Genomic DNA, 60,948 nt, shown 5'->3' on the forward strand with positions numbered 1-60,948 from the left:
AATGAGACTACAGATACAAAAGACTTCCCTTCCCTTCTTCAGAGTCTCGTTAACCTCACCCAGGAGAAGTTCCAGCACTGGGTGGCTCAAAGCACCAACCTTCCCCTCAGCAGCGGAAGGGGGGAAACAGCTCGATCACACGGGAAGGAGGCTCCCCACCTCTGTTGCTACTGTCCTGCAGCATTTAATATGGATTTGTTTTAGCTACTGCAACCCCGTCATCCATACATACATCCATGGAACAAGGAGAGAAGCCCCTAACTAGGGGTTCCACTGGTGCAATGGGTTAGAACATAGCACTTATAGAGCAGTCCTGTCTGGAATAGTGCTGAGGTTGTGAATTCAAACCTCACCTGGAGCGCTGGTTTTCTTTAAGTAAATGGCTTCTGCCAATCATTTTGCCCTGTGGAAAATACAATCCCATCTCAGAAGACACCGAGGTCCCTCCCTTTACCCAGTTCAGGGTGGATTTCACACATCTACAAGGCTCTGCTCTTCATCAGCCGCCTGTGTTGGGAGGGGTCAAGCCGAGCCCAGAGCTCTGCCCATCCTGTGATTCTTCACCCCCTGACTCCTGCTCAATATTTGCTCCCCAAACCACCTTTGGGAACACCCTCTTGGCTATGAGACTCAAACACTGCCTGTGTGTGTGGTTTTTGTTTATACCTGTATGGGCCTGTGCAGTGTGTGATTTTCTCTTTCTCTCTGTGTGTTTGTCTCTCTGTTTGTATCTTCATGTGTAAATTCACTGTAACTTTTCAAAATATCCACAGCTTTGCCAATTTTCACCAGGAATTTTTCTCCATCAACCAATTCTCACTTGTTCCCTGCCACTTGGTGACCATTGCCCCAGGGCACTGTCACTCTCAGGGTCCTGACTTCCCATTGACCCTTCCCCCTTCTATTGGGACTGAGAACTAGCCAACCAAAAAACCCCACAAAGTTTTAATGAAGGGCCAACAGTCCCCTTACACAAGCCAGCCCCGAGAGGGTCACTGATGGCCAGAGAAGGCAACAGAAACTGGTCCCATGGTGTAATGGTCAGCACTCAGGACTCTGAATCCTGCAATCTGAGTTCAAATCTCAGTGGGACCTCGTGGTAAATCCCTGGAGCTCAAAGTACTCCTGTCTCTGACTGTACAAGAGCAAGTTTGTACTTGCTGCCACATTTTTCCTCTTTCCCACATGGCACCTGAAGAAAGGAGTGCCAGGGCCAGGCTGTAGGCATATTTTATATATTTGTAATTCTGTTTATAATATTTGTAATTCCCCTATTTGAAATAATTGTAATTCTGCAATATTGATTTGCAGCTCTCCTTAGCTGCTGACAGTGTCTGTGTTAAAGCTTGCAAACCATCAATTGACTCTAAGTACCTTGTAAGCCATTAATTAACTCTAAGCGATGCTTTGTAATTGACATGGACACCTTACAACACAAACCGCTCAATTGACACTACTCTCTCTGAAAAAAGAAAAGGAGGACCTGTGGCACCTTAAAGACTAACAAATTTATTTGAGCATAAGCTTTCATGAGCTACAGCTCACTTCATCCGATTCAGTGAGCTGTAGCTCACGAAAGCTTATGCTCAAATAAATTGGTTAGTCTCTAAGGTGCCACAAGTCCTCCTGATCTTTTTGCGGATACAGACTAACACGGCTGCTACTCTGGATACTCTCTCTGAGTTGACACTTTCGCTTGCTTGTAATTGAGATTGACGCTTGTCAAGGTTCCTTCCCCACTCTGAATGCTAGGGTACAGATGTGGGGACCTGCATGAAAACCTCCTAAGCTTACTTTTACCAGGTTAGGTTAAAACTTCCCCAAGGTATAAACTATTTTGCCTTTTGCCCTTGGACTTTCGCTGCCACCACCAAACGTCTAACACCGGTTATTGGGAAAGAGTTCATTTGGAAACGTCTTTCTCCCCAAAATCCTCCCAAATCTTAACTGCCCTTTCCTAGGGAAGGTTTGATAAAAATCCTCACCAATTTGCATAGGTGACCACAGGCTCAAACCCTTCAATCTTAAGAATAATGAAAAAGCATTCAGTTTCTTAAAAGAAGAATTTTAATAGAAGAAAAAGTAAAAAAGGATCACCTCTGTAAAATCAGGATGGTAAATTCCTTACAGGGTAATTAGATTCAAAACCCTCTTGGCAAAACCTTAAGTTACAAAAAAACACAAAACCAGGAATACCCATTCCATTCAGCACAACTTCTTTTCTCAGCCATTTAGAGAAATCGGAATCTAACGCATATCTAGCTAGATTACTTACTAAGTTCTAAGACTCCATTCCTGTTCTGTCCCTGGCAAAAGCATCACACAGACAGACCCAGACCCTTTGTTTCCCCCGCCCCTCCAGCTTTGAAAGTATCTTGTCTCCTTATTGGTCATTCTGGTCAGGTGCCAGCGAAGTTATCCTAGCTTCTTAACCCTTTACAAGTGAAAGGGTTTTTCCTCTGGCCAGGAGGGATTTTAAAGGTGTTTACCCTTCCCTTTATATTTATGACCCTGCTGAATTGGAATTAATTTGCAAACTGGATACAGCTAACTTAGGCTTGAATAAAGACTGGGAGTGGATGTGTCATTACACAATTAAAACTATTTCTCCTTGTTTATTTCCCCTCCTACTGTTCTTGTAAAGTGCTGGAAATGGCCCACCTTGATTATCACCACAAAAGGTACCCCGCCCCCCTGCTCTCCTGCTGGTAATAGCTCACCGTTCCTGATCACTCTCCTTACAGTGTGTATGGTATCACCCATTGTTTCATGTTCTCTGTGTATATAAATCTCCCTACTATTGTTTCCACTGTATGCATCCGATGAAGTGAGCTGTAGCTCACAAAAGCTTATGTTCTAATAAATTTGTTAGTCCCTAAGGTGCCACAAGTCCTCCTTTTCTTTTCAAGCCTGGGCACTGTGATTATTTACCAGTTTCTGTGGCATTGAAGCACTAGTGTGCTCGCAGCTGCGATGGCCAAGTGGTGAAGGCATTGGAGTCAAAATCCAAAAGGGTTCCCCTGTGCAGGTTTGAATCTTGCTCACAGCGAGGCCTGTCTTTTAGCCAGTCTCTAACCCGGGCAATACTCTCTACAACCCCTGAGACCCTCTCAATTCTGTCCCCACTCCAAGAAAATCCGGTTCTGCTCCTTTCATAGAGATCCCTGGGACACCACCTTACACTGTGTCCCTGAGGCGTCAGACAAACTCTCAGCACCTGAAGCCTCTGCCACTCACCTAACGCCCCCTGCCCCATAGATCAGCCATAACCCTGGTTCTGTTCCTCTCTCTAGAGTGTGAAGGGAGCCGTCAGTGCAGCCAGAGGCGCCGACTCCATGGGTGCTATGGGGCTGCAGCACCAACGGAAACAAAACAAGAGCTGCTCAGCGCCCACTGGCAGCCAGCTCCCCACAGCACCTCCCACCTGTGAGCAGCCTGGCCCACAAGCTCCTCCTCTTCAGCACCTCCCACCTGCCAGTGATCCAGTGTGCAGGAGGAAGAAATAGGACAGGGTGGGGGTTTGGGGCAGAGGTCAAGCAAGCCCCAGGAAGTCTCAAAGTCAGCACCTCTGAGTACAGAAGACTTCCCGGAGCCTGAGCTACCAGGATCCCTGCCACAGAGCAGGGTGCACAAGTCTCAGCCTCCCTTTCCCACACATGGCTCTGGACACCACCAGGAATGATTTGGCTCCTAGCACACAAGAGCTGAGTGCCTGGACAGGGCCTTGAACCCTGGCCCCTCCCATTAAGAGCCTGATGCTCTATGGACTGAGCTGGTCAGGCTTCCTGAGAGCCTCTCCCCGACCTCTTTTTCTCCACGCCCACTGCCGATTCCGCCTCCTCTTCCTCCCTCCTGCACCTCAGGGTCAATAAATTTGCACCTAGACAGCCGGCCCACCTGCTGCACCCCAATCCCCCATGCCTAAGCCTCCCTGCCAAAGTCCTGCACCTGGCTCCATAGAATTAAGTCTCACGTCTCACTGGCAACTTGACTTCTTGTGCCCAGAGTCTCTGCCCCCCTCAGTAGCTGATCTGAGAAACACTGTGTCCACCTTTTCCAAAGAAGTGCTTGGAGAGGCTTTTCTTGTGTGAACACGTGGCCTAATGGATAAGGCATCTGACTTCAGATCAGGTGATTGAGGGGTCGAGTCCCTTTGTGGTTTGGCTTGTGCAGTTTTCCCTTTGTGCTGAAAGTCCTGCTTTCTTCAGGGCTGGATCCTCTTCTTGGCTGCTCAGGCCAATGCTCTGGCTTCAGCTTGACCCCCGGGAAGGAGTTGGGTTTGGGAGCTACAAAGGCTAGGGCATGAGCCCCAGGTGCGTCCAGTCTAGCCTTTGCCATTCCTGACTTGCCAAAGTAAACGGGCAGCTGCCCAGGCTAGCGTGTAGAGCAGTTTCCCGCCTCCAAATGGGCGGCTGTCCCTGTGTCTGAGGGGGCTAAATAGCGCCTTTGGAGCTGGGTGTTTCTCTGCTTCTTGCCAGCTAGGGAAAAGCCTCTTGGGGTAAAATCTCCTGCCCCACTGCAAAAGTGAGCACCTGGAGTGGGAACGGTCAGAGGCACCACCAGGGGGTGGCCCTGCTCTCCTATCATCTTCTGATAGACAATCCAGGAAGTTTTTGGAAAGCGTAGGGGACAATTTCCTGGTGCAAGTGCTAGAGGAGCCAACTGGGGGGGCGCTTTTCTTGACCTGCTGCTCACAAACCGGGTAGAATTAGTGGGGGAAGCAAAAGTGGACGGGAATCTGGGAGGCAGTGACCATGAGTTGGTTGAGTTCAGGATCCTGATGCAGGGAAGAAAGGTAAGCGGCAGGATACGGACCCTGGACTTCAGGAAAGCAGACTTCGACTCCCTCAGGGAACGGATGGCCAGGATCCCCTGGGGGACTAACTTGAAGGGGAAAGGAGTCCAGGAGAGCTGGCTGTATTTCAAGGAATCCCTGTTGAGGTTACAGGGACAAACCATCCCAATGAGTCGAAAGAATAGTAAATATGGCAGGCGACCAGCTTGGCTTAATGGTGAAATCCTAGTGGATCTTAAACATAAAAAGAAGCTTACAAGAAGTGGAAGATTGGACATATGACCAGGGAAGAGTATAAAAATATTGCTCGGGCATGTAGAAATCATATCAGGAGGGCCAAATCGCACCTGGAGCTGCAGCTAGCAAGAGATGTCAAGAGTAACAAGAAGGGTTTCTTCAGATATGTTGGCAACAAGAAGAAAGCCAAGGAAAGTGTGGGCCCCTTACTGAATGAGGGAGGCAACCTAGTGACAGAGGATGTGGAAAAAGCTAATGTACTCAATGCTTTTTTTGCCTCTGTTTTCACTAACAAGGTCAGCTCCCAGACTGCTGCGCTGGGCATCACAAAATGGGGAAGAGATGGCCAGCCCTCTGTGGAGATAGAGGTGGTTAGGGACTATTTAGAAAAGCTGGACATGCACAAGTCCATGGGGCTGGACGAGTTGCATCCGAGAGTGCTGAAGGAATTGGCAGCTGTGATTGCAGAGCCATTGGCCATTATCTTTGAAAACTCGTGGCGAACGGGGGAAGTCCCGGATGACTGGAAAAAGGCTAATGTAGTGCCAATCTTTAAAAAAGGGAAGAAGGAGGATCCTGGGAACTACAGGCCAGTCAGCCTCACCTCAGTCCCTGGAAAAATCATGGAGCAGGTCCTCAAAGAATCAATCCTGAAGCACTTGCATGAGAGGAAAGTGATCAGGAACAGCCAGCATGGATTCACCAAGGGAAGGTCATGCCTGACTAATCTAATCGCCTTTTATGATGAGATTACTGGTTCTGTGGATGAAGGGAAAGCAGTGGATGTATTGTTTTTTGACTTTAGCAAAGCTTTTGACACGGTCTCCCACAGTATTCTTGTCAGCAAGTTAAGGAAGTATGGGCTGGAAGAATGCACTATAAGGTGGGTAGAAAGCTGGCTAGATTGTCGGGCTCAACGGGTAGTTATCAATGGCTCCATGTCTAGTTGGCAGCCGGTATCAAGTGGAGTGCCCCAAGGGTCGGTCCTGGGGCCGGTTTTGTTCAATATCTTCATAAATGATCTGGAGGATGGTGTGGATTGCACTGTCAGCAAATTTGCGGATGATACTAAACTGGGAGGAGTGGTAGATACGCTGGAGGGGAGGGATAGGATACAGAAGGACCTAGACAAATTGGAGGATTGGGCCAAAAGAAATCTGATGAGGTTCAATAAGGATAAGTGCAGGGTCCTGCACTTAGGATGGAAGAATCCAATGCACCGCTACAGACTAGGGACCGAATGGCTAGGCAGCAGTTCTGCGGAAAAGGACCTAGGGGTGACAGTGGACGAGAAGCTGGATATGAGTCAGCAGTGTGCCCTTGTTGCCAAGAAGGCCAATGGCATTTTGGGATGTATAAGTAGGGGCATAGCGAGCAGATCGAGGGACACGATCGTCCCCCTCTATTTGGAATTGGTGAGGCCTCATCTGGAGTACTGTGTCCAGTTTTGGGCCCCACTCTACAAGAAGGATGTGGATAAATTGGAGAGAGTCCAGCGAAGGGCAACAAAAATGATTAGGGGTCTAGAACACATGACTTACGAGGAGAGGCTGAGGGAGCTGGGATTGTTTAGCCTGCAGAAGAGAAGAATGAGGGGGGATTTGATAGCTGCTTTCAACTACCTGAAAGGGGGTTCCAAAGAGGATGGCTCTAGACTGTTCTCAATGGTAGCAGATGACAGAACGAGGAGTAATGGTCTCAAGTTGCAGTGGGGGAGGTTTAGATTGGATATTAGGAAAAACTTTTTCACTAAGAGGGTGGTGAAACACTGGAATGCGTTACCTAGGGAGGTGGTAGAATCTCCTTCCTTAGAGGTTTTTAAGGTCAGGCTTGACAAAGCCCTGGCTGGGATGATTTAACTGGGAATTGGTCCTGCTTCGAGCAGGGGGTTGGACTAGATGACCTTCTGGGGTCCCTTCCAACCCTGATATTCTATGATATTCTATTCTATGATGCGGGCCGCTGAGAATCAGCAGCCGCCCCACATGCTGGTCTCTGGGTGGCCTTCAGTGGGTGTTTGGCACAGCAGGGAGCAGGCTGGCGGCCAGGTGTCATATGCCCGTCTGCTGGCCATGCATAGGAATGGTTCTCCCCTCCTCTTGCCCTGCCCTCAGTTGCTCTATGGCTTATAAACCTTCCCTTGGAGCTGTCAGCACCAGGCACCTCTGCTCTAGGTGCCCAGAGGAGGAGAGGTGTGCTGGGCTCCATCCTGGGACTCTTACTCCCTCCTTTCTGGCCCTGACTCTCCTTTCTTCAAGCGCCACGTGGGAAAGTTGAAAAGCGTGACAGCAAGCACAAGGGCCAAATTTGTGGGCATCAGGTGAAGCAGCGAGAATCCCAACCACCAGGTCAAACCACAGGACTGCAGGCATCAGTAGCCAGTTCTAGGGCCCCTACCAATTGCAGCCATCCCACCCAAAGACCTGGCTCCAGTGGCCACGAGTCACCCAGTAGAAGGTAAACAACTTGCTCTTGTACAGTCAGAGACAGGAGTACTTTGAGCTCCAGGGATTTACCACGAGGTCCCACTGAGATTTGAACTCAGATTGCAGGATTCAGAGTCCTGAGTGCTGACCATTACACCATGGGACCAGCCTCTGCTGCTTTCTATGTCCATCAGTGACCCTCACAGGGCTGGCTTGTGTAAGGGGACTGTTGGCCCTTTACTAAAACTTTGTGGGGTTTTTTGGTTGGCTAGTTCCCAGTCCCAATAGAAGGGGGAAGGGTCAATGGGAAATCAGGACCCTGAGAGTGACAGTGCCCTGGGGTAATGGTCACCAAGTGGTAGGGAACAAGTGAGAATTGGTTGGTGGAGAAAAATTCCTGGTGAAAATTGGCAAAGCTGTGGATATTTTGAAAAGTTACAGTGAATTTACACATGAAGATACAAACAGAGAGACAAACACAGAGAGAAAGAGAAAATCACACACTGCACAGGCCCACACAGACAAACAAAAACCACACACACACATACACACACAGAGCCATACACACATAAGGGAAAGCCACTCTAAACATACAAAGAACAAATCCACACCAAAAAAACAAAACACAAAAACCACACACGAAAAGAATATTAAGCAAAAACCAATATGCATGCAAAAATCATACACACACGCACACAAAACTGGGCAAGGCATCCACAAAAACCACCCAGGACCCACATGCACATCAACACGACAGACACAAAACATACCAACATACAGAAGTCAGGCAGGGTTTGAGTCTCACAGCCAGGAGGGTGTGCACACAAGTGATTTGGGGAGCAAAGATCGAAGGGGAGTCAGGGGGTGAAGAATCACAGGATGGGCAGCGCTCTGGGTTCTGCTTGACCCCTCCTGACACAGGCGGCTGGTGGAGAGCGAAGCCTTGTAGATGTGTGAATCTGCCCTGCACTCGGTAAAGGAAGGGACCTCGGTGTCTGCAGGGCTGGAATTGTATTTTCCGCAGAGCAAAATGATTGGCAGAAGCCACCTGCTTACAGAAAACCAGAGCTTCAGCTGGGGTTTGAACTCACAACTGCAGCATTGCTTTATAAGTCCTGTGCACTAACCCATTGCACCACTGGAGCCCACATGTAGGGGCTTGTCTCTTTAGTCCTTGGATGGATGGGTTGGCGGGGGTTGCATTACTCAAACAAATCCATAGGAAAGGCTGCAGGACGGCAGCAACATAGGTGGGGAGCCTCCTTCTATCTGATCGAGCTGGTTCCCACCTTCTGCTGCTGAGGGGAAGGTTGGTGCTCTGAGCCCACCTGATGCTGGAACTTCTCCTGGGTGAGGTTAACGAGACCCTGAAAAAGCAAATTGAAGTCTTTTCTATTCCGGCCGATCTCTATCTGTCTCCTGTGGCCCTTCAGGCTCTCTGCTCCCCTGTTGGGGCGATGCAGAGGTAAGTCCTGACCTGGGTGAGTCACGGAGAGGCTGTGTCCCATAGCGTGTGTGTGTGGGAGAGGGGTAGGGCCGGGTTGGGGTGGGCTCCAGGGGAAAAGGTTGGGTATGACAGTGTGTGGGGGAGAGGGAAGGGTGTGTTTCTTAGGATATAAATGAGGGCAAACACAGGGGTAGTGACAGTGAAGCCCCGGGTCTGAGTGTTATGACCCTGTGCGGTGCTGCCATTCACCTTCCCCTCCTGTGGTCTCAGCTGTCATTGAATCCAGCATTTTTTCACCTGTCATCGTCCCAGAGGCGTCGCACATGCCCCAAATACAGAGTGTCTCTCTTGGAGACGCGAGGACTGGAGCGGATTTCAGCTGCTGGACAGCTCTGCTGGGTTTTCTACATTCGCCAGGCAAATGCTGAGTGTTTACATTCATTTCAAGCATCCCCATTCAGCGGACTCCTGAACACACTGGAGATGGGTCTGGAAATCAATTTTCATTCGAAAATGTTTTTAAAGGGTAGCACTTGGATTTGAACTAGGAACCCATTGCCCTGCAGGCAACTATTCAACCAGTGAGCTACACTCTCAACAAAGACTGTCCTGTATAGCCCAGAGCAGGAACGGCTTTGAACCTGGGGGTTAGTAAACTTTATCTGTGTACAAACCCCACGGCTTACAAGATCCCCACACCAGCCCCGTGTCACCAGAGCACAACAACAACTTTCCTTGGAGCACACACTGCTCCCCAGCTCTGTGCCCTTCCATCTCCCCAGCATTGCTCCAATCCCTTAAAGCAGGGTCTCAAACTCAATGTACCTTAGGGCCAGTGTCAATCATCAAAGTCTCCCAGTTGGCCAATAATGTCACTCGTGCCGCCCAGAACCCACTCCCCAAAACCCCACCCCCCAAAAAAATCTGCCCCCTAGCTGCCTAAGGCTCTGGTATAGAGTTTTGGTGGGAGCACAGGTCTGGGGAAGGGGATTGGGGTGCAGGCTCTGGAAGGGAGTTTGGGTGCAGAAGGGGTGAGAGGCTGGGCTCTGGGAGGGAGTTTGGGAGGGGGAGGGGGTCTGTGGTGCAGGCTCTGGGATGGAGTTTGGGTCCTGGGTGGAGGCTCTGGACTGGGGCAGGGGGAGGGGGTGCAGGAGAAGGGGATTGGGGTGCTGCTCGAGATCCTATCGCCAGAAGAGCCAGCGCCGCTCCTCAGACCGCCCCGCGAACTCCAACTGCCGGAGGAACCAGAGCCGCTCCTCAGACCACCCTGCGAACTCCAGCAGCCAGGGGAGCCAGAGCCACCCCTCAGACCGCCCTGCAAACTCCAACCGCCGGAGGAGCAATTGCCTAGCCTCAGACCGCCCTGCAAGCTCTAGAAGTTACTGGAGGAACCAGCCCCGCAGCCACAGGAAAGCACCGGGCCCTCATCGCCAGACAGTCCAGCACGGCCCCCGAGTCCATTCTGAGGGACGCTGCCTACGGCAGATCTCACACTCCAGGAGCAACCGCCCAGACAGCAGCCACGCCTAGAAGGACAGCGGTGTCCCAGCAACCCCCGAGCTGGACCGCATCTCTCTGACCATGAGCAACGCCAGCATCCCATCAGAGATCCTGCCCCAGGACCCAACCGAAGGGAATCCTGACTCACGAGATAGACGGCAGGCCGACCATGCAGGCTTTCAGCCTGCACCAGACGTGGTCGAGGAACATGAGGGCCAGCAGCCGATGGTGAGGGCTGCCATGGACCGAGGAGCTACAAGCGACAGCTTCCTTTGACGACTTCGACCTCCTCGTAGACAGGCTCACCCAAGAACTGTCTGCGGAAACCACTCCCAGGAGAAGGTCCAACCAGGAGAATGCCCTGCCTGCCCACAGAACGCCTGCTCCAAACCAGAACACCACCACCAGGGGAGCCAGAAGTAGAGACGCCAGCCGCCGCTACGATCCAGCAGTGGCTTCAAGGATCCAAAAGCTGTACCGGGCAAACCGCTCCAAAGCCGTGAGGGAGATCCTCGATGGGCCCTCGCCCTACTGCACGATCCCATCTGAACATCTCTACAGCTACTTCAAGGATGTATTCGACCACACAGCCCAGAATGACGCTCAGCGTTCAGAGTGCCTCCACCCCCTGCCCCGTGTCGATGAAGCAGGTGTCCTGGAAACTGACTTTAAGCCCAAGGAAGTGATGGCCAGACTCTCAAAAACAAAAAACACAGCTCCTGGGAAAGACGGCATCCGCTACAGCCTCCTGAAAAAGTGAGATCCCGGCTGCCTGGTCCTTCCCATGCTCTTCAACCAGTGCAAGCAATTCTGCTGGACTACCAGCTCCTGCAAGAAGGCCATGACGGTTCTGGTGTGAAAGAAGGGTGAGCGGGATGACCCCAGCAACTGGAGGTTCATCTCCCTCTGCTCCACGATGTACAAGCTCTATGCCAGCTGCCTGGCTTCGAGGATCACGGAGTGGTCGGTAAGCGTGGGAGCCATCAGCTGCATCCAGAAAAGCTTCATGTCCTGCGAGGGCTGCTATGAACACAACTTTGTCCTCGAAACCATTATCGAAACGGCCAGAAGGGTGCGGAGGCAGTGCATGGTAGCATGGCTCGACCTGGCTAACGACTTTGGGTCCATGCCCCACCACCACATCTTTGCCATGCTCCAGGAGTTTGGGATGCCAGAGATCTTCCTCCGTGTGATCCGAGAGGTGTACGAGGGATGCAGCACCACCATTCGCTCGGTCGAAGGGGAGACCACCGAGATCCTGATCCGGAGTGGAGTTAAGCAGGGCTGTCCCCTCAGCCCCATCATCTTTAACCTCACCATGGAGCAGTTGCTGTGAGTGATCTCCAATGGCGCAGATGGCTTCAACCTCCACGGTGAGAGGGTGAGCATCCTGGCTTATGCAGATGACCTGTTCCTGACCGCGGATGACCCAGAGAATCTCCAATGTATGCTAGATGCCACCAGTCGAGCTGCCGACTGGATGGGGCTCTGCTTCAATGCAAAGAAATGCGCATCTCTCCACATCGACGGCAGCAAAAGGGACTCGGTGCAGAAGACAGGGTTCCAGATCCAGGGCGAGCCCATCATCCCCCTGGCAGAGGGGCAGGTGTACCGGCAATTCCTGTGTCCAGGAAGTGGATCTCTTGTGTGGACTGGACCAGGCTGAGGTTGATGGTGGGATGGAAATTGTGGAAATCATGGTGGAATTCCTCAGGGGCTTCTTTTCCATGGGTCCAGATGATGAAGATATTATCAATATAGCGCAAGTGGAGTAGGGACGTTAGGGGATGAGAGCTGAGGAAGCGTTGTTCTAAGTCATCCATAAACATGTTGGCATACTGTGGGGTCATGCGGGTACCCATAGCAGTGCTGCTGATCTGAAGGTATACATTGTCCCCAAATGTAAAATAGTTATGGGTGTGGACAAAGACACAAAGTTCAGCGACCAGGTTAGCCGTGACATTATCGGGGATACTGTTCCTGGAGGCTTGTAGTCCATCTTTGTGTGGAATGTTGGTGTAGAGGGCTTCTACATCCATAGTAGCCAGGATGGTGTTTTCAGGAAGATCAACGATGGATTGTAGTTTCCTCAGGAAGTCAGTGGTGTCTCGAAGGTAGCTGGGAGTGCTGATAGCGTAGAGCCTGAGGAGGGAGTCTACATACCCAGACAATCCTGCTGTCAGGGTGCCAATGCCTGAGGTGATGGGGCAAGGACTTTACGCCCAAGGAAGTGATGGCCAGACTCTCAAAAACAAAAAACACAGCTCCTGGGAAAGACGGCATCCGCTACAAACCAAAAACCCCATCCCCAAAACCCCACCCCCCCAAAAAATCTGCCCCCTAGCTGCCTAAGGCTCTGGTATAGAGTTTTGGTGGGAGCACAGGTCTGGGGAAGGGGATTGGGGTGCAGGCTCTGGAAGGGAGTTTGGGTGCAGAAGGGGTGAGAGGTTGGGCTCTGGGAGGGAGTTTGGGTGGGGGAGGGGGTCTGGGGTGAAGGCTCTGGAATGGAGTTTGGGTCCTGGGTGCAGGCTCTGGACTGGGGCAGAGCGTGGGGGTTCAGAAGGAGGGAGTGGGGGTGCAGGCTCTGGGAGGGAGTTTGGGGTCAGGGGGGTGCGTGGGTATGGGGAGAGGGTGCAGGCTCTGGCAGGGAGTTTGGAGGCTTGGGGGTGTGTGGAGGAAGGGGGTGCAGGCCCTGGGAGAGAGTTGGGGCAGGAGGGGGGTATATGGGATGGGGATGCAGGCTCTGGGAGGGGGTCAGAGGTGCGGTGCTTACCTGGGGCTCCAAGGTGGGGGAGGGACCAACACAGCGTACCATTGGCCATGGGCACACTCGGGGAGGGACAGCACATGGAGGCACAACCCCCCCACCCCAGTGCCACAGGGAGGGGCCAGCAGCCTCTGGAGTGAGCAGAAAGATGCCACTCAGCTCCGCTGTGCTGCCAGGGCCCTTGGAGTCGGGGATGGGAGTGTCTGGGGGCAGCAGGTGGGGCCAAGAGAGAGAACCGGCCCCATAACTGCTGGAGCCCTGCGGGCCACATTGGGAAGCTCGCGAGCTGCAAATGGCCCAGAGGCTGGGAGTTTGAGACCCCGGATATAATTGCTTCAGCCTTGTAGTTTCCCAAGTCCAAAAGTAAACATCTCTTCAAATCCAAGGGAGTGGAGATCAGTCAATGTTCAGAGTCGTCCCACGTGAAAGCACCACGTTGTGGTTCATGCTGGCCCCATTGTGCGGCCATCACCTTTCCCTCCTCTCCCTTAAAAGTTTTGGTATTTTTCATAAAAACTTTCTTCCCTCAGGAGAGACCTGGGAATCAGGGCTGCCAGCCAGACAAACACCTTTAAGAGGAGGTGTCCCTCTCCCAGTCAAAAAATGATCTCCCGCCTTCAGTTCAGTGACAGCCTGAATTGTTCCTTATCCCACCAGTGTCGGTTTGAGTAAATAAAGTTTTGGAGATAGTTATTAAGCTCGCAAAAATAAGCCAAAGATCCCTCTGCATAACACCGGAAGGTGAAATAGGAACAGAGACAAACCTTGTCAGCAAAGGCTAATTTCCCAAACGATCCTCAAATTGTTTCTAATTCCCATCTGTCCTCCACAGGAGCTCTGTGCAGTTTCACTGTTCTGCAGCCAGCTGCCCATTAGAAATTCTTCTGTGGGACATTCCCAGACCTGGACATTTAGGAACGACAGAATTTGAAGAGCAAACCCAGCTCCCTGCACCAGGCGGGATTGGAGTGTTTTGTCCCTAGCACTTGGTCTTTTTCAATAGTACAGACCCTCCCATGCCCAGCCAGCCAATGAACTTGGGGAAAAGGTTGCAGGAAGCAGAGACCTTAGAAACAAGGAAATAAGAGGCCGTTCATTGGGCAAGGTGGCCTAGTAGTTAAAGCAATAGTCTGCTCATCTGATGCCATTCTTGAGCTGCCTGTTATAAAAAGCCCAAGCCCACTCCTGGAGCCCTGGCAAGCTGGAGCCCAAAGTCTTCCCCCAGAGCCTCTCAGCCCCCTGGTAGGTGAGTTGGGAACTCACCAGCTGACTGCGGAGTTGAAGTTTCCTACCCCGTCAAGAACACCCCCAGCCCCACATGTCTGCAGATGCGCTGCCTGGAGCCCCAAGGGGCTGGGAGGTACATGACGCCAATCCCCTGCTGGTAGCGCCAGCAAACACCAAGGCCGTGCATCCAGGAGCAACAGCTGGACGTTGCAGGGAGAGGCTGCTGCTTTCCCCCCACCTGCATCTCTGCCCAGGAGGCTGTCCTGGCTGTAGAAAAATCCCCGAATTTGAGGTATGCTACTCTAGATTCAAAATGCAGGGCCCCAGTGGGGCAGTGGCTGGGGCAGGGCAGCAGCCTGGGTTGGACTGGGCAGATGCTGGAAGTTCTGGTGCCCGGAGAACTGGCCTGACTCACTTCTCAGCAGCAAACGAGTCAATTCCACGTCCCCTCCCCGGAAAAATCAGCCTGCAGCTAAGGGCAGGACTGGCGGTTGGGCGGGGGGAGGGGGGGGCAGGTTCCCTTTAGTTCCCAGCGAGGCATGAGGGAACCCAGGGTGTCTCTAGAAGAACTTTTGGAGCTGACCTGGGGAAAACGCCTTTAATAACAGCCAGCTCACGTTTAAACTGACTTTTTTAAAACCATTTTTATCACACTAACTAACCCTTGAATCCTAGTGTCACCCCCCATAAAATGGCTTCAGCCTTGTATTTTACCCAGGGTAAAACTAAGCATCCCTTCAAATACAATGGAGTGGAGATCAATCCCTTTTCAGAGTTAATGCACATGAAAGAACCATGTTATGTTTCATCCCTTATGTCCTGGTCCCATCGCCTTTCCCTCCTCTCCGTTACAAGTTGTGGTATTTTGCACAGAAACTTTATTTCCTCAGAGAGACCTGGGAACAAGGCCTGCCTGCTACATGGTACCAGATAAACACCTTTAATAGGAGACAGCCGTCCCTGTCAGGAAATCATCTCCCACCTTCAGTTCATTGACACCTGAATTGTTCCTTCTTCCAGCGGAGCCCAAGGATTGAAAGCAGCAAAATCAAACTCCTCTGTATGGAGCAGGAATGCTCGGCTCTTTCTTCCTGCTGCTGCTGTTAGTCCGTGAAACAATAAGGCTGGAACACAAGGCTCCCTGAGATATTTCAGTGCCCCAGAGAAACCTTGACCCCTGCTATTGGAATCCCTGAGTGGCTGGAGATTTGAACGGGAAAGGGACTGTGTGAATGGTCAAAGTTGGAAATGAACAGTCTACAGCAATGGCATTAACACAAACACACTCTCATTGTGCTCCAGCCAGACGGGAAATGGGCAGAAATTCTCGCTCTTCAGCCTGGACACAGGTGCGCAATGGCACAGCAGTGAGTGTTCTGGGGGAGCTGGTTTGGGCAAACAATGGGAAGTGAGAACTCGCAGAGTACAGAAATATAACGTAGTGAGAAAAACTGAAAAGTCAGTTAAGGCGATGGACTAGAAATCCACTCGGGTCTCCCTGCGCAGGTTCGAATCCTGCTGACTATAGAAGCGTTAGCGTGATCTCTTTGTTGCAGGGTCAGTGTCTGAGCATCCACACTGCGAATGGAACCCAGATCTGGTCTCACTCTTAGGGCTTGTCTCTATGTGCCGGTGGATCGATGTGCGACGATCAATCCACCAGGGCGGGGGGTGGGGGGGCAGTCGATTTAGTGGGTCTAGCGAAGTCCTGTTAAATAGACCCCTGATCGCTCTCCCGTTGACTCCTGTACTCCACCGGAAGGAGAAGCATAAGGTAAGTCGTAAGAGAAACTTTCCCGTCGACCCAGCATAGAGCAGACACCGCAATAAGTCGATCTAAGCTACATCAACTCCAGCTACATTATTCACGTAGCTGGAGTTACGTAACTTAGGTTGACTGAGCCCAGTAGTGTAGACTTGCCCGTAGGCTGTCTGCACTTAAAACATGGCTGTAGGACGTTGGAGTAGACAGTTGCTACGGTGATTGGAGGCGTTTTCCCATCGCTGTAGTAGCCAGGTTGACAGAAGAATTCTTCCATCCACCTAGCGCTATCCACGCCAGGGCTTCGGTCAGCTGAACGACATTGGCTAGGAGGGTGGATTTCTCACACCCAGAAAGACGTAGCTCTGCCCGTTAAGTGTCCAGAGCACATCAGCCCTTAGATCTCTCTGAGCATTTCAGTGCGTGCAATGAACCGTGAGAGGAAAACATCAACTCACAAACACAGAGACTGAATTCCCCACATTTAATCTCACTGCATTTTCCAGAAAGTCACAAAATCCAGTTCATTCTTGCTAGGACAGAGAAACATTAAGTGACACTAATTCTTAGGCTTGAGTAAATAAAGTTATGGGTTTAATTAATATAGTAAAAATGAGGGCTGTCGATTAATTATAGTGAAATCTACAATCGCAAATTCAAATGTACATCATAAGCAAAACTCCCACCCCAGAGTACGCTGGGCAGTGTCCTTCGCCTCAGTTTCTCCCCGAGCGGTGTGGCAGTCCCTTCCAAAGTTCCTTTAACAGACCCCCCCTACTCCGTGCTCCTTCCCCCAACCCCCACTCCCCGTGGTCAGCAAACCCCAGTGGTGGGGGAGGGAGGGGAAGGCATCGAGCGACACCTCAGCTTCTGCTGCTGCCACTCCCTCAACTGGCTCTCAGTCTGCCCTGTTCCCTCTGCGTCACTGCCACTCCACGGCCCTGTCATTTCCCTGCTGCTGGGAGCTCCCGCGTCACCCCTTCCCCTGCCATCGCCCGCCCGTCTCCCGCGTCGCCCCTTGCCCTGCCATCACCCGCCCGTCTCCCGCATCGCCCCATCCCCTGCCATCGCCCGCCTGTCTCCTGCGTCGCCCCTTCCCCTACCATCACCCTCCCATCTCCCACGTCGCCCCTTCCCCTGCTGTCTCCTGCGTCGCCCCTTCCCCTCCCGTCGCCCGCCTGTCTCCTGCATTGCCACTCCCTCTGCCATCACCCGCCCGTCTCCCGCGTCGCCCCATCCCCCGCCGTCGCCTGCCCGTCTCCCGCATCGCCCCATCCCCCGCCGTTGCCCGCCTGCCTCCCAAGTTGCCCCTCCCCCTGCCATCACCCGCCTGTCTCCTGCGTCGCCCCTTCCCCTGCTGTCACCCGCCTGTCTCCTGCAGCCTCTGCACGGCCACGTAGTGGGGGAACCTCGCTACAAGTGCAGAGTGGGCAGCCTCTTCCATTGCAACACCATGGGCGGGACATGAACCGCCATCTGGGGGAGACTGACCCCCTACCCCACCCCTTCTGCATGAGGCCCCGCCCTTTCTGCAAATCCCAAAGCCCAGAGCCACCCCACCACACCACAGCTGCCAGCTCCCGCCCCAGGCTAGTGCCCCCAGACTTCCTCCCAAGCCCAGAGTGGGCTGCATGGCCCCAGCCTCCGAAGCCCCGGGGCACCGGGAGGGTGGGTGACACGGCCCCGACTCAACCTGCCATTGAGTCGCGGGGCTCTGCGCTCCATCAGCCGGGGCGGGCCAGGCTGCGGTCGGGCCTCAGGCTGGGGCAGCATGGCCACGCTTCCCTGAGGAGGCATGAGGCAGGCCAAGAGCTTTGCGCAGCCAACGGGAAGTGGGAGGGAGGCAGTCTTCGAACTGGCGCGTCGTCCGTTTCTCTCTTGCCGCTTGGGGGGAGGCAGGAAGGGAGCGAAACGTTCCCATCTGAAGGTTTTGTGCTCGGCCGTGAGGATTAAGCCCGAGCCCCTGGCATGGATGCTGGGAGATGGGCTTCTGACTCACATCCAGGGCACTCTGCGGGCCACCAGCTGAAACCACTGAGGCCAAGAGGCATGGTTCTGAGATGGCAAAAAGGGGGCCTTTGAGGCTCCTAACAGGTCTTGAGGAGCAAGGAAATAGCACGGGATTACCGCCATCCCTGGGTGGGCTCGAACCACCATCCTCTCGGTTAACAGCCAAACGCACTGACCCATTGCGCCACAGTCACATGTAGTGAGGGCAAATGTCCCCAGCACAAAGGTCTCCCAGCTCCAGCACTCACCTGCGGCGGGAAGCAGAGCGCCGGGGCCGGGAGCTGGAGGTGTAGATCGGGCTGGGGCCGGGCTGCTCAGCTTCCCACCACGGCCGGTGAGTGCGGGCTGGGGCGGTTTTCCCTTTCCCCAACCCCACCTCCCGAGCGACACAGCTGGGTCCAGGGCAAGGGAAGCAGAGTGGGCTGCTCCCCGCCCCCCGCTAATGCCTGTGGGGCCCCCAAAAGTACCCCCACAGCTCCTGCGTCCCAGACCCTGGGGGCAGGGGGAGGCCTGGGGCCCCACACAGCCCCCCAGAGGGTGGGCTGCGTAGGGCACTCAAATGGCTCGGGACAGCCCTGAATGTGGTCATGTGGTTTTCCCAAACACAGGCTTGATTCTCTTTCCCTGTTACTAGAAGGTCTCATTGGCTGTCTGCCCCCGCACAGCTGGGGAGTGGGGACGTGTGGCCTTTTCCCCCAGCAGAAGGGTTAACGTTTAGCTATTCCACCTGGAAGCAGGCGGGGCACACCCTGACTGTTTCGTAGAAGCAATGCACACATTGCTCTATCCAAGGACAAGGGCTAGATATGAACCATGAGAACTTGATTGTTTGGACAGCAACTGTGGGAGGCTTTCTTAGCCCGGGCTCAAGGCCTGAGAACCAGGATTGTAGTAGATAGGGGATGGTAACTAAGTATATGAATTAACGTCACACATTCCTTTGTGTAGCAGTGTGTAATGCTTAGGGGGAGAAATAAAAGGAGAAGGTGGAAGGCGGGGGGCAGAACGGCCCATCTCAGCTGACCAGCCTGTTTGCTTGCATAAAGCTGTGTTCTGTCTCATCACTGAACCGCCACACCCAGCAGAAGGGTGACGCCTGCCTAGCGCATGAGGGTCGGTTTGGGGGACCCCGCACCCCGGGCATGCTAAGTGCAGATCTCTGCCCTTCACTCAGCCAAGAAGGAATGTTTTTCGCTAACAACCCAAGTGAGCAAGTCTGTCCCCGCAGAGCAGCCCCATGCTCCGCACTCCCTGAGCCCCGGGGAGAAGGGACCTTCTGCGGCTGGAATCCCGCCCGGCTGGTGCCTTGAACCCGGGGCTGAGCCGACGCGAGAAAGGGAAGTGAGCGAGCTCGGCGCTCTCCGGCGCCACCCGCTGGAGAGCAGAGGGAATTGAGTGAGCGACGTCCTGGCTAATTTAAATCTCACCTTGTTCTCTGCCTGCAGGCTGCCCTAGAGAGCTGGGGAGAGGCCTGAGCGTGGCAGCTCCTTATTTGCGTATTAAAAGCGGCAGTTTGGGGCCACTGGGGTGAAATGTGAGTAAGTGTTGGGGCTGGGACCCACCTGTCTGGTGCAGGCAGTGGGGAGCCTGGCTGAGCAGAGCCTGGCCCTGCCGGGGTGTGCGGTCACCCTCAACGGGGAGCAGGGTGCTGTGTGTGCGTGCGTGCGGGCTGCCTGCCAGCCGGGGGGGGTGGGGCCTGAAACTGGCCTCTGGAGCTGCTCTCTGCTGCAAGCATCGTGGTTGGGGGAGTACTGTGCCCGTTTTCGCTCTGTGCATGGTGGCTCCTGTTCCCTGGGGGCGGTGCAGCAGGTGGGGGAAGGGAATCGAGGCACAGTTGCTGGCTGTGCTGGCTGCTTGCAGTGGGGACGTGTGCTGGGGAGCGGTGTCCCCGCAGCACTGCTCGAGGCTGCTGGTGCAGGGCGGAAGACAGGCAGGGGCCAGGAGCTGTCTGGCAGCGTGAGAAGAGGGGTGGTGCCTGGATGGCTGGTGTTGGCCTGCCCGCTGTTACATTTCGGACAGACTCATCTCCCCTTGGCTGTCACTACGCGACGCTGTCTGACAGCGCTGCTGGGCCGGGCCGGGCCGCCAGGGCCTTGTGAGCTCAGCACACGCTCACGAGAAGCGGATCGAGGACGAGGGGCGCCGGTTCCCGCTGCCGGGGCGGAGGAACAGAGACCGCAGCAGCGGGCCCACCTCCTGCCTGGCGAGAAGCTGCAGCAGCCGGGGTGTTCACCGGTGCAGCCGCGTGCACGCGCCGCTGTTTTCTGGCTGTTGCTGAGTGACGGTTTCTGCCTGAGCTGGCAGCCAATGGGCTGTCACTGCCTGGGGGTGCAGCTCGCTGCGGCTCAGAAATCTCGAAGCCCTGGGCCGTTGGGAGTCGCGGGCTAGAGGCGGGAAATGGCCGGGCTGCAGTGCAAGGCTCCTGGGGGCAGCCAACAAGCTCTGGGGTTCACTTGCAGCGGCTGGGAGCTGCAGGGTCCATACACAGTGGTTAGGGCCTGTGGGGGCTCCCCCGTCACCCATGGCTACTGCAAGCTCCAGAGTCTGCCTGTGGAAGATGTGAGGCCTCCCCCCAAACACTGGCTGGGTGCTCCTGGGTCCCTCGGCCACATGTGGCAAAAGGGAGCTCGGGGTCCATCTGCAATGGCCTGGGGCTGTGGCGCTCCAGAGTCTTCCCACAGGGGTCAGGAGCTGTGGGGTTCCCCTGCTGTGGCAGCTGGAAGCTGCACCCCCCAGCATTTGGGGTCCCTCTGCCCCAGGCAGCAGCTGGGAGCTCTGGGGTCTTCACGCAGTAGTTGGGGTCCATCTGTAATGGCCTGGGTTTATGGGGTCCTCCTGCCACCCATGGCTGCTGGGAGCTTTGCCTGCAGCAGCAGAGGGCTGCCTGTGGTGGCTGGGAGTAAGGGTTGACAACTTTCTAGTGGTACAAAACCAAACACCCTACCCCCGCCCCTTCACCGAGGCCCTGCCCCTGCTCACTACATTCCCCTCCCTCTATGGCTCGCTCACCCCTATCCTCCCACACTGTCACTGGGCTGGGGTTTGGGTGTGGAAGAGGGGCTGGTGCTGGGCTGTATATGTAAGGGTGTCAAGGTTCCTTCCCCACTCTGAACTCTAGGGTACAGATGTGGGGACCTGCATGAAAACCTCTTAAGCTTACTTTTACCAGCTTAGGTTAAAAGTTCCCCAAGGGACAAACTATTTTACCCTTGGACTTCCACTGCCACCACCAAACTTTATCTGGGTTCCTGAGAAAACGTAGTTTGGACACGTCTTTCCCACCAAAATCCTCCCAACCCTTTCACCCCACTTCCTGGGCAAGGTTTGGTAAACATCCTCACCAATTTGCATAGGTAACCACAGACCCAAACCCTTGGATCTTAGAACAATGAAAAAGTATTCACTTTCCTTACAAGAAGACTTTTAATAGAAGTAAAGGAATCATCTCTGTAAAATCAGGATGGTAAATACCTTACAGGGTAATTAGATTCAAAACATAGAGAATCCCTCTCGGCAAAACCTTAAGTTACAAAAAGGACACACAGACAGGAATAGTCATTCTATTCAGCACAGTTCTTTTCTCAGCCATTTAAAAAAATCATAATCTAACACATACCTAGCTAGATTACTTACTAAGTTCTAAGACTCCATTCCTGTTCTGTCTCCAGCAAAAGCAGCACACAGACAGACCCAGACCCTTTGTTTTTCTCCCTCCTCCCAGCTTTTGAAAGTCTCTTGTCTCCTCATTGGTCATTTTGGTCAGGTGCCAGTGAGGTTACCTTTAACTTCTTAACCCTTTACAGGTGAGAGGTTTTTTCCCCTGGCCAGGAGGGATTTTACCCTTCCCTTTATATTTATGACCAGGGGCATTGCCAGCAAATCGCTGAACGTGATCATTCCCTGCTACTCACTATTGGTGAGGTCTCATCTGGAGTCCTGTGTCCAGTTGTGGGCCCCACACTACAAGAAGGATGTGGAAAAATTGGAAGAAGTCCAACAGCAGATGACAAAAATTATTAGGGGGCTGGTGGGGTGCTCACTTTTGCAGTGGGGCAGAAGATTTTACCCCAGCTGATGAGAAGCAGAGAAACACCCAGCTCCCCAGGTGCTATTTAGCCCCCTCAAGCACAGGGACAGCTACACATTTGGAGGAGGGAAACTGCTCTACACACTAGTCCGGGTATCTGCCCATTTATTTTGGCAAAGGCTAGACTGTACGCACCTGGGCTCACGCCCTAGCCTTTGTGATGCCCAAACCCAACTTCTTCCTGGGGGTCTAGCTGAAGCCAGAGCACTGGCCTGAGCAGCCAAGAAGAGGATCCAGCCCTGAAGAAAGCAGGACTTTCAGCAAAAAGGAAAAACTGCACAACCACAAGGGGACTCAAACTCTCAGTCAGCTGATCCAATGTCAGATGCCTTATCCATTAGGCCACATGGTGTCATGGGGTCCTCGGGCGATACTCTGGAACTGCTCCCTACGAAGCCAGGCAGGACTCTGGGGAAGTCTCCTTTCTGGGAGCAGACTGTCTGCAGGACACACAGCTCACACAGCTTCCACCTTCCTGGGTCTGACCTCGGAGCATTCAGCATCCTCTGCCCCTCCGTGTGCTTTCCACAGTGAGTCCACCCAGGCGGGTCCTGGGGAAGCCAGAGGGTCCTGCCCCACAACTCCGCAGTCAGACTTGACTCTCAGCCAGCCAGTAAAACAGAAGGTTTATTAGACGACAGGAACATGGTCTAACACAGAGCTTGTAGGTGCAGAGAACAGGACCCGTCAGCCGGGTCCATTTTGGGGGACAGTGAGCCAGACAACCACGTCTGTACTTCACTCCGTTTCCCCAGCCAGCGCCAAACTGACTCTCTCCAGTCCCTCCTCCCCTGGGCTTTGTCCTTTTCCCGGGCCAGGAGGTCACCTGATTCCTTTGTTCTCCAACCCTTTAGCTCTCACCTTGCAGGGCGAAGGGCCCCGGCCATCAGTTGCCAGGAAACATGGTGTCGGCCATTCTCTGTGTCCAGACCCCTGCACACACCTGCCCTCTCGGGCTCTGCAACGATCATACACCCTTATCCCACCACCTAGATACTTAAGAACTGCATAGGGGAAACTGAGGCACCCCCACAATATTCAGAGGAAACATTAAGAACAGTCCCGCTTTGTCACATCTCTCCCCCATTTAAGACAAAGCTGAGCGGGGTCACTTTAGCCGGTGACCTGGGGAAGTTCGAACCCACCAATGTTCCCATGGATGCCCCAGCATCTCTCCCATTCCTTGGTGGGAGTTACACCAGGTCCTTCCAGTTTCACTCCCTCCCTTGGGTTGGGGATGGTTGATAGCACTCGTATGCTGCATGTGGGAAGGTTTATGTGGCCTGTGACTTTTGCCATCCCAAAACCCCCGGGGGTTAAACTGGGATCGGGTCTTCTCCGAGCGCTCCAGTCTGGAGGGCTGCAATTCGGGGTCTCTTGGTTAAGAGCCCCTATCTTGACCTGGGCCACATACTGTTCACTTAGAGAATCAGCATGGAGACATTCCTCTCTCAACAACCTTGTCTCCCCAACAAGGTGGCCAAACACAGCCACTTGGTTATTGGACTGTTTAACTTTCTTAACAGCTTTCACTCCATCTGATACCTTCTCAAAGCTATCCACACTGGATCTTTCAACAGGAAAGTCAGTGGCTTCATTCACAACAGAAAATTTCTGGCTGTTAGGAAATGAAACTTTCTTGATTAAATCACTTTCACACCCTTCAGTGGCAGTAAACTGCTTGCAAAGACTCCATGAGGATTCCTTTCCCTAAAGGCTTTTCTATGCAACACTTCACCCTTCACAGAAATTCTGCCCCTACCCTCTTTACCTAGGGCTTGCTCTAGAGGAAGACTTTCCTGAGCAACAACACTCTTTCTGGGTCTCACTTACATCCAGAATCACCTCTGGCCCATCAGGCGGATTCCTACACAATCCCCTTTCAGGCAAACTTACAGACTTCCTAGATAAAAGGTCAGAAGCATTCTCCTTCCCTTTGCCACACACAAGTTCAGAAATTTTTTCCTTCTTGCGACAGGTTTCCACACCCTCAGTAGGTAACACAATCAAATCACCTTTCTGCTCTCCTTGTGCCCTGTCTCGGATCTCACCCTGATTAGACAGAGTTGCTAAACCCTTTCCCAGCCACACACTAGCAACGAGCGAAATACAAGCACCAGAATTGCCTGGTCTCTGGGATTTTGCTAGGATGCTAACTGGATGTGACCTAGTTACAGTGCCATTCTCCCTAGCAGACACAAACTTAGGACCATTCCCTTCCTGGGCTTTAGCTGAATCCAGAACCAACTCTGAGACAATTGCACTCTTCTCAGCCATCACAGGCTGGAAGGCCCTTTCTGTCTGCTCCACAGACAAAGAAGAGCCGGACACACTTTCTCCTTTACCAGACACACAGCTTGGGATCTCATTCCCCTGGTCCCAGCACACAAGGCTGTTCACAGCAACTTCTTGGAGACCGGGGTAGCTCCCTCCATAGGCAAGTCAATACCCCTGACAGACACAGGCACATTTCCTTCACTGTCACAATTCTCCACCCATGTAACAAGTAAGGTACAAAAAGAACAGGAGGACTTGTGGCACCTTAGAGACTAACCAATTTACTTGAGCATAAGCTTTCATGAGCTACAGCTCACTTCATTGGATGCATTCAGTGGAAAATACAGTGAGGAGATTTACATACACACAGAACATGAAAAAATGGGTGTTATCATACACACTGTAAGGAGAGTGATCACTTAAGATGAGCTATTACCATCAGGAGAGCGGGGGAGGGGAGAAAACCTTTTGTAGTGATAATCAAGGTGGTCCATTTCCAGCAGTTAACAAGAACATCTGAGGAACAGTGAGGGGGGGAGGATAAACATGGGGAAATAGTTTTACTTTCTGTAATGACCCATCCACTCCAAGTCTCTATTCAAGCCTAAGTTAATTGTATCCAGTTTGCAAATTAATTCCAATTCAGCAGTCTCTCGCTGGAGTCTGTTTTTGAAGTCTTTTTATTGTAAGATTGCGACTTTTAGGTCTTGTAATCAAGTGACCAGAGAGATTGAAGTGTTCTCCGATTGGTTTATGAATGTTGTAATTCTTGACATCTGATTTGTGTCCATTTATTCTTTTATGTAGAGACTGTCCAGTTTGACCAATGTACATGGCAGAGGGGCATTGCTGGCACATGATGGCATATATCACATTGGTGGATGTGCAGGTGAACGAGCCTCTGATAGTGTGGCTGATGTGATTAGGCCCTATGATGGTGTCCCCTGAATAGATACGTGGACACAATTGGCAACGGGCTTTGTTGCAAGGATAGGTTCCTGGGTTAGTGGTTCTGTTGTGTGGTGTGTGGTTGCTGGTGAGTATTTGCTTCAGGTTGGGGGGCTGTCTGTAAGCAAGGACTGTCCTGTCTCCCAAGATGTGTGAGAGGGATGGATCATAATTCAGGATAGGTTGTAGATCCTTGATGATGGGTTGGAGAGGTTTTAGTTGGGGGCTGAAGGTGATGGCTAATGGAGTTCTGTTATTTTCTATGTTGGGCCTGTCCTGTAGTATGTGACTTCTGGGTACTCTTCTGGCTCTGTCAATTTGTTTCTTCACTTCAGCAGGTGGGTATTGTAGTTGTAAGAATGCTTGATAGAGATCTTGTAGGTGTTTGTCTCTGTCTGAGGGGTTGGAGCAAATGCGGTTGTATCGCAGAGCTTGGCTGTAGACGATGGATCGTGTGGTGTGGTCTGGGTGAAAGCTGGAGGCATGTAGGTAGGAATAGCGGTCAGTAGGTTTCCGGTATAGGGTGGTGTTTATGTGACCATCGCTTATTAGCCCCGTAGTGTCCAGGAAGTGGATCTCTTGTGTGGACTGGACCAGGCTGAGGTTGATGGTGGGATGGAAATTGTGGAAATCATGGTGGAATTCCTCAAGGGCTTCTTTTCCATGGGTCCAGATGATGAAGATATTATCAATATAGCGCAAGTGGAGTAGGGACGTTAGGGGATGAGAGCTGAGGAAGCGTTGTTCTAAGTCATCCATAAACATGTTGGCATACTGTGGGGTCATGCGGGTACCCATAGCAGTGCTGCTGATCTGAAGGTATACATTGTCCCCAAATGTAAAATAGTTATGGGTGTGGACAAAGACACAAAGTTCAGCGACCAGGTTAGCCGTGACATTATCGGGGATACTGTTCCTGGAGGCTTGTAGTCCATCTTTGTGTGGAATGTTGGTGTAGAGGGCTTCTACATCCATAGTGGCCAGATGGTGTTTTCAGGAAGATCAACGATGGATTGTAGTTTCCTCAGGAAGTCAGTGGTGTCTCGAAGGTAGCTGGGAGTGCTGATAGCGTAGAGCCTGAGGAGGGAGTCTACATACCCAGACAATCCTGCTGTCAGGGTGCCAATGCCTGAGATGATGGGGCATCCAGGATTTCCAGGTTTATAGATCTTGGGTAGGAGATAGAATGCCCCAGGTCAGGGTTCCAGGCGTGTGTCTCTGTGGGTTTGTTCTTGTGCTTTTTCAGGGAGTTTCTTGAGCAAATGGTGTCATTTCTTTTTGTAATCCTCAGTGGGATCAGAGGGTAATGGCTTGTAGAAAGTGGTGTTGGAGAGCTGCCGAGCAGCCTCTTGTTCATATTCCGACCTATTCATGATGATGACAGCACCTCCTTTGTCAGCCTTTTTGATTATGATGTCAGAGTTGTTTCTGAGGCTGTGGATGGCATTGTGTTCTGCATGGCTGAGATTATGGGGCAAGTGATGCTGCTTTTCCACAATTTCAGCCCATGCACGTCGGCGGAAGCACTCTATGTGGAAGTCCAGTCTGTTGTTTCGACCTTCAGCAGGAGTCCAGCTAGAATCCTTCTTTTTGTAGTGTTGGTAGGAAGGTCTCTGTGGATTAGTATGTTGTTCAGAGGTGTGCTGGAAATATTCCTTGAGTCGGAGACGTCGAAAATAGGATTCTAGGTCACCACAGAACTGTATCATGTTCGTGGGGGTGGAGGGGCAGAAGGAGAGGCCCCGAGATAGGACAGATTCTTCTGCTGGGTTAAGAGTATAGTTGGATAGATTAACAATATTGCTGGGTGGGTTAAGGGAACCATTGCTGTGGTCTCTTGTGGCATGTAGTAGTTTAGATAGTTTAGTGTCCTTTTTCTTTTGTAGAGAAGCAAAGTGTGTGTTGTAAATGGCTTGTCTAGTTTTTGTAAAGTCCAGCCACGAGGAAGTTTGTGTGGAAGGTTGGTTTTTTATGAGAGTATCCATTTTTGAGAGCTCATTCTTAATCTTTCTCTGTTTGCTGCAGAGGATGTTGATCAGGTGGTTCTGCAGTTTCTTTGAGAGTGTGTGGCACAAGCTGTCAGCATAGTCTGTATGGTATGTAGATTGTAATGGATTTTTTACCTTCAGTAAGGTACAGGGGCACTCATCTTCCACTATCCTCGCCTTCCCACACTGCTGACTAGGCAAAGCCATCAGCTCACAAGGCTGCCTAGGCTCATCCAAACTTTCCTTACCAAACACCTTGCCACTCCCAACAGATAACCTGCCCTGCCTGTGTCTCCTCCCACTCAGCTGGGGTCTCAGCTCCCACTGTGCTCAGCGCTGCCCTTGCTGTCCCAGTGGGGCAGGCAGGGAGCTCGCTGCTTTCCTCACAGCATCAGAACCAGCATGAGCCCCCTCTCCGGTGTGCAAGAGGGCAGGGAGCATCTCTCTGTCCCACCCAGCCCCAGGGGTCTGGTTACAGGCAGGCAAGTATCCTGAGCCTAGCAGCTCCTCCCTGCTGCCAGCGGGATCATCTGTATTTTCACTGACCATTTCTCTCTCCGCCGATTGGTTCCCTGGATTCAAATTCAAACCCTTGACCGCTACAGGAGCAGGGCCTGGATCCTGTCCCAAAGAGACACAGTCGCCCCACAACAGGGTCTCACAGCTGATATCCTGGAGAACCCCAACGACCAGCCAGCCCCACCCCTCCTGGGTCTGCACAGGGATCTGGGCCATAGGCAGGGCGAGGGGCTTCATCCTTGCGACCCTCACCCAGCCCCTCAGCATCTGAGGCTGCACCACCCAGGGCCTGACAACAGTTCTCTCTGTCCCAGGATCTCGCCACCCCAGGAATGTCTCCTCATTGACCATCCCCTTCTGCTCCCACTGGAGGTCCGAGGGGCCTGGCCCCAGGAAACTCCACACAGACATATAGGTTGGGACCAGGAATGGGAGCTGTCCACCTCCTCACCCATCTGGCTGATGGAGTCTATGGCCTTGGGACCCAGCAAGGGATCTAGACACCGAGGTTTTTCCGAAGGGTCCCCCTGGTTCAAATTGCCAGCCTGCTCAAAGGCAGTGAGGTGGGCATCCACATCCCCCCCCCCCTCCTTAACCAGGGGCAGCAATTTAGTCTCGAGGTTCCCTGCAGAACTGGCCCCCCAGAGTTTATCCCCACTCACCCTGGGGGGTCCCCTAGGCCTCTCTGCTCCACCATCACCAGTTCATGCTGCTGCTGTTTCTGCAGCTCTTTCTCGGGCTCTCGCTGTCTCTCACAGTCCTCTTGCTCTCTCGGACTCAGCTCCAATCCTGTCCAGCTCCGATCCCCGGATAGGGAACCCGATCGTGAAGACCCCTGTCTGGTCAGGGACAGGAGTCTTGGGGATGCCTGGCTCCCACTCCAGCTGCGCCCAGATTCTGCTATAACCCCATTTGGGGTCAGGAATCTGTTCCATAGAGCGGTCATCCTCCTCCAGCTGCACGACTAACTCTGCTTTGGTGAACTTTCCAATGCGCAACCCTCTCTTTTTGCAAAGGGTTACAGTGTCCTTCTTAAGGAGATGGTGATAGGCCATCACTCCGCTCTTCCCAAGTTGTTGTGGACTCACAGGCCTGTGTGCTCTCATCTCCCACAGTTTCCAGGGAGAAACCCTCATGTGCCAGCCGTTCTCGAGGTCACCTCCTCTTTGCCAGGGTCGAGCTGCAGACTCCTCCGTCCCTAGGACCGCTCGCTGCAATCCCCAGGGAAACCCTGTTACTGCAAAAGTCCTTCTGTCTCCCAGGACCAAGCCGCAGGCTCCTCTTCCCCTGAGACTGCTCACCACAGTCCCCAGGGGGACCCCATTACTGCACAGTCCTTCTCGCTGGTCACACACTCCCAGGGGTTAACCGCCTCCCGAAACCACTCCTCTCTGAGCCTTCAGCATGTCTGGTCCTCGTCAATCCCCCTTCATATTACTGCTCCCCAGTCACTTACTGCAGGAAGCATCATCCACGGGGTGCAGTACATCCCACTGCTACCACCAGTTGTCACGGAGTCCCCAGATGATGCTCTGGAACTGCTTCCTATGAAGCCAGTCAGGACTCCAGAGAAGTCTCCTTTCTGGGAGCAGCCTGTCTCCAGGGCACACAGCTCACAGAACCTCCACCTTCCTGGGTCTGACCTCAGAGCATTCAGCATCCTCTGCCCCTCCATGTGCTTCCCACAGTGAGTCCACCCAGGCGGGGTCCTGGGGAAGCCAGAGGGTCCTGCACCCCAACTCTGCCATCAGAAGTGACTCTCAGCCAGCCAGTAAAACAGAGGTTTATTAAATGACAGGAACATGGTTTAAAACAGAGCTTGTAGGTACAGAGAACAGGACCCCTCAGCTCGGTCCATTTTGGGGGACAGTGAGCCAGATAACCACATCTGCACTTCACTCCATGTCCCCAGCCAGCCCCAAACTGACTCTCTCCAGCCCCTCCTCCTCTGGGCTTTGTCCCTTTCCCAGGCCAGGAGGTCACCTGATTCCTTTGTTCTCCAACCCTTTAGCTCTCACCTTGCAGGGCGAAGGGCCCCGGCCATCAGTTGCCAGGAAACATGGTGTTGGCCATTCTCTGTGTCCAGACCCCTGCACACACCTGCCCTCTCGGGCTCTGCAACGATCATACACCCTTATCCCACCACCTAGATACTTAAGAACTGCATAGGGGAAACTGAGGCACCCCCACAATATTCAGAGGAAACATTAAGAACAGTCCCGCTTCATCACACAAGGTCATAGGCAAAAAGCTGCTATAAGCACATCTTTAGAAAAGGCGGACACTGTGTTTCTTGGGTCAGCTACTGAGGGGAGACTCTCTGGGCACATGAAGTAGAGTTCCCAGTGAGATGTGAGACTTAATTCTATGGAGCCAGGTGCAGGACCTGGGCAGGGAGGCTTAGGCATGGGGAATTTGGGTGCATCGGACAGGCTGGCTGTCTAGGTGTGGAGATTTAGTTGCTCTGAGGAACAGGAGAGAGGAGGAGGAGGAATCCTGCTTAAAGGCAGTGGCTGGGGAGAAAAAGAGGAGGGGTTCCTGGGACTTTTTTTGCCTCTCTTTTGCCTGCCTGCTCGCTCTTGTGATAAAAGGGGAAGTTGCTCTTAGCAAGCCTGGCTAGCTCCGTTGGTAGAGCATCAGGCTCTTAATCTGAGGGTCAAAGGTTTCAGCCCCTGTCCGGGAACTCAGCTTTTAAATTCCTTGTGTGCCAGGAGCCAAATGATTCCTGGTGGTGTCCAGACCCACGCAAGATTCCAAGAAGCCATGGCCATTTCCTGAAAGGTTCCTTTCCTTAGGAATCAGGAGAGAGGCTCCACATCCAGAGGCCTAGAAAGCGCAGTCTCTGGCTGCCAGGAACTGCTGTGGGGCCAGGTGCTGAGAAAGCCCAGAGGGAGAGCAGAAGAGATAGGAGTACAGAGTGCAAGCCAAACCGCCCACCACCACACACCTCAAAAAAAAAAATCCCCAACCAACCATCTCCCCAAAAGACCCTCAGTCTGGAAAGCATTTGTCCCTCACACTGTTGAAAAGACTCACAGCAGAAAGAAGGATCCCAGCTTCTTAAACAATCCTCTAGCAAAACAAAGAACCTCGATTCGCTAAACACTCCCAAGAAATTGTAACAATAGTTTGTCATAAAGAAATTAAAGCACTAGAGGGTTCTGATTTTTTTCCAGCCCCTTGAAGAAATCTGCTCTAAAAAAGCCTTGTCACAGTAAAACTCTTTCTGCTTTTCTAACCAGAAGATTCTCCCCAAAAGGAGCTGCACCATTACTAGAGACACTGCAATACCGGGTCAATGAGTGGGGTGGACAGAGCAAGCTCCTAGTCCGTCCCCCTGTTTCAAAAATCAATTTAATAGACAGTCCTCAAATAAAGGACATATCAGCTATTAAACTGATAAGAACAGATTTAATAATTTTATTAAGATGATGTTAAAATAAAAAGGAAACAGTACAGAGTTTAAGCATAGAAGTTTCTGGTTATCAGGGAATAAGGTACAGATTATCAAGGGGTGCGAAATTCAGTTTAGGAGCTGGTGGCGTAAGGAATACATAATCTGCAATCTCCCCGATTGGGGGTAAAAGTTTAACCGGTCAAAGTACAGACATTGAGATATGGGGTTATGTTGTCCATATAATGGCTATGTTCAGGAGTGGAGTATAATGAGGGATACGATCATGGGGATGGATTTACCCTCATTTGGTGGGATTTAATGTTCAGTGAGTTTATGGTTCCAGTTCATATGGTCCAATGGAAAAAGTCTCTCAGGCCCTTTCCCATCATGGATGCACGATGTCGTACTGGCTCACACCTCCTGGTACTGTCGGTGGCCAGTGATGTGTTCGATGTAGATGTCTCTGGACCATCGGATGGTGTCCGAGACCATGAGGCGCCACATGAGCCGTGCGTAGCATCGACCGATCCCACAGGTCTGCTGCACACGGTCTTTGCAGGGGTCCCAAGCGCCCAGGACTCCGACGATCAGGGCGTCCATCTGCACCTCGTAGTCCTTTGCTCTCAGGGTGTCAGCCGGGGGGTGTAAATTTCCAGCTTACGAGCTCGGGGTTTGCGGAAGGCCAGGGTCCTGTTCTCAAAGGAGACCGTGATGTCGACGAGGATGATCTTTTTCTGGGTCTCGTCGGTGACTACCATGTCGGGTCGCAGCTGGCTGTCAGTGCTGGGGAAGGCACAGTTCCCGGCGACCTCCCCCAGGCGCGGTGCGATGGCTTTCACTTGGAGGTCCTGGATGGCGTTGTGGCGCAGCTGCCAGGCTCTGGAGTGGGGCTTGCAGCTGCACGGGATGTGGAGCAGGGTCTCGTTGGAGTAGCCACACTTCCTGCAACGTTGTCTCGGTTTCCGTGGCAGACAGCTCCGTTGAGCGGGATGCAGTTGAGCTGGCCGCAGTGGATGAATCGTCAGTTGGCGAAACGGGTGAAGCCGCCCCTGGCGAGGAAGTGGTTGCTGGTGTCCTACTTGCTGGTCAGTTCGAAGGCTTTACCCTGGTCTGGTTTATGCTTCAGGGCTTCTATGTACAACGAGTGGATGGCTGCCTTCAGGGTCCTCTCCAGCATGCTCCTGGTGCTCGGGGTGAAGATGGTGTTGTCCTCAGACCTGATCTGCAGCACCAGGACTCCCAGCTCCTGGCGCTCCTCGGACCACTCCCAGTGGCAGCCGATGAGCTTCCCCAGGTGACGCGTGGCATTGTGAGCGCGGGACCACAGTGAAACGATGTTGCGCCCATCCCATCCGAATTCGCCACTCAGGGAACCGCTCAGGAAGCTGGCAATGTCTTGGTTGGAGGGGGCTCTGCCGATCCGCTTCTTTGTTAAATCTTTGTTGGAGGTCATTTGCTGCGATGTTCCTTACCATGGCGTTGGGACACATCAGCAGGCGGAAGGCGCGGGTGATCACCGCGATGTCACACAGGTCGCCCATGCGGGGGACATTGGCACTGCCATGCCCGGTGGCGATGTAGACCAGCTCGTTGCTGCCTCTCTGGGGAAGGAACAGCTGCTTCTTCACCAGCTGCCAGACGATCTTGTCTGCCTTGTTGAGGGGTACCTTCGCTATGGCGGATCCCCTTAGGACGAACAAGATGCAGGGGATCAGGAAGGTGTTCAAGGCGTTTATATTCTGCCACGGTACTAGCAGGGAGGCGTCGATATTCAAGGCATAGATACTGGTGGTGTCCTGCAAGATCTCCTGGATGGTGTCCTTGGGTGTCTACCGGACACAGAAACCCGTCGGCGTGCCGAGGTGCCGGTACACCTGCCCCTCTGCCAGGGGGATGATGGGCTCGCCCTGGATCTGGAACCCTGTCTTCTGCACCGAGTCCCTTTTGCTGCCGTCGATGTGGAGAGATGCGCATTTCTTTGCATTGAAGCAGAGCCCCATCCAGTCGGCAGCTCGACTGGTGGCATCTAGCATACATTGGAGATTCTCTGGGTCATCCGCGGTCAGGAACAGGTCATCTGCATAAGCCAGGATGCTCACCCTCTCACCGTGGAGGTTGAAGCCATCTGCGCCATTGGAGATCACTCACAGCAACTGCTCCATGGTGAGGTTAAAGATGATGGGGCTGAGGGGACAGCCCTGCTTAACTCCACTCCGGATCAGGATCTCGGTGGTCTCCCCTTCGACCGAGCGAATGGTGGTGCTGCATCCCTCGTACACCTCTCGGATCACACGGAGGAAGATCTCTGGCATCCCAAACTCCTGGAGCATGGCAAAGATGTGGTGGTGGGGCATGGACCCAAAGTCGTTAGCCAGGTCGAGCCATGCTACCATGCACTGCCTCCGCACCCTTCTGGCCGTTTCGATAATGGTTTCGAGGACAAAGTTGTGTTCATAGCAGCCCTCGCAGGACATGAAGCTTTTCTGGATGCAGCTGATGGCTCCCACGCTTACCGACCACTCCGTGATCCTCGAAGCCAGGCAGCTGGCATAGAGCTTGTACATCGTGGAGCAGAGGGAGATGAACCTCCAGTTGCTGGGGTCATCCCGCTCACCCTTCTTTCACACCAGAACCGTCATGGCCTTCTTGCAGGAGCTGGTAGTCCAGCAGAATTGCTTGCACTGGTTGAAGAGCATGGGAAGGACCAGGCAGCCGGGATCTCACTTTTTCAGGAGGCTGTAGCGGATGCCGTCTTTCCCAGGAGCTGTGTTTTTTGTTTTTGAGAGTCTGGCCATCACTTCCTTGGGCTTAAAGTCAGTTTCCAGGACACCTGCTTCATCGACACGGGGCAGGGGGTGGAGGCACTCTGAACGCTGAGCGTCATTCTGGGCTGTGTGGTCGAATACATCCTTGAAGTAGCTGTAGAGATGTTCAGATGGGATCGTGCAGTAGGGCGAGGGCCCATCGAGGATCTCCCTCACGGCTTTGGAGCGGTTTGCCCGGTACAGCTTTTGGATCCTTGAAGCCACTGCTGGATCGTAGCGGCGGCTGGCGTCTCTACTTCTGGCTCCCCTGGTGGTGGTGTTCTGGTTTGGAGCAGGCGTTCTGTGGGCAGGCAGGGCATTCTCCTGGTTGGACCTTCTCCTGGGAGTGGTTTCCGCAGACAGTTCTTGGGTGAGCCTGTCTACGAGGAGGTCGAAGTCGTCAAAGGAAGCTGTCGCTTGTAGCTCCTCGGTCCATGGCAGCCCTCACCATCGGCTGCTGGCCCTCATGTTCCTCGACCACGTCTGGTGCAGGCTGAAAGCCTGCATGGTCGGCCTGCCGTCTATCTCGTGAGTCAGGATTCCCTTCGGTTGGGTCCTGGGGCAGGATCTCTGATGGGATGCTGGCGTTGCTCATGGTCAGAGAGATGCGGTCCAGCTCGGGGGTTGCTGGGACACCGCTGTCCTTCTAGGCGTGGCTGCTGTCTGGGCGGTTGCTCCTGGAGTGTGAGATCTGCCGTAGGCAGCGTCCCTCAGAATGGACTCGGGGGCCGTGCTGGACTGTCTGGCGATGAGGGCCCGGTGCTTTCCTGTGGCTGCGGGGCTGGTTCCTCCAGTAACTTCTAGAGCTTGCAGGGCGGTCTGAGGCTAGGCAATTGCTCCTCCGGCGGTTGGAGTTTGCAGGGCGGTCTGAGGGGTGGCTCTGGCTCCCCTGGCTGCTGGAGTTCGCAGGGTGGTCTGAGGAGCGGCTCTGGTTCCTCCGGCAGTTGGAGTTCGCGGGGCGGTCTGAGGAGCGGCGCTGGCTCTTCTGGCGATAGGATCTCGAGCAGCACCCCAATCCCCTTCTCCTGCACCCCCTCCCCCTGCCCCAGTCCAGAGCCTCCACCCAGGACCCAAACTCCATCCCAGAGCCTGCACCACAGACCCCCTCCCCCTCCCAAACTCCCTCCCAGAGCCCAGCCTCTCACCCCTTCTGCACCCAAACTCCCTTCCAGAGCCTGCACCCCAATCCCCTTCCCCAGACCTGTGCTCCCACCAAAACTCTATACCAGAGCCTTAGGCAGCTAGGGGGCAGATTTTTTTGGGGGGTGGGGTTTTGGGGAGTGGGTTCTGGGCGGCACGAGTGACATTATTGGCCAACTGGGAGACTTTGATGATTGACACTGGCCCTAAGGTACATTGAGTTTGAGACCCTGCTTTAAGGGATTGGAGCAATGCTGGGGAGATGGAAGGGCACAGAGCTGGGGAGCAGTGTGTGCTCCAAGGAAAGTTGTTGTTGTGCTCTGGTGACACGGGGCTGGTGTGGGGATCTTGTAAGCCGTGGGGTTTGTACACAGATAAAGTTTACTAACCCCCAGGTTCAAAGCCGTTCCTGCTCTGGGCTATACAGGACAGTCTTTGTTGAGAGTGTAGCTCACTGGTTGAATAGTTGCCTGCAGGGCAATGGGTTCCTAGTTCAAATCCAAGTGCTACCCTTTAAAAACATTTTCGAATGAAAATTGATTTCCAGACCCATCTCCAGTGTGTTCAGGAGTCCGCTGAATGGGGATGCTTGAAATGAATGTAAACACTCAGCATTTGCCTGGCGAATGTAGAAAACCCAGCAGAGCTGTCCAGCAGCTGAAATCCGCTCCAGTCCTCGCGTCTCCAAGAGAGACACTCTGTATTTGGGGCATGTGCGACGCCTCTGGGACGATGACAGGTGAAAAAATGCTGGATTCAATGACAGCTGAGACCACAGGAGGGGAAGGTGAATGGCAGCACCGCACAGGGTCATAACACTCAGACCCGGGGCTTCACTGTCACTACCCCTGTGTTTGCCCTCATTTATATCCTAAGAAACACACCCTTCCCTCTCCCCCACACACTGTCATACCCAACCTTTTCCCCTGGAGCCCACCCCAACCCGGCCCTACCCCTCTCCCACACACACACGCTATGGGACACAGCCTCTCCGTGACTCACCCAGGTCAGGACTTACCTCTGCATCGCCCCAACAGGGGAGCAGAGAGCCTGAAGGGCCACAGGAGACAGATAGAGATCGGCCGGAATAGAAAAGACTTCAATTTGCTTTTTCAGGGTCTCGTTAACCTCACCCAGGAGAAGTTCCAGCATCAGGTGGGCTCAGAGCACCAACCTTCCCCTCAGCAGCAGAAGGTGGGAACCAGCTCGATCAGATAGAAGGAGGCTCCCCACCTATGTTGCTGCCGTCCTGCAGCCTTTCCTATGGATTTGTTTGAGTAATGCAACCCCCGCCAACCCATCCATCCAAGGACTAAAGAGACAAGCCCCTACATGTGGGCTCCAGTGGTGCAATGGGTTAGTGCACAGGACTTATAAAGCAATGCTGCAGTTGTGAGTTCAAACCCCAGCTGAAGCTCTGGTTTTCTGTAAGCAGGTGGCTTCTGCCAATCATTTTGCTCTGCGGAAAATACAATTCCAGCCCTGCAGACACCGAGGTCCCTTCCTTTACCGAGTGCAGGGCAGATTCACACATCTACAAGGCTTCGCTCTCCACCAGCCGCCTGTGTCAGGAGGGGTCAAGCAGAACCCAGAGCGCTGCCCATCCTGTGATTCTTCACCCCCTGACTCCCCTTCGATCTTTGCTCCCCAAATCACTTGTGTGCACACCCTCCTGGCTGTGAGACTCAAACCCTGCCTGACTTCTGTATGTTGGTATGTTTTGTGTCTGTCGTGTTGATGTGCATGTGGGTCCTGGGTGGTTTTTGTGGATGCCTTGCCCAGTTTTGTGTGCGTGTGTGTATGATTTTTGCATGCATATTGGTTTTTGCTTAATATTCTTTTCGTGTGTGGTTTTTGTGTTTTGTTTTTTTGGTGTGGATTTGTTCTTTGTATGTTTAGAGTGGCTTTCCCTTATGTGTGTATGGCTCTGTGTGTGTATGTGTGTGTGTGGTTTTTGTTTGTCTGTGTGGGCCTGTGCAGTGTGTGATTTTCTCTTTCTCTCTGTGTTTGTCTCTCTGTTTGTATCTTCATGTGTAAATTCACTGTAACTTTTCAAAATATCCACAGCTTTGCCAATTTTCACCAGGAATTTTTCTCCACCAACCAATTCTCACTTGTTCCCTACCACTTGGTGACCATTACCCCAGGGCACTGTCACTCTCAGGGTCCTGATTTCCCATTGACCCTTCCCCCTTCTATTGGGACTGGGAACTAGCCAACCAAAAAACCCCACAAAGTTTTAGTAAAGGGCCAACAGTCCCCTTACACAAGCCAGCCCTGTGAGGGTCACTGATGGACATAGAAAGCAGCAGAGGCTGGTCCCATGGTGTAATGGTCAGCACTCAGGACTCTGAATCCTGCAATCTGAGTTCAAATCTCAGTGGGACCTCGTGGTAAATCCCTGGAGCTCAAAGTACTCCTGTCTCTGACTGTACAAGAGCAAGTTGTTTACCTTCTACTGGGTGACTCGTGGCCACTGGAGCCAGGTCTTTGGGTGGGATGGCTGCAATTGGTAGGGGCCCTAGAACTGGCTACTGATGCCTGCAGTCCTGTGGTTTGACCTGGTGGTTGGGATTCTCGCTGCTTCACCTGATGCCCACAAATTTGGCCCTTGTGCTTGCTGTCACGCTTTTCAACTTTCCCACGTGGCGCTTGAAGAAAGGAGAGTCAGGGCCAGAAAGGAGGGAGTAAGAGTCCCAGGATGGAGCCCAGCACACCTCTCCTCCTCTGGGCACCTAGAGCAGAGGTGCCTGGTGCTGACAGCTCCAAGGGAAGGTTTATAAGCCATAGAGCAACTGAGGGCAGGGCAAGAGGAGGGGAGAACCATTCCTATGCATGGCCAGCAGACGGGCATATGACACCTGGCCGCCAGCCTGCTCCCTGCTGTGCCAAACACCCACTGAAGGCCACCCAGAGACCAGCATGTGGGGCGGCTGCTGATTCTCAGCGGCCCGCATCATAGAATAGAATATCATAGAATATCAGGGTTGGAAGGGACCCCAGAAGGTCATCTAGTCCAACCCCCTGCTCGAAGCAGGACCAATTCCCAGTTAAATCATCCCAGCCAGGGCTTTGTCAAGCCTGACCTTAAAAACCTCTAAGGAAGGAGATTCTACCACCTCCCTAGGTAACGCATTCCAGTGTTTCACCACCCTCTTAGTGAAAAAGTTTTTCCTAATATCCAATCTAAACCTCCCCCACTGCAACTTGAGACCATTACTCCTCGTTCTGTCATCTGCTACCATTGAGAACAGTCTAGAGCCATCCTCTTTGGAACCCCCTTTCAGGTAGTTGAAAGCAGCTATCAAATCCCCCCTCATTCTTCTCTTCTGCAGGCTAAACAATCCCAGCTCCCTCAGCCTCTCCTCGTAAGTCATGTGTTCTAGACCCCTAATCATTTTTGTTGCCCTTCGCTGGACTCTCTCCAATTTATCCACATCCTTCTTGTAGAGTGGGGCCCAAAACTGGACACAGTACTCCAGATGAGGCCTCACCAATTCCAAATAGAGGGGGACGATCGTGTCCCTCGATCTGCTCGCTATGCCCCTACTTATACATCCCAAAATGCCATTGGCCTTCTTGGCAACAAGGGCACACTGCTGACTCATATCCAGCTTCTCGTCCACTGTCACCCCTAGGTCCTTTTCCGCAGAACTGCTGCCTAGCCATTCGGTCCCTAGTCTGTAGCGGTGCATTGGATTCTTCCATCCTAAGTGCAGGACCCTGCACTTATCCTTATTGAACCTCATCAGATTTCTTTTGGCCCAATCCTCCAATTTGTCTAGGTCCTTCTGTATCCTATCCCTCCCCTCCAGCGTATCTACCACTCCTCCCAGTTTAGTATCATCCGCAAATTTGCTGAGAGTGCAATCCACACCATCCTCCAGATCATTTATGAAGATATTGAACAAAACCGGCCCCAGGACCGACCCTTGGGGCACTCCACTTGATACCGGCTGCCAACTAGACATGGAGCCATTGATCACTACCCATTGAGCCCGACAATCTAGCCAGCTTTCTACCCACCTTATAGTGCATTCATCCAGCCCATACTTCCTTAACTTGCTGACAAGAATACTGTGGGAGACCGTGTCAAAAGCTTTGCTAAAGTCAAGAAACAATACATCCACTGCTTTCCCTTCATCCACAGAACCAGTAATCTCATCATAAAAGGCGATTAGATTAGTCAGGCATGACCTTCCCTTGGTGAATCCATGCTGGCTGTTCCTGATCACTTTCCTCTCATGCAAGTGCTTCAGGATTGATTCTTTGAGGACCTGCTCCATGATTTTTCCAGGGACTGAGGTGAGGCTGACTGGCCTGTAGTTCCCAGGATCCTCCTTCTTCCCTTTTTTAAAGATTGGCACTACATTAGCCTTTTTCCAGTCATCCAGGACTTCCCCCGTTCGCCACGAGTTTTCAAAGATAATGGCCAATGGCTCTGCAATCACAGCTGCCAATTCCTTCAGCACTCTCGGATGCAACTCGTCCAGCCCCATGGACTTGTGCATGTCCAGCTTTTCTAAATAGTCCCTAACCACCTCTATCTCCACAGAGGGCTGGCCATCTCTTCCCCATTTTGTGATGCCCAGCGCAGCAGTCTGGGAGCTGACCTTGTTAGTGAAAACAGAGGCAAAAAAAGCATTGAGTACATTAGCTTTTTCCACATCCTCTGTCACTAGGTTGCCTCCCTCATTCAGTAAGGGGCCCACACTTTCCTTGGCTTTCTTCTTGTTGCCAACATATCTGAAGAAACCCTTCTTGTTACTCTTGACATCTCTTGCTAGCTGCAGCTCCAGGTGCGATTTGGCCCTCCTGATATGATTTCTACATGCCCGAGCAATATTTTTATACTCTTCCCTGGTCATATGTCCAATCTTCCACTTCTTGTAAGCTTCTTTTTATGTTTAAGATCCACTAGGATTTCACCATTAAGCCAAGCTGGTCGCCTGCCATATTTACTATTCTTTCGACTCATTGGGATGGTTTGTCCCTGTAACCTCAACAGGGATTCCTTGAAATACAGCCAGCTCTCCTGGACTCCTTTCCCCTTCAAGTTAGTCCCCCAGGGGATCCTGGCCATCCGTTCCCTGAGGGAGTCGAAGTCTGCTTTCCTGAAGTCCAGGGTCCGTATCCTGCCGCTTACCTTTCTTCCCTGCATCAGGATCCTGAACTCAACCAACTCATGGTCACTGCCTCCCAGATTCCCGTCCACTTTTGCTTCCCCCACTAATTCTACCCGGTTTGTGAGCAGCAGGTCAAGAAAAGCGCCCCCCCAGTTGGCTCCTCTAGCACTTGCACCAGGAAATTGTCCCCTATGCTTTCCAAAAACTTCCTGGATTGTCTATCAGAAGATGATAGGAGAGCAGGGCCACCCCCTGGTGGTGCCTCTGACCGTTCCCACTCCAGGTGCTCACTTTTGCAGTGGGGCAGGAGATTTTACCCCAAGAGGCTTTTCCCTAGCTGGCAAGAAGCAGAGAAACACCCAGCTCCAAAGGCGCTATTTAGCCCCCTCAGACACAGGGACAGCCGCCCATTTGGAGGCGGGAAACTGCTCTACACGCTAGCCTGGGCAGCTGCCCGTTTACTTTGGCAAGTCAGGAATGGCAAAGGCTAGACTGGACGCACCTGGGGCTCATGCCCTAGCCTTTGTAGCTCCCAAACCCAACTCCTTCCCGGGGGTCAAGCTGAAGCCAGAGCATTGGCCTGAGCAGCCAAGAAGAGGATCCAGCCCTGAAGAAAGCAGGACTTTCAGCACAAAGGGAAAACTGCACAAGCCAAACCACAAAGGGACTCGACCCCTCAATCACCTGATCTGAAGTCAGATGCCTTATCCATTAGGCCACGTGTTCACACAAGAAAAGCCTCTCCAAGCACTTCTTTGGAAAAGGTGGACACAGTGTTTCTCAGATCAGCTACTGAGGGGGGCAGAGACTCTGGGCACAAGAAGTCAAGTTGCCAGTGAGACGTGAGACTTAATTCTATGGAGCCAGGTGCAGGACTTTGGCAGGGAGGCTTAGGCATGGGGGATTGGGGTGCAGCAGGTGGGCCGGCTGTCTAGGTGCAAATTTATTGACCCTGAGGTGCAGGAGGGAGGAAGAGGAGGCGGAATCGGCAGTGGGCGTGGAGAAAAAGAGGTCGGGGAGAGGCTCTCAGGAAGCCTGGCCAGCTCAGTCCATAGAGCATCAGGCTCTTAATGGGAGGGGCCAGGGTTCAAGGCCCTGTCCAGGCACTCAGCTCTTGTGTGCTAGGAGCCAAATCATTCCTGGTGGTGTCCAGAGCCATGTGTGGGAAAGGGAGGCTGAGACTTGTGCACCCTGCTCTGTGGCAGGGATCCTGGTAGCTCAGGCTCCGGGAAGTCTTCTGTACTCAGAGGTGCTGACTTTGAGACTTCCTGGGGCTTGCTTGACCTCTGCCCCAAACCCCCACCCTGTCCTATTTCTTCCTCCTGCACACTGGATCACTGGCAGGTGGGAGGTGCTGAAGAGGAGGAGCTTGTGGGCCAGGCTGCTCACAGGTGGGAGGTGCTGTGGGGAGCTGGCTGCCAGTGGGCGCTGAGCAGCTCTTGTTTTGTTTCCGTTGGTGCTGCAGCCCCATAGCACCCATGGAGTCGGCGCCTCTGGCTGCACTGACGGCTCCCTTCACACTCTAGAGAGAGGAACAGAACCAGGGTTATGGCTGATCTATGGGGCAGGGGGCGTTAGGTGAGTGGCAGAGGCTTCAGGTGCTGAGAGTTTGTCTGACGCCTCAGGGACACAGTGTAAGGTGGTGTCCCAGGGATCTCTATGAAAGGAGCAGAACCGGATTTTCTTGGAGTGGGGACAGAATTGAGAGGGTCTCAGGGGTTGTAGAGAGTATTGCCCGGGTTAGAGACTGGCTAAAAGACAGGCCTCGCTGTGAGCAAGATTCAAACCTGCACAGGGGAACCCTTTTGGATTTTGACTCCAATGCCTTCACCACTTGGCCATCGCAGCTGCGAGCACACTAGTGCTTCAATGCCACAGAAACTGGTAAATAATCACAGTGCCCAGGCTTGAAAAGAAAAGGAGGACTTGTGGCACCTTAGGGACTAACAAATTTATTAGAACATAAGCTTTTGTGAGCTACAGCTCACTTCATCGGATGCATACAGTGGAAACAATAGTAGGGAGATTTATATACACAGAGAACATGAAACAATGGGTGATACCATACACACTGTAAGGAGAGTGATCAGGAAAGGTGAGCTATTACCAGCAGGAGAGCAGGGGGGCGGGGTACCTTTTGTGGTGATAATCAAGGTGGGCCATTTCCAGCACTTTACAAGAACAGTAGGAGGGGAAATAAACAAGGAGAAATAGTTTTAATTGTGTAATGACACATCCACTCCCAGTCTTTATTCAAGCCTAAGTTAGCTGTATCCAGTTTGCAAATTAATTCCAATTCAGCAGGGTCATAAATATAAAGGGAAGGGTAAACACCTTTAAAATCCCTCCTGGCCAGAGGAAAAACCCTTTCACTTGTAAAGGGTTAAGAAGCTAGGATAACTTCGCTGGCACCTGACCAGAATGACCAATAAGGAGACAAGATACTTTCAAAGCTGGAGGGGCGGGGGAAACAAAGGGTCTGGGTCTGTCTGTGTGATGCTTTTGCCAGGGACAGAACAGGAATGGAGTCTTAGAACTTAGTAAGTAATCTAGCTAGATATGCGTTAGATTCCGATTTCTCTAAATGGCTGAGAAAAGAAGTTGTGCTGAATGGAATGGGTATTCCTGGTTTTGTGTTTTTTTGTAACTTAAGGTTTTGCCAAGAGGGTTTTGAATCTAATTACCCTGTAAGGAATTTACCATCCTGATTTTACAGAGGTGATCCTTTTTTACTTTTTCTTCTATTAAAATTCTTCTTTTAAGAAACTGAATGCTTTTTCATTATTCTTAAGATTGAAGGGTTTGAGCCTGTGGTCACCTATGCAAATTGGTGAGGATTTTTATCAAACCTTCCCTAGGAAAGGGCAGTTAAGATTTGGGAGGATTTTGGGGAGAAAGACGTTTCCAAATGAACTCTTTCCCAATAACCGGTGTTAGACGTTTGGTGGTGGCAGCGAAAGTCCAAGGGCAAAAGGCAAAATAGTTTATACCTTGGGGAAGTTTTAACCTAACCTGGTAAAAGTAAGCTTAGGAGGTTTTCATGCAGGTCCCCACATCTGTACCCTAGCATTCAGAGTGGGGAAGGAACCTTGACAAGCGTCAATCTCAATTACAAGCAAGCGAAAGTGTCAACTCAGAGAGAGTATCCAGAGTAGCAGCCGTGTTAGTCTGTATCCGCAAAAAGATCAGGAGGACTTGTGGCACCTTAGAGACTAACCAATTTATTTGAGCATAAGCTTTCGTGAGCTACAGCTCACTGAATCGGATGAAGTGAGCTGTAGCTCATGAAAGCTTATGCTCAAATAAATTTGTTAGTCTTTAAGGTGCCACAGGTCCTCCTTTTCTTTTTTCAGAGAGAGTAGTGTCAATTGAGCGGTTTGTGTTGTAAGGTGTCCATGTCAATTACAAAGCATCGCTTAGAGTTAATTAATGGCTTACAAGGTACTTAGAGTCAATTGATGGTTTGCAAGCTTTAACACAGACACTGTCAGCAGCTAAGGAGAGCTGCAAATCAATATTGCAGAATTACAATTATTTCAAATAGGGGAATTACAAATATTATAAACAGAATTACAAATATATAAAATATGCCTACAGCCTGGCCCTGGCACTCCTTTCTTCAGGTGCCATGTGGGAAAGAGGAAAAATGTGGCAGCAAGTACAAACTTGCTCTTGTACAGTCAGAGACAGGAGTACTTTGAGCTCCAGGGATTTACCACGAGGTCCCACTGAGATTTGAACTCAGATTGCAGGATTCAGAGTCCTGAGTGCTGACCATTACACCATGGGACCAGTTTCTGTTGCCTTCTCTGGCCATCAGTGACCCTCTCGGGGCTGGCTTGTGTAAGGGGACTGTTGGCCCTTCATTAAAACTTTGTGGGGTTTTTTGGTTGGCTAGTTCTCAGTCCCAATAGAAGGGGGAAGGGTCAATGGGAAGTCAGGACCCTGAGAGTGACAGTGCCCTGGGGCAATGGTCACCAAGTGGCAGGGAACAAGTGAGAATTGGTTGATGGAGAAAAATTCCTGGTGAAAATTGGCAAAGCTGTGGATATTTTGAAAAGTTACAGTGAATTTACACATGAAGATACAAACAGAGAGACAAACACACAGAGAGAAAGAGAAAATCACACACTGCACAGGCCCATACAGGTATAAACAAAAACCACACACACAGGCAGTGTTTGAGTCTCATAGCCAAGAGGGTGTTCCCAAAGGTGGTTTGGGGAGCAAATATTGAGCAGGAGTCAGGGGGTGAAGAATCACAGGATGGGCAGAGCTCTGGGCTCGGCTTGACCCCTCCCAACACAGGCGGCTGATGAAGAGCAGAGCCTTGTAGATGTGTGAAATCCACCCTGAACTGGGTAAAGGGAGGGACCTCGGTGTCTTCTGAGATGGGATTGTATTTTCCACAGGGCAAAATGATTGGCAGAAGCCATTTACTTAAAGAAAACCAGCGCTCCAGGTGAGGTTTGAATTCACAACCTCAGCACTATTCCAGACAGGACTGCTCTATAAGTGCTATGTTCTAACCCATTGCACCAGTGGAACCCCTAGTTAGGGGCTTCTCTCCTTGTTCCATGGATGTATGTATGGATGACGGGGTTGCAGTAGCTAAAACAAATCCATATTAAATGCTGCAGGACAGTAGCAACAGAGGTGGGGAGCCTCCTTCCCGTGTGATCGAGCTGTTTCCCCCCTTCCGCTGCTGAGGGGAAGGTTGGTGCTTTGAGCCACCCAGTGCTGGAACTTCTCCTGGGTGAGGTTAACGAGACTCTGAAGAAGGGAAGGGAAGTCTTTTGTATCTGTAGTCTCATTGGTCCCCTGTTGGGGCGATGCAGAGGCAAGTCCCGACCTGGGTGAGTCACGGAGAGGCTGTGTCCCATGGCGTGTGTGTGGGAGAGGGGTAGGGCAGGGTTGGGGTGGGCTCCAGGGGAAAAGGTTGGGTATGACAGTGTGTGGGGGAGAGGGAAGGGTGTGTTTCTTAGGATATAAATGAGGGCAAACACAGGGGTAGTGACAGTGAAGCCCCGGGTCTGAGTGTTATGACCCTGTGCGGTTGGTGCCATTCACCTTACCCTCCTGTGGACTCAGCTGTCATTGGAATCCAGCATTTTTCACCTGTCATCGTCCCAGAGGTGTCACACATGCCCTAAATACAGAGTGTCCCTCTTGGAGACACGAGGACTGGAGCGGATTTCAGCTGCTGGACAGCTCTGCTGGGTTTTCTACATTCGCCAGGCAAATGCTGAGTGTTTACGTTCATTTCAAGCATCCCCATTCAGCGGACTCCTGAACACACTGGAGATGGGTCTGGAAATTGATTTTCATTAAAGGGAAATTTTTAAAGGGAAGCGCTTGGATTTGAACTAGGAACCCATTGCCCTGCTAGCAAATATTCAACCAGTGAGCTACACTCTCAACAAAGGACTCTTTGAGCAAGAACAGTTTTGCTAGTGAATTTTATCTCTACACAAACACCACAGCTAACAAAATCCCCACACCCGCCCTGTGTCACCAGAGCACAACAACAACTTTCCTTGGAGCACACACTGCTCCCCAGCTCTGTGCCCTTCCATCTCCCCAGCATTGCTCCAATGCCTTAAAGCAGGGTCTCAAACTCACTTTCCCTTAGGGCCAGTGTCAATCCTCAAATTCTCCCAGTGGGCCAATAATGTCACTCATGCCGCCCAGAACCTGCTCCCCAAAACTCCACCCTCCAAGAACTCTGCCCTCCACCTGCCTAAGCTCTGGGAGGGAGTTTGTGTGGGAGAGGAGGTCTGGGGAAGGGGATTGGGGTGCAGGCTCTGGGAGGGAGTTTGGGTGCAGAAGGGGTGAGAGGCTGGGCTCTGGGAGGGAGTTTGGGAGGGGGAGGGGGTCTGTGGTGCAGGCTCTGGGATGGAGTTTGGGTCCTGGGTGGAGGCTCTGGACTGGGGCAGGGGGAGGGGGTGCAGGAGAAGGGGATGGGGTTGCAGGCTCTGGGAGGGAGTTTGGCGGTGGGAGGGGTTTATGTGGGGTGGGGATGCAGGCTCTGGGAGGGGGTCGGAGGTCCGGTGTTTACCTGGGGCTCCAAGGTGGGGGGGACCTCCGCGCCCTGCTACCCCCAGGCACCATCCCCACAGCGTACCATTGGCCGCATGGGTGTTTGGGGCAGGGGCAGCACACGCAGGGAGGGGCCGGCAGCCACTGGAGCGAGCAGGAAGACACTGCTCAGCTCCGCTGTGCTTTCAGGGCCCCTGAACTGGCAGGGGGGAGCATCTTGGGGCAGCAGGTGGGGCCGAGGGAGAGAACTGGCCCCAAAACTGCTGGAGCCCTGCGGCCCACATTGGGAGGCTCGCGAGTCGCAAATGGCCCGGAGGCTGGGAGTTTGAGACCCCGGATATAATTGCTTCGGCCTTGTAGTTCACAACGTCCAAAAGTAAACATCTCTTCAAATCCAAGGGAGTGGAAATCAGTCAATGTTCAGAGTCGTCCCACGTGAAAGCACCATGTTGTGGGTTCAAGCTAGCTCCATCGTGTGGCCATCACCTTTCCCTCCTCTCCCTTAAAAGTTTTGGTATTTTGCATAGAAACTTTCTTCCCTCAGGAGAGACCTGCGAACCAGGGCTGCCAGCCAGACAAACACCTTTAAGACGAGGTCCCTCTCCCGGTCAAAAAATGATCTCCCGCCTTCAGTTCAGTGACAGCCTGAAGTGTTCCTTATCCCGCCAGAGCTGGCAGTGGGGCCAGATATAAAGAGTGAAACACGACACATCATAGCTATGCCCACAGTGACTGCAAAATCTTTTTATATATTTCTTATTACCTCAGTGTATTGTTTTCTCTGGAGTCTAGACCTTGACTGTCCCTTCTCCAAGAAATTTGGACCTTGATAAAAAGAATCAACTATCCCTAGTTAAGGCCATGGACTTGACACCCATCGGGGTGTCCTACACAGGTACCAGTATTAACAGCAATGGCTCCCTTTTAGCCATAGTTTTTCCTCAGAGTAATAAATTGAAACAAACCCCTGTTAAATAATTTCTCAGCCCGAGCCCTTCACCTACAGTCCATAGGGCATTGGGCCACCATGTGGATGTTTCATTTCCCACCTCAATTTCACACAGAGACACAATTTCCTTTGCACAGATCCATGAACAGCAAAACCTCCCTGTGTCTCTTGTCTGAGCCAGGGCACTCAATACCAGTGAACCCTTCTCTCCTGCAATGGCAATGGTCAGAGAGAGGGAAGTGGCCACCTGCGTCCCTGTTGGGGAGACATTGGCTCAGCTCTTTCTTTATTCTGCTCTTGTTAGTCCATGAAACATCAAGGATGGAATGCAAGGCTGAGTTCACGCACCAACCCCCTGAAAAGTTTCCATGCCCCAGAGAAAACCCGACCCCTGCTATTGGAATGACGTGCTGGAGATTTGAATAGGAAAGGGACTGTCTGCTTGTCAACGTGGGGAATGAACAATGATCTACAGCAATGTTGTTAACACAAACACACTCTCATCGAGCTCCAGCCGGAAGGGGAATGGGCAGGAATTCTCGCTGTTCAGCCATGGACACACTTACACTAATGCACAGCCTTGAGTGTGCTGGGGAAGCTGGTCTGAGCAAACAATTTGAAGTGACAATTCTGTGAGAATTGAATCATAGTGTAGTGGAGCAGCTGTACATCCAGTAGTTGTGGCCGAGTGGTTAAGGCGATGGACTAGAAATCCATTGGGGTCGCCCCGCGTAGGTTCAAATCCTGCCAACTACGGAAGCACTGGGCTGTTATTATTACTGTAGTCTTAGTGCCTGAGCATCCACAGTGTGAACTGGAACCAGATCTGGTCTCTTTGGCTGTCTACACTTAAAATGTTGCTGTGACACTTCTCTAGCACCTTGGGTAGACAGTCACTACACTGACTGGAGGGGTTTTCCCATCCCTGTAATAGCGACAGGGACAGAACAATTTTTCTTTCTATTTAGCTCTATCTAACCAGGGCTTAGGTCAGCTTAACTCTATTGGTTTGGGGGTGTGGATTTTTCACAGCCTGAGACACGTAGCTCTGCCAGTTAAGTGACCAGCGTACACCAGCCCTTAGATCCCTCTGAGTATTGCAGTGCATTCACTGAACTGTGAGAGGAAAACATCAGCTCACAAACACGGAGACTGAATTCCCCACAGTTAATCTCTCTGCACTTTTGAGAAAGTCACAGAATTGAATTCATTCCTGCTAGGACAGAGAAAAAATAAGTGACACTAAATTTTTGGCTTGATTAAATAAAGTTAAGGGTTTAATTACTACAGTAAAAATAGGTACTGATTCCTCCAAATAACACCATTACTTGAAATAGAAACAGAGAGAAAATTTGTCAGTGATGACTAATTTAACAAATGATCTTCCCATTATTAATTTATACTGTGCCCCCACTGCAGGTCTGGGCCCCTCCAGTGTAACTGCTCTGCATCTGCCTTCCAAAGAACTGGCCTGACTCACTTCTCATCAGCAAACGAGTCAATTCCACGTCCCCTCCCCAGAAAAATCAGCCTGGAGCTAATGGCAGCACTGGTGGGGGAGGTGAGGTTCCCTTTAGTTCCCAGCGAGGCATGAGGGAACCGAGCGCGTCTCTAGAAGAACTTTTGGAGCTGACCTGGGGAAAGCGCCAGGCTGCGGCCAGCACTCAGGCTGGGGCAGCATGGCTGCGCTTCCCTGGTGAGCCATGAGACAAGCCAAGGGCTGTGTGCAGCCAACCGGGAAGTGCGAGGGAGGCGTCTTCGAGCTGGCGCGTCTCGTCTGTTTCTCCCTTGCTGCTTGGCAGAAGCGGGAAGGGAGCGAAAGGTGCCCGGCTGAAGGTTTTGCACTAGGCCTTGAGGATTAAGCCTGAGCCCCCGGCATGGCTGCTGGGAGATGGGTTTCTGACTCGCACCCAGCGCACTCTGCGGGCCACCAGCTGAACCCCCTGAGGCCAAGAGAGTCGGGTTTGAGGTGGCAAAAAGGGGCCTTTGAGGCTCCCAGCACATCTTGAGGAGCAAGGAAATAGCAGGAGGTTACCAGCGTCCCTGGGTGGGCTCGAACCACCATCCTCTCGGTTAACAGCCGAACGCGCTGACCCATTGCGCCACAGAGACACCTAGAGACCTGGCTGCTGTTACCAAGGCTGTGCAGCCTGCAGATCTCCTGCCCACGCTAGAGCTTGCAAGGCGCTAGTCCGGACAGGACCGGATTCACCGTGGCACCAATGGCTCCACCGTGCCAGGCCCAAGCTCAGACGGGCCCATAACACTCGCTTCCTCCCCTCTCGCAGCGCTGCCGAAGTGGAGCCTCGGAGCAGCAGGGATCCAGCCTGGGAGCTGAGAGCCCACGGGGCCCTGGGAGCTGTAGTTCCTTGGCCAGCTCCCTGCCGAGAGAGCCAGCCCTGGAGCAGGGAAGGAACTACATTTCCCAGCATTCCCTTGGCCACTATCCACAGGAAAGGGAGCGGGAGGGAGTGGGGAAGCTGAGACCCCATGCGCTGCAGCTTGCTGTGAATGGGGAGCTGGCTGCTCGAAGGGGGTGGCGCTGTGAATGGGGAACAAGTCCTCCTGCTGGCGAGGACCTGGGTGGTGTTCCCCGCAGCAGCAGGTACCTTCTCGATCACAGCACCCCATTGCACTGGTCTGGCGACGGGGGCAGGCTTCCTGGTGGCAGCCTGCACAATCGCTGTTCTTTGTTGAGGCTCAGGAGCGGTGGGCCGGCGCGCAGGAGGAGGGCTGGGAGCCGGGGCAGGAGACTGTGTTGTTCCCTTGAGGCGTTTCCTGCAGGTGACTTGGTGCATCTTGCATTGCTTCTGCGTCTCGAAGGGCAGGCTGCAGAGGGCACAGCTGAAGGCGACCAGCTTGCTGTGGCATCTCTTCAGGTGCCTGGTGACGCCACCGAGGAGGTGGAAGCTTCGGGGAGGAGAGCAGATGGGGCAGATGAGCACGTCCGCAGCGAGGGGGTACTGCAGGTAGATGCAGTACCCCCTTACCTTGCAGCAGGGGGGTTCCAGCAGCATCAGCTGTATCACTGGCTGGTTCATCCTGATGTGGGCGGGTGGGGTCGAGAGGTCCGGCTGGGCGGGCATCCGGCAGGGACCTGGGGTCTCTCTGGGTGATTTCAGAGGCTGGGCAGGCATCTGGCGAGGCGCTGGTGACCCTCTGGGTGGTCTCTGGAGAGATGCTGGTCCCGTCTATGGAGATTCCTCTCTTGACGGTGTGCAGAGCAGAGAAAGCACCGCCAGCGTCAGGGACCTGGGCATCTGCGGGGGTGGGAGATGGTCGCCTGAGAGCCTCTTGCAGTGGCAGAGTGGGGTGGGCTCTCCATTGGTGGCTGGTGTTGCTGGAGAGCGGGAGGGCTCTCGGTCGGCAGCTGCTGTAAGGCGGGGGGACTTACCCTCGGCGGCTAGTGCTGCTGGGGAGCGGGGGGGATGTTCCTTCTGGTTGTGATGTCCCGACAGGCCGGCCTCAGGATGCAGGATCTTTCTGGAACAGCATGTCGGAGGGGGTCCTTCGAGCAGCCACCGATCTTCTCCTTCGTGCTGCTGGTCTGTAATGTCCTGGAGGCACCGAGGACCTTCTTTGTAGTCATTGTCCGAGAAGCCTTCTGTGGAGCAGCAGCACCAGCGGTGGGGTTGGTACACGGTGCAGCTGGGGATGTCTCAGGAGCAGAGAAAGGATTTCCTGCCAAGGTAGCCGCGGCAGAATACACCTTCAAAGCAGGATCGATTTTTTCAAAAATAGCAGCTGGAGAATCCATCTTCAGTGCAGGTGTTGCAAGTGTTCATAAAAATTGATTAAACTATAAAAACAGATACTCCACTTGATCTGAGCTCCAAGGAGCCGAGAAGCAAAGCCGACACTCTGTGACACATGCACACCCCTGCCCCACCGCTTTCTACCTCACCGTGACCAACTCCCAGACACGCAGAAAACACCATAAGTAGGTAACTCTACGTGAGGATCACTTCCCCGAAATGACGCCAGTGGAAGAATTCAAAGCAAGAACCCTAAACGCACCATTCTGTTCAAAGACAGTTCCCTGTACACTCCTAATTTGCACAAACCCACCCACTGACCTGTAACTAACCATCTCTCCCTGTTAACTCTTACAGCAAAACAGGGCAAAGAAAGCCTATGCAAAGAAAGCCTATCCCACACAGGGATCAGGGCCCTGTTCTGCGGGTGCTGGATGCACGACACAACTGAGGGGCAGCTGCCTTGTAGGAGCTACTGGGGGAAGATGGGAGCTGGGCACTGGGGGAGGTGCAGCTGGGGCTTGCACCACCAGGGAAGGCTGTTCCAGCAGCCAGAGGCAGTGGAGGTTGTGGGGAGGAGATTCTCCTGCCCTTCAGCCCCTCCTGGGGTGAAGAGCAGAGCCCGACCCTTTGGTATTTGCCCTAATTAGCCCCGTACCAAAGGGGCACCACAGATCCCTGGATTATCCAGATCTATCAAACCTAAACCAATCGTGCAGGATCAACGGGGAAATAGCACTGGATGGGTTACCTAGGAAGGTGGTGGAATCACCTTCATTAGAGGATTTTAAGGTCAGGTTTGACAAAGCCCTGGCTGGGATGAATTAGTTGGGGATTGGTCCTGCTTTGAGCAGGGGGTTGGTCTACATGACTTCCTGAGATCCCTTCCAGCCCTAATATTCTATGATTTTATGTTAGTTTGAATGTTCCCAGGAGAGCTCAGATGTGGATTGGCATCTCCCAAAGTCCATTGTCTGTTAAGTCTTTCTTGACTGGGCACTTACTGAGAATAGTCCTTTCTCAAGAAGCTGACCAGATGCATCGATGAGGCAACTTGGAATCAAATGCATTTGAGATACAAGTCCATACCCATATTCATAACTTCAAATACAAAAATGGTACACATACAGCTAGCATAATTATAACCAGCAAATCATAACCTTGTCATGGACACCTCACATGCCAACCTTTGTACAATATTTACTGCAAATATATAACGGTGGTGGCAACAATGATCTATTTGGTCTCAGTTCATATTAATAACGTCACAGCAGCCAACCGGGAAGTGGGAGGGAGGCGTCTTCGAGCTGGCGCGTCTCGTCCGTTTCTCCCTTGCTGCTTGGCAGAAGCGGGAAGGGAGCGAAACGTGCCCGGCTGAAGGTTTTGCCCTTGGCCTTGAGGATTAAGCCCGAGCCCCCGGCATGGCTGCTGGGAGATGGGTTTCTGACTCGCACCCAGCGCACTCTGCGGGCCACCAGCTGAACCCCCTGAGGCCAAGAGAGTCGGGTTTGAGGTGGCAAAAAGGGGCCTTTGAGGCTCCCAGCACATCTTGAGGAGCAAGGAAATAGCAGGAGGTTACCAGCGTCCCTGGGTGGGCTCGAACCACCATCCTCTCGGTTAACAGCCGAACGCGCTGACCCATTGTGCCACAGAGACACCTAGAGACCTGGCTGCTGTTACCAAGCCTGTGCAGCCTGCAGATCTCCTGCCCACGCTAGAGCTTGCAAGGCGCTAGTCCGGACAGGACCGGATTCACCGTGGCACCAATGGCTCCACCGTGCCAGGCCCAAGCTCAGACGGGCCCATAACACTCGCTTCCTCCCCTCTCGCAGCGCTGCCGAAGTGGAGCCTCGGAGCAGCAGGGATCCAGCCTGGGAGCTGAGAGCCCACGGGGCCCTGGGAGCTGTAGTTCCTTGGTCAGCTCCCTGCCGAGAGAGCCAGCCCTGGAGCAGGGAAGGAACTACATTTCCCAGCATTCCCTTGGGCACTATCCACAGGAAAGGGAGCGGGGGGAGTGGGGAAGCTGAGAACCCATGCGCTGCAGCTTGCTGTGAATGGGGAGCTGGCTGCTCGAAGGGGGTGGTGCTGTGAATGGGGAACAAGTGTGCCCAAGGAGTAGAAGGCTTTGGTCCGGATGTCACCCTCAAAGACTTCCCCAGGCTGGACGAGGGATGCTGGTGTGACCTCGCCTGGCAGCCCCCAAAGGAGGAACTGGGTGGACTGAATGGACAGTGCCCCTTTCTGTCTGAAGCCTAGCAAGGGAGGTCTGTGGATCCCACAAGAAGTTAAAATGAAAAGTAAGGGAGGGGAGGCTCTACTCGAGGACCTGGGCAGCTGTAGATACAGTACCAGGCCCATAGGAGGATTTCCATTCTGAGACAGGGAAGCAGAGATTGGCTTTTCCTTTCTTGATTTATCCAATATTCAGAAAGGGAATCGAGCACCTGCCTTCCACATTTGAACACTCTCAAAACTCAGGAGTGCTCAAGCTCAATTTGGGCTGCCTGTTACTTCATTTCTCCCCAATCAAATATGCTGATCTACTGAAACGTGCTGTGGAAAAAGTAGAATAAAAATTGAGCAACAAATGCTGGCATCTCCCCCGTGCTAACTCGGACTGGAATTGCTATTTTCAATAGCCATTGTCATTTCTTTTAGTGTTGATTATTGAAAGGGAAGACAGTAATATTGCCCTGGCAAATTCCCCACAGAAACAAAGAGTGGAACAAAAGAATAAGAAAAGCACCTCCCTTTTCCTCATTTATGTAGGACAGTCTTACGATATGGATCCAGATATCCTCCAATCACACAAGCTGAAAATTGTTCCACTTTACCGCAGTTCTGTAACCGTGCAGGGACCAGTCCCGTCTGTGTTCTGTGCACATCCAAAATTCCTCCTGAATTCAGAAGGGCCTTGCTTTTGTGACCATACTACCTGATATTTTCAGCCCTTGTAAGGTTCTTAAAAGAAGAATTTTAATGAAAGAAAAGGTAAAAGAATCACCTCTGTAAAATCAGGATGGTAAATGCCTTACAGGGTAATCAGATTCAAAACATAGGGAATCCCTCTAGGCAAAACCTTAAGTTACAAAAAGACACAAAACAGGAATATACATTCCATTCAGCACATCTTATTTCACCAGCCATTAAACAAAAGGAAATCTAACGCAGTTCTAGCTCGATTACTTAGTAACTAACGGTTGTAAGGCTGCATTCCTGATCTGTTCCCGGCAAAAGCATCACAGACACAGACAGACCCTTTGTTCCCCCCCTCCAGCTTTGAAAGTATCTTGTCTCCTCCTTGGTCATTTTGGTTCAGGTGCCAGCAAGGTTATCTTAGCTTCTTAACCCTTTACAGGTAAAAGGACTTTGCCTCTGGTCAGGAGGGATTTTTATAGCACTGTATACAGAAAGGTGGTTACCCTTCCCTTTATTTTTATCACAGCCCACTTGGAGACGTCTTCCCCCAAAATATCACCCAAAGCCCTACACACCCCCTTTCCTGGGGAGGCTTGAGAATAATATCCTCACCAATTGGTTACAAAATCATCAAAGACCCAAACCCCTGGATCTTGGAACAATGGAAAAATCACTCAGGTTCTTAAAAGAAGGATTTTTTTAAGAAAAAGAAAGGTAAAAATCATCTCTGTAAAATCAGGATGGAAAATACTTTACAGGGTATTCAGATTCAAAACACAGAGGATCCCCCTCTGGGCAAAACCTTAAAGTTACAGAAAACAGGAATAAACCTCCCGCTTAAAATAGGGAAGAGTCACATAAAACAAAAGATAAAGCAATCCGCCTTGCCTGGCTTACCTATACTGGTTGCAATATTGGAGACTTGGATTAGGATGGGTTGGAGAAGGTGGATTTCTGTCTGGCCTCTCTCAGTCCCAAGAGAGAACAACACCTAAACAAAGAGCACAAAACAAAAGTCTTCCCCCCGCCCCAGGATTTGAAAGTATCTTGTTCCCTTATTGGTCCTTTGAGTCAGGTGCCAGCCAGGTTAACTGAGCTTCTTATCCCTTGACAGGTAACAGGATGTTGCCTCTGGCCAGAGGGATTTTCTAGCACTGTATACAGACAGGTGGTTACCCTTCCCTGTATATCTATGACAGTGACCGTACAACCTGATATTTTCAGCCCTTGTAAGCGAAGCAGATTTACATTCAGTAACTGGGCAGAAAGGAAGCCGGTACTGAATGCTCCACTTCCTTGCCGGTATGCTGCTGCACCTTTTCTTACCGGTACGCCGTCCCGGCCCCTACCGGCTTCCTTTCACCTCTGACTCCAGGGGTAGGTAACACTGCAAAGGAGGAAAACCTGAGACGCAGAGAGCAGCAGGGAGTTGTCTGAGGTCACACAGTGAATAGCAGACAGGGCTCCTGGCTCCCTGGCCTCTGTTCTGGCCACTAGACAACACTACCTGTGCTCAGCTGCCTAGGGGTTCGGTGTGGGGATACAGCTTTAAAGGGTCTGGGCCATATCCTCAGCTGGTGTAAATTGGTGTATCTCCACTGACTTCACTGACACAAGTTTAGAGCAGCCGAGGATCTGACCCAATATGCAGAGTTTGATTGAAAACTGGGAGAAGGAGTTAAGACACTTGCTCATACAAGCACCCTCATTCCCTTCTCATGGGAGGATGAAACAGCCCTGTGGCAAGGGGATGGAATTAGCCCCAAGAGGGGAATCCTTTTGGTCCTCTCCTGGCTGGAAGGGTCATGGAGGGACAGGACTGAGGTGCTTTGGCAGAGCTGTGAGAATAAGTGTTGGCTCAGTAAGCAGTGAGTGTGAACATGGCTGACGGTCCTGGGAGGGAGGGGAATCCAGCCAGAAGAAGGGAGAAATTCAGCCACCGTCCCAGGCTCAAACCACCATGCTTTGCATTAACAGCAGAACACACTGATGCAGTGCACCACAGAGATACAAGGCTGCTGCACATCTGCCGGACAGTGGTAGAGCTCGCAAGGCGCTAGGCTGGAGGCTGGGGGCTGTGGGTGCAGACCCAGCAGAGTAGTGTAGCGGCAGCGTGCTGGGCTCATAACCCAGAGGTTGATGGATCTAAACCATCCTCTGCTAGGCTTGTTTCTTTTTGCTCTGGGCCTTCACGCGAGGCAGCGACCAGCAGAGCGCCAAGAGCCTAGGCCATGAGGCCAGAGGTGGCTGAGGCGGGGCCTGCCAGGGAGCTCCCCGCACCTCTGGCTGCCTGGGCTGAAGGCAAGAGGCCTGCGTGTGGTGAGGGCCCCTGTCCCAGCCTGAGGCAGCCGTGCTTCCTCGTCCCCTTTTCCCACGCTGCTGCTGCAGGAGAACACGAGGGAGGCTCTCGGGACGCTGGGCAGCTCTGAGCAGCTCTGTGTGGCTGTCGGGGGAAAGAGCCGCAGCTCCTGACTCAACCTGCCATTGACTCGCGGGGCTCTGTGCTCCGTCAGCCGGGGCAGGCCAGGCTGCGGCTGGGACTCAGGCTGGGGCAGCATGGCCGTGCTTCCCTGAGGAGGCATGAGACATGCCAAGGGCTTTGCGCAGCCAACAGGGAAGTGGGAGGGAGGCATCTTCAGCCGGCGCGTCGCATCTGTTTCTCCCTTGCCGCTTGGGCGGAGGTGGGAAGGGAGCGAAACGTACCCGGCTGAAGGTTTTGCACTTGGATTAAACCTGAGTCCCTGGCGTGGCTGCTCGGAGACGGGCTTTTGCGGCGCGGCCCCCACACTCTTCCAGCCAGCAGGTGGCAAAAGGGGGACTTCAAGGCTCCCAGCAGAACTTGAGGAGCCCGCAAGGAGCCTTCAGTGGCATCCCTGGGGGAGCATAACCCCCCCTCCTTTCCATTAACAGCTGAACTCACTGACCCATGACACCACAGAGACACCTACCAGCAGCTGGTTTGCCAGGGTCGCTGCCCAGCACCCTGCACCACTCCCTGCCCATGCCAGAGCTTGCAAGGCACTAGCTTGGAGTCATGGCCACTTGGGGCTGCTGAAGAAAAGCCAGCAGAGTGACACAGAGGAACCGTGCTGCGCCCATAGCGATGAATCAAAACCCTCTTCTGCCAGCACCAGCCTCCTTCTTCTTCCACTGGGCCTTCAAGCGAGGGGGCGGCTGGCACAGTGCCAAGAGTCTACCCTGTGGGGCAGGAGGTGGCTGATGCCCGCAGCCCGCTGGGGAGCTCCCAGAAGCTATTAAGGGACAGAGACTCCTAAATGCCCTGAGTAACAAGGGTTTGGAGTTCATTGAGGCCAGTGAGGGGGTCACTATGTCGGCCCTGTAACCCTGGGTGTCGGGTCGCTGTGCAGCTTTGATCTCGAGCTCGGATCCCAACAACTGATCAGCAGCCCACAGCCTCCCGCTGGGTCTGCCCCACCTGGTTACTCCTTACAGGCTGACCTGACCCCCCTTCCCACCCCAGATTCCCCCCTAATCATCCTACTGGCACTCAGAGCCAGAGATGTGGAGGTGCTGGAGGAGGGAGGTGTGACTCTAGGGTGGGGGTCTTCTCTAAAGAGGGCTGCAGAAAGGTGGTGCTCAGCTCTGTCAGCGACCTGCCCAATTGCCCGGGGATGCAGACTTTTCTGTAAGGCACATAAAGGGGGTGTTTGGCTTCCAAGCTAATGTGAGGCATGTGCATTTATGAGAGGGAATTTCCAACCTGCCAGCAGTTAAGCCATAGCACTCCAGTGGCCTAATGGATATGGCATTGGCTTCCAAAGTCAGAGACTGTAGGTTCAAGTCCATCTGGGGTCTCCTTTCTCTAGAGAGTAAAGAAATCTTGGTCTTATTTTCTAACATGTGTTAGGGGTTGGTCTGGAAAATTTAAAGAAAATCCCAATACCCTTAGCATGATGCAGACACTGGCTGTTTCTGATCTTTTACTGTTCATTGAGAAATATTTCCTTAATGATGTTATGGAATATCGGGGTGGGCTATGAAGGCACCATTCTTCCTGCTTTCACCCTTCGAGACAACATGGCTACATGGCATGGGGCCAATGCGCACCTCCCAGCCAACTGCTAGAGAAGACAACAGCAACACAGGCAGGGATGGCAGCAGGGCAGGCTGCAGCTCCAGGAAGAAGGTGGTACCAGGTCTCATCAATGGGGAGGTGGCCACCCCAGCGTGCACAAGGCTGACCCATCAAGTGTGGTGTGTGCTGCAGCGTGCCCCTACTCACTGCAAATGATGGTGGAGGGCAGCGTGGGGAAAGCTTGCACTCGTGTTGCCTGTATCTGTGCCAAGGATAAATGGAGGACATGGTCATGCAGGCTGGGCCTGACACTTCACAGTGCTACATTCACTCCGAGTACACCTCAAATGCTACACCAAGGCTGGCGAGTTCCCCATGAATTCCCACGTGAGCACACATACTGCACCCACACACACAGTGCCACCGTCCACCACCCATTGCACATGCACACACACACACACACCATGCGTGCTGCGCACACATCGACTGAAACCAAAGAGACACAAACTGCACACTGAGGAGACGGCTGGTTTGTTTACAAGTTGCTTTTATTTACAAAGGTACTGAAGTGTGATCTGTTTGGTTTTTTTTGAGGGCAGAAACGCAATGGATGAGAATCTCATGTCCCTGAGCTGCCAGGTGACAGTGGCAGGAAAAAAATGCAGTGCAATGAATTTTAAAAAGACACTAATAAATAATTTAACAAAGAGAAGTAATTAAATACAAGAATCCAGTTGACTCTCATTCTGGAGGCTTGTTCCCACCACAGAGAGCGAGGGGCAGGGAGCTACTGGGAAAGGCAGGTGGTGAAGTCTGAGGGAGCATATTCAATTAAACAAATTGTAACAGCCAGCTACAAAATACTCCATTCTGGTAACAAAATACAGAGTATATAAATCTACAAGTAATACAGCCACACACAGCTCAAAAAGGGTGTCCACTTAACAACAGGTTTCAGAGTAGCAGCCGTGTTAGTCTGTATTCACAAAAAGAAAAGGAGGACTTGTGGCACCTTAGAGACTAACACATTTATTTGAGCATGAGCTTTCGTGAGCTACAGCTCACTTCATCGGATGCATTCAGTGGAAAATACAGTGGGGAGATTTATATACATAGAGAACATGAAACAATGGGTGTTACCATACACGCTGTAACCAGAGTGATCACTTAAGGTGAGCTATTACTAGCAGGAGAGCGGGGGTGGGGGGGATTTGCAAACTGGATACAATTAATTTAGGCTTGACTAGAGACTGGGAGTGGATGGGTCATTACACAAAGTAAAACTATTTCCCCATGTTTATTCCCCCCCCCCCTCCACTGTTCCTCAGATGCTCTTGTCAACTTGAGCTGGAAATGGCCCACCTTGATTCTCATTACAAAAGGTTCCCCGCTCCCCCTGCTGGTAATAGCTCACCTTAAGTGATCACTCTCATTACAGTGTGTATGGTAACACCCATTGTTTCATGTTCTCTATGTATATAAATCTCCCCACTGTATTTTCCACTGAATGCATCCGATGAAGTGAGCTGTAGCTCATGAAAGCTTATGCTCAAATAAATTGGTTAGTCTCTAAGGTGCCACAAGTCCTCCTGTTCTTTTTGCGAATACAGACTAACATGGCTGCTACTCTGAAACCTGTTATATATTTGCAGCAAATATTGTATAAAGGTTGTTGTGTAAGGGGTCTATGGAGAGGTTATGATTACCTGATTATGATTATGCTATCTGTCTGCATGCATCATTTTTGTAGTTGAAGTTATACATATTGGCTATGTACTTGTAAATCAGTGTGTTTTGATTCTGAAGTAGCCTTAGTAAAGCATTTGGTCAGCTTCTTGAGAAAGGAGTGTGCAAATTACGTGCCCAATCAAGAAACACTTCCGATGAAGTGAGCTGTAGCTCACGAAAGCTCATGCGCAAATAAATTGGTTAGTCTCTAAGGTGCCACAAGTCCTCCTTTTCTTTTTGCGAATACAGACTAACACGGCTGTTACTCTGAAACTTAACTGACAATGGATCTTGGAAAACTCCAATCCACATAAGAAGTCTTCCTGGGAACATGCAAGGTAGCATGTGGGCCATGGCTGCCACCTGTAAAGAACTAAGTCATGCATGGACATATGACTTGCCCATGTGACTCCAGACTCCATTTTGCTGTAATTTTCCACAGTAAGCACAAAGAGGTGTCCTTAAACCTGGAAGAGACTATAAAAGGCAGCTGCCTTACTTCTATCTTGTCTTCAATCCTGCTTCATACCTCTTGAGGGACTTTGCTACAAATGGAAGTTCTGAACAAAAGGACTGAATAACCCATCCCAGCTGTGGATACACTCCAGAAACTTGATTTGAACCTGCAGTTTATTCTATCACTTCTACAAGTGTGAACCAAGAACTTTGCCATTATGAAGGCTTCCATTTAACCAATTCTATCTCTCATCTCTATCTTTTTCCTTTTATGAATAAACCTTTACATTTTAGATTCTAAAGGATTAGCAACAGCATGATTTGTGGGTAAGATCTGATTTATATATTGACCTGGGTCTGGGGCTTGGTCCTTTGGGATCAGGAGAACCTTTTTCCTTTTACTGGGGTATTTGGTTTTCATAACCATTCATCCCCATAACGAGTGGCTCTGGTGGTGATACTGGGAAACTGGAGTGTCTAAGTGAGTTGCTTGTGTGACTTGTGGTTAGCCAGTGGGGTAAAACCAAAGTCCTCTCTGTCTGGCTGGTCTGGTTTGCCTTAGAGGTGGGTAAACCCCAGCCTTGGTCTGTAACTGCCCTGCTTTAAGCA

The 60,948-nt window shown here is 52.2% G+C and overlaps 10 non-coding genes across 10 annotated transcripts; 4 read left to right on the forward strand and 6 right to left on the reverse strand.

Moving 5' to 3' along the window:
• The first annotated feature begins 1,023 nt into the window (after nucleotides 1–1,023).
• TRNAQ-CUG (transfer RNA glutamine (anticodon CUG)) lies at nucleotides 1,024–1,095 on the forward strand. Its single transcript has one exon. It is a non-coding gene; the product is annotated as a tRNA-Gln (tRNA).
• A 1,872-nt stretch (nucleotides 1,096–2,967) lies between these two features.
• TRNAL-CAA (transfer RNA leucine (anticodon CAA)) lies at nucleotides 2,968–3,049 on the forward strand. Its single transcript has one exon. It is a non-coding gene; the product is annotated as a tRNA-Leu (tRNA).
• A 4,503-nt stretch (nucleotides 3,050–7,552) lies between these two features.
• Nucleotides 7,553–7,624, reverse strand: TRNAQ-CUG (transfer RNA glutamine (anticodon CUG)). The gene has a single exon. It is a non-coding gene; the product is annotated as a tRNA-Gln (tRNA).
• A 23,623-nt stretch (nucleotides 7,625–31,247) lies between these two features.
• On the reverse strand, nucleotides 31,248–31,441 carry LOC142069819 (U2 spliceosomal RNA). Its single transcript, XR_012665801.1, has one exon. It is a non-coding gene; the product is annotated as a U2 spliceosomal RNA (small nuclear RNA).
• A 6,207-nt stretch (nucleotides 31,442–37,648) lies between these two features.
• On the forward strand, nucleotides 37,649–37,720 carry TRNAQ-CUG (transfer RNA glutamine (anticodon CUG)). The gene has a single exon. It is a non-coding gene; the product is annotated as a tRNA-Gln (tRNA).
• A 4,503-nt stretch (nucleotides 37,721–42,223) lies between these two features.
• Nucleotides 42,224–42,305, reverse strand: TRNAL-CAA (transfer RNA leucine (anticodon CAA)). The gene has a single exon. It is a non-coding gene; the product is annotated as a tRNA-Leu (tRNA).
• Nucleotides 42,306–44,177: 1,872 nt separating this feature from the next.
• TRNAQ-CUG (transfer RNA glutamine (anticodon CUG)) lies at nucleotides 44,178–44,249 on the reverse strand. The gene has a single exon. It is a non-coding gene; the product is annotated as a tRNA-Gln (tRNA).
• Nucleotides 44,250–48,119: 3,870 nt separating this feature from the next.
• TRNAS-AGA (transfer RNA serine (anticodon AGA)) lies at nucleotides 48,120–48,201 on the forward strand. The gene has a single exon. It is a non-coding gene; the product is annotated as a tRNA-Ser (tRNA).
• A 1,282-nt stretch (nucleotides 48,202–49,483) lies between these two features.
• On the reverse strand, nucleotides 49,484–49,557 carry TRNAN-GUU (transfer RNA asparagine (anticodon GUU)). Its single transcript has one exon. It is a non-coding gene; the product is annotated as a tRNA-Asn (tRNA).
• A 3,225-nt stretch (nucleotides 49,558–52,782) lies between these two features.
• Nucleotides 52,783–52,856, reverse strand: TRNAN-GUU (transfer RNA asparagine (anticodon GUU)). The gene has a single exon. It is a non-coding gene; the product is annotated as a tRNA-Asn (tRNA).
• Nucleotides 52,857–60,948: the final 8,092 nt, after the last annotated feature.

The sequence above is a fragment of the Caretta caretta genome, chromosome 22, assembly GCF_965140235.1.
Source record: "Caretta caretta isolate rCarCar2 chromosome 22, rCarCar1.hap1, whole genome shotgun sequence".
Classification (NCBI taxonomy): Eukaryota; Metazoa; Chordata; order Testudines; family Cheloniidae; genus Caretta; species Caretta caretta.